Raw genomic sequence first — 57,717 nt, 5'->3', positions numbered from 1 at the left:
ACATTGCCATAAATTATGAATGTAGGAAAAAAGTCACGGATAAAAAGTCACGATACATGAAAAAAAGTATTATATTCAAATATGAATTATCATCTTAATACTTCTATTTCTAATTTATTAAATCTATGACATATTTGTTCACCTTTTTTTCGTGGTTATACCTTTTCAAGATACTTTATTTAATTGGAAAGAAATATGTTAACTGTCAATTTTAATTATTAATTGTCAAACTCATATGATCATATCACATGTATTGTATCTGTATGTTTGTTTGTATATGCTTTGGATTATTGTAATCCCTCAATAAATTGATTATTTAAAGACAATAAAAACATGACAAACTAACAGTTAATCATTTCTGTTTGAAATGAACCATTTCACTGTAACAGTTATTTTAACAATTTACAAGCACCCAGAGTAACTGTCAATTAGAATATGACAACACATCCTACCATATTGTGTATGTTTGACATGTATATTCAAATTTGTTTGTTTTACAATTATTTCATGTCTATTGCATATTGTTTTGAAAGGGAAATCCTGACAAATTGGCTACAAATGTAACTTTCAAGAAGCCCCACTTTAATTGGAACATTTTTACGGCATTCTCTATGGCTTCCATCATTTTTGCATGTGTGGAGCAGATTTCAAATGTCATCACAACCAAAATGGAAAACATCACAAGCAACAAAGGCGGTTTGAAGCTCTGCTACCAAGGCTTCATGTACACCATACATGCTACCAGAAAGACCAACCAATGGTGGAACTGTGTTAAAAGATCAAGCACCGGCTGCAGAGGGTCTATCAGCACATCACTTCAGAATGAAAATCAGTTCCTGCCCAGCCACACAACCATGCTCCCAGTGACACCAGCATAAAGTACTCCAAAGCAAGAAACACCATGAAAGATCAAGCCAGCAACACCAGAGACAACCCTAGCCAGATATTTGCCCAAGTTGTTGCTCAGTGTGAAGACGACGTCCAAGCCCTGATGCCAAGAGAAGAGAACTGTAAGAGAACCATGCGCCTCCAGTTCCAGCTGAAAACTCACCGAGTGAGAACATTTAAAGAGACAACAACCTAAAAAACCATTTGAGTGTACAACCACAATATCTATAAAGAGATAGAGAGACAACAACACAAAACAAGACCAATTACATGTCAGGACCTGCGTCACATAATATACAAGTTGTTTATTCAGAAATTCTAGCATGAATTGGTGAAAAAAAAAAACAATTACAGCTGAAAAACGTGTATTCTGAACAATTATGCTTCTTAACTTGAAATGCCATGAAAAGGTTTTGAAAATAAAACAATACAAATTATGCTGAGTTAAACTTTAAAACATGCAAGAAAATATGTCAAATATGTCACAATAAATCAGTGTTTTACCCATATTTTATGCCAGAAGTAAATCTATGTTCACAGCAAAAGTTTCGAGTAAATCATACCAAGTCAGAGTACTAATATTATTGTGACTTTATTTTATGACTTTTTTTTTCCTGTGACTTTTTTTCCGTTTACCTAAATTATAGGTAATTAGCAAAGCCATAAACCATAATCCAATTCCCAAACTAATTCACTTAATGAATTTGCAATCAAAACTTGAATATTTCATTTTCTTAATGAAATTAGCTCTTCAAAATAAATTATAAATAAAATAAAAAATAAAAATATTTTATTGGTAATATTTATGACTATATATGTGTGTGTGTATGTGTGTGAATCCATATTGGTATGTTTAATGAAAATAAACATTTATTCTGTCATTGGTCATTTTTTTTCAGCTACACTTCAGTTGATTGTGTTCATTGCTTCTTCTGTTTATTTTATACAGCATTTAATAAGATAAACAATGTCATGATCAGTCATTTTTTTTTCATTCAAAAAATAAACCAAATAAGTGCTAATTTGACTATATTAGGTGCCATTTTGACCAAGTGCCATTTTAACTAGCACTCGGTAGCATGACCCCAAAAACCATCCTGACGTATTTTTATTACGATTACCGCCTCGTGACATCAGAAGCCCTGATCTGACATATAATAAATGAAACTTTGCATAGACGATGGCATAGATATTTTGATTGTGCATTTCTCTTGAATTGTGTCATTTTTTTGTCTGGTGTTTTTGGTTTTTGCAAATTTATAATCATTCTATCTGGCTAATTTGGTCATGTGTATGCTATTATAATAGAGATGTAGGTGCTCCATGGCCATAAAAGTGCATGGCAAATGTTTCCCGCACCAGCCACGATTGGTTAAAGCATATTCAAAGACTTTATCGGTAATGTTAATGTATGAGTCTCTGAAACTAGGTGCCCAGAAACTAAGTCCACTTACACATAGGCGTCTATGGACTAACTTAAAGAACTTGAGTATAAAGCTTATCAACCGAGAAATGTAGCTAGTTTAGAAGAAATTATATCTAAGGATATGATTTATTTCAATGTTTGTGGCATAATTTTGAATGACTTAACAGACAGTTTCGACCTGGAGGTCAATAAATTGAATATATTTCGACCTGAAAATTTAAAAACTTGGAATGGCCAACTAGTAGTTTGTAGTTCAAAAATGTACTATATCGGAGAGTTTTGAATTCATTCGTCTAGGTGCTCCATGGAAACCGATATAGAACTTGAATGTTACTCAAACTGGCGCACTGCTACGATGCATCATGAATTTTGGTGCGCGTGTGTGTGTGTGGTTTTTAAATGTCATTTGTAAAGAATGGTGAAATTAAAAATAAAAGCAAATAGTTCAATATTAACCATATATAACAATAAGCTTGTGTTAAGATACGTTTGAATTCGATGCCCGTACTTTCCAGTTATCCCATATTTTGCAATTTGACGATTATTTGAGGCGTAAAAATTCAAACGATCGATATAAATTGATTCAGTACATGAGTAGTTTGATTATACATTATACGTTCAACAAGTACCATTATACTCTCAACAAGTACCATTGCACCATTTACAAGTATCATGATACCTGCAAAAAACATCCTTTTACAACAATAACCCAATTACCCAAAATAGCCAGTAGCTAGCATGATTCTTCCAATTCGCCACTCATACTTTTTATATTAATAAAAAATCATAACATCCAAAGTCAGAACTAAAATGGCATGAATATTAAATGAGTATGCCAACGTATTATACAATAAAAAAATCATTTCAGCATGCGAGATTCGGCTAGTGGGTAAATAAAACACTTTACTATTGAGAGTGAACAAATATTTTGGGTAGATCATACCTAATATTTTTAGTTGATAAATTTTCGTAGTTTTTCTCAAAGATGAGTCTGAATGAACAGACTTCAGAATTGTAATGTAAAAACAGAAGTCACCGAACTTGATTTTGAGATAAGTGCGCCTAATCAAATCCAACAGTTTATTAAATTTTATATAGAATTTTCATTATTTCACAAACTTCTAAAAAAAACTTGTAGATAAAATTTCTCATAACTTTATATAAAGAATCCTTCATATTTCAAAAATTCGGGATCACTGAACTCTTTTCCTTGCAATATTTTTGAATTCTCTACACATTTCAAATTACTCCAGCAGTGCTAGAGGTTGTCTGGCAGCTATTTTATGACTTTGTGCAATCCTAACGTTGGGGGTATGGAGGAACGGAAGTCCAACTGCTTACATTGTAGGAGTAATTTCAATTGAACATTTTCCCCGCCAATTATTTCCCCCTTTGAAAGAATTTTCAGCACATTATCTCCCCTTGAAAGAGGCTTTTTAGAAATAATGTTTTTGATTTTACCATTCTAACTTTTATGTAAAAAAATATCAGTTGAAATAATTTAAATATACTATTTTTAGATCATTTCAAACACTATTAGTTTATAGAAAATATATTTGTCTGTATGATTTTGCAAGATGACAGAAAAGAATGCTCAGTGTAATAAGTATGTGATCTACCTTAAATTTAAGTCGAGACGACTGAGTAGACCATTTGTTTTTTGTTTGATGTAGTCTCTGTGCATGCCCAACATATGATTTCGCCAGGAAAATTCGTTTGTTCTATACAAGCCATATCTCGCGGAAGTATAAAGTGGCGACTTGAATGCAGGATATCCGGGGTTGTCCAGAACCTTTTGAAAAATTAGTTAATTCTATGTAAAACTTAGGCAAAATTCAAAAACAATAGCCAATAACCTTCTTTTTTCCTGGACCTTTTTTTAACTAGACCTAGCATATATTACGCATGCACATCGTCTATCCACCAGTCTATACGTTTCCCCTGAAGAAAAGCGGCAGGAAACTTGAAAAAAAAAGAAATGCGTAGCAGGAAACGGTGACTTTAACATTTGTTTCTAAGGTGCGTGCATATTTAACCATTCGTTTTAATTTACTTTAACTTCGATCTAGTTTCCTTTAAACGGGTTTTCTGTAGTATACAAGCCGAGGAATTTTTTAATCACGAACACAGAAAGAGTCTCCCTTAACAGAACAAAAAACAAAATGACATTTCTTCACTCTCCAGTACTTAAGGGTGCGTGGGTGTGAAAAAAAGCAATACTAGCGAGTACGTAGACTTGAATTTATTCTCGAAAAAAGAGTACAGAAATGGGATAAATTACTGATTTGGAAGACGAAATCACTTATGTCTATGATTCGCATTTCCTGCATGGCATGATGACGTACAAAATGTTTTTTCCAATGAAATACAGTTGTAATTATAAGTCAAGAATTAGCTAGGAATAGCAAAATCTCTTGATTATAGTCATAAAACTATATGTGGAATACTCTGTAGCCCGAGATAGAACCCGATGAAATGAACAATATCCTTAATGATCATTGAAAATGTCAGAATAGATTTAAAATTGCTATCAGATGTCAGAATCAAGACATAAATCCCGATATAGGCGTTAATCCTGCATACTAGGTTGGTGTATGCCTCATTTCAATTATACCAGACGTTCGAGGGGTACAGATAGATAGCTAGCTAGATAGATATTTTTATTTTTATTTTATAAAGTGCAACCTTGTATTTCAGTAAATCACACAATTTACTATTTCAAACTATAAGTTGCAAAGTAATATTCCATAAGTCATAGCCAGCCAGCCAGCCAGCCTATTGAGGCTTAAGCACCATCAATTTTTATCCCGGGGGAGGGGGGAGGTTGGATGGGATTTGATTTTTTTCGCCACCGAAATCATTATTTTTATTTTAAAATCTGCCTTTTTAAGTAATGGGGAAAATATCGAATCGTTGTTTTAATTTTTTTTCAGTGGGTGAATAAAGAAAAAATTCCTAACATTCGGAACATTTTTTTTCAAAAAGAAACCAATGGTTAGTGCCTTATGATGTATTCTCAAATTATGTACTTTTAACAGTAATAAATAGGTCTTGTACTACCATATATTCTGATTTAACGAGGATTTTGGACTGGTTATGTGCTCATGTTTAAACTAGGTGATATTCTGAATGTATAGGCAAAAGCCAATATTTGCATATCAAATAAGACATACGTTGTAGTCTAAGTATATCAGTATTGCATAGCTACATAATTTCTCCATAAAGAGTTGTGGAAATCCAGTAAACGTTGCCAAAAAGAGTGGACAGCTAAACCGGGAACACCAACAATACAGCGACAAAACATTCATCGTACAACATAAAACAGCTCAAAAATATCAATAGAAATTAACAGCAATATATTCCCAAATCCTACAGGTTCAATATCTTCATGTCATCAAGAAATATATTCTGCAATAAAGCTTAGATATTGGTATGTCATAAACATTCGAACTCTTCAAGTCATCCTTTGGTCTCTGCTGTACAAGAAAATGTTAAAATATGATACTTGTGCAACATAAAATTCTACTTGGAACAAAAATCCCGAGCGTTGTAATATTACATATTATGAAATAATATAGAACAATAAGCTATATAGTTCTATCACTATTGGAAAAGGGATCTCGGATTATTAAGCGTGAACATATTTTTAAAAGGGGAATTTCAGATAAAAGAGTTCCAGGCTATTATGTGTTCAATTTGGCAACATTGCATAAAATGAATAAATATTTCAAAATAAGGGGGCCAAGCCACAATAACTCTTCTGGATCCACCACTGTTGAGATTGGTGTTAAATATTTTTTTTATGTTTGCAAAGGATTTATATAGGAACTCCTCCAATTCCCAACAAAACTGGAAGCTGGATATATTGTGCCCCTACTTGACTGTCCCTGCTCCGAATTATACATATACACGGACATAAAATCTGAAAAAAAGACTTTAAAGATATCTAAATATTCAATAGTACTACACTCATAGGTACATAATTTTAGAACTGTCTTCCCCTGTGGTATTTACGAAGCTTCAGTAGTACATTGTTGCTGCAGAAACCAATACTTTTTTTCAATTTCTATTTGACAAACAATGAAATAAGTTGTGCTCGTCCAATTTTGGAGTGACCCCATGACAGACCTAAAAGGACGACTTTATATGTATCAAATCGTTATTTGTTTTCTTGTAACAGCTTCCGTGACATTACAGTTGCATCGAATAGTAACTGTCATCCCGACAAACTATATATTGTACTACAAAAATGTATAAGCTTGCTCCGTTATGACAAACATTATCATTCATATATAGCGGCAATTGGAAGGTTTGTATGACAGGAAATCGCTCCTTCATTGACAAAACTATTAGCATTTCATGTCTTTGCCTTTGCCAACATATTTATATTTTTTATTCAAATCGATGTTATTACAGCGGAAATTCGTAGTATGACTTAAACACGAACTGTAGTCATGTCCATATACGAAAGAGTAATCAAGGGAACCAAGGTTATAGCGGTAATCAAAAGAATGTAATTGATAAAAATATATATACTAGGATTTATCACGCAGTTTGGTACACGGAATAAAAGACAAATAATTTTTTTTTCAGACGAAGTGGAAACTGGTTTGTACTCAGCATGAATATGTTATTTTAATTATGGATTCAGGCCTACAAATCAATTCATGAATTATAGATAATTTTATATTTTTGTTGGTATTTGAAATAATTCTTTCGCTGAATTCAACTTGTTAATGACAGTGTGTATTCCAATAACCAGATCTAGTGCACATTATCGTTAAGTTTTGTTGGTGTAGATAGGTACAGCACAGAATACGCTTTCAAACCGCGCATTTCATTAGTGATTATTTATAAGGCTTCACACTACCAAAAACGCACATCAAGTCATTTTAAGCTTAATAAAATGCATTTGCGCTTATATGTACGCGATGATGCAAAATATGTATTGGCTTTGTTAACGATCTACACAATACAAAGATCTTAAACGTACTCTCAATTATTTCATGAATTATTAAATAAAAATATTTCAAAACATTGATGAACAGCAAAGATAATACGACCTTGAGATAGCTTTTAGTGCCATTAACACTGGGAGGTTTATACAGAATTCAATAAATCATCTGTTATGGAGACGGCAAGGACAGGATATGTGATGAAATAGACTTCTAAATTGATAGAAAGCATGCTATAAGGTATTGTGTTTAGGAAATGATTCAGAAGAACGCATATCTGGTATTACAGGAATTATTTAACCGAGAAAAAAAAACGCTATTTCAATTCTTCATTAAAAACGTGTTCTAATACGATGCCGTATAAATGTAACCTCTCTATCCTGTGGTCACTCTTGAGCAAAAATATTTTTATAGTCCCAATCCAAATAAGCATTATAATTGTAATATAAAATAATATGCAATATCATTTTCACGTATCACCACGACCCACGTAGTACAAGTACACATCCATTTTTATACTCGTATACTTAACAAGTGCCCTCCGTTTCACTTACAATCTGATAGGAGTCGTTTATCTCCTTTAACCGTCCTAATAACACGTAAGTGATTATATCTATTGTATTTACAGTGTCAATTTGACAATGTTGGCTCTTTCTGAGTTTGCAGAATCGCTATTAATCTGAGCCAATGACATCTTACCGCTCATGTTTATATTCTGGCACGATACCACAATTGATTTTCAAGTGCATTTCAATATACACATTTGAGCAGATTAAAAAAATTCCACCGGCGTAAACTGAATAAAACTCCTCTGGCCTAAAGATATGTACAAACAGGATTTTATATATAAATTGTAGACAATTTTACTATCATTTTCTGAAATTAAAACATGTAACCCGGAGATGGGGTTAACATGACAAATGAACCGAGTTATAAGTCCCAAATTTTAACCTTCTTCCACTGAACCAAATTACAACTTTTAGTCAGAATTGATTAATGAAAAAAATCCTATGTAATTTTAACCTATTTTCTACCAATCAAGAGGCAAAACTTCAGCAAATAAGTTTCCAGTAAATATATGAAAAAATGTGGAAGGTACCTACTACCAAAGTTGGAACTATATTCGTTGTGTTCTCGTACCTTCTCTGCCACCCAGAGTGCCGGTTCACGCATACATTAGATGAACATGAAAAGAGTACGGGAATAATGTATATTTGGTTTCATAATCAGAAATTAGTGTAGGATATAACCGGATATTACTAGGATATAACCGGATATTACCCAGGCGCGAATCCAGATTTTGAAAACGGGGAAGGGAGGTCCAGAAAAAAGGAAGTCCAGGAGGCTATCATTTGTTCATTTTTGCCAAATTTTGCACGAAATTAACAATTTTTTCCAACAGAAGATGGGTAACCTCCCACTCTCCACCTGCTACTGTTGCCTCTGTTAGATAACTGTTTGTCATGAATGTAATTAAAAACAAGAAATCGTTATTTGGGAAATGTTCATTTTTCTCATGCCAGGTGTATAACAAATGAAAACTACAACTCGTTTTCTGCTAAAATAAAACCATACAAATTGAGTGCACGGTGCCAGATCAAAGTGGAAAGTTGAACTTTGTAAAATCTAAGTGGGTTGACATAAGATTTATGATGGTGAACTTATAATTTTTTAAGCGATTAAATTGATGCCTGGTCCATTAGTTGATTAGTAACTTTAGTTGTAAGTTCAAGTCATATTCATAAAATTTGAAATCATCCTCCAAGTCTGAATTTAATTGGAAACTTCAAATACGGTTTAGAAGTAAGGTGATTGCTTATGGCAAATGACCATTATATACTATGGCATGGTTTCGTGGAAAGTTAGAATTGAAATCATCGCCAGTTTGCATCTATCCAAAACTAACCATGTAACCCTAAAATACAATAATGAATAACCATGTGAATTTTGCTAATTACCATTACCTAGATATTAGTTAGATTACCTATAATGTAACATTGAACAAAAACCATTCCTAACATCCTGCTTTCGGTGCCTTTTATAGATTTCTGAAATGTGTTTGTACTCTGTGACGGTCTAATTTATCGTTGACTCAACATCCTAACAAATTAAAAATTCACAGCAGGCAGCTGTTTCATAATGATTTTGTCACAATTTATAAGCTTGCGGCTGATTAATGATTTTAATATCAGTGTAAATTTCAAAATGCTACATACATCATTCCTAAAGGTGGCTAAGTACATGCTAAAACATGAGTTTTGGTATAGCTTTCAATCCATATCGATGACCAGACTCCATTTTACGATACAAAGATGCAGAGAAGAAAAAAAAATCGTTCGTTGCGAAGTTTCTTTTAAAGTGAAGATCTGACTGTGCTTATCTGTACTGTACATATACTTTATAAGGCTTTCAGAAAATTGGCGTATTCATTTTATTTTTTCTAACTTATATACTAAACTGACCGCGTTCTATTCTCGGCATGTAAATTGGTATTCGTCTTTTTTCGCTGCCTACGTTGTTTCTCTTTTGCAGTGAAAATGTACAATGCACTTTTCCTGTACATCTACTTCCTATTAAGGCATCATATATTTTAAGGCAAAATCTGTCTCGTCGTCCTTTGGGAAATAATTTTCCACGAAGGTCTGTAATTATTTGACATCCGTTTACATTATTGCCTCATATCAGAAGAAAAATTGTATGTTGAAAAGCTCGATCGTTTAGAGTGCTTTTGAAATACGTCGGAAAGAATACTTAAATAGAATAAAAGCGTCACAAATTAAAAAAATACTCTGATGATATGGACTGTGATCCTAAGAAGCAAATGAAATATCAAGATCTAAGTACAGCTACTTGCAAGAATCAGGCAAACCAAAACGCACATTCATTTTTTGACAGAACTTTTAATTACTGAAATGTATTCAGAGCATTCAATTAACAACTCCTACCACCTTATAGTGCAGATCTGTAACTGTGAAAAAGATTGAGTTGATTTTGGTTAATATTAATTGGCTGGAAATAATATTTTGAAAAAAATACCGACATAACCAGAAAAAAATACCTCATCTCTCATCACTCCTCGATCCTCAATCCCATTTTTTGCGTCAAGTGTGTAATTAGATGTGTTGAATTGATTTTAGTAGTTGATAAAAAAAATTTGCAAAAAGGAAAAAAAATACGTAGGTTTATCACCACCTGACTATTTACTCAAAGGACGTGTACTTGAAGCTGCAATGTCACGTTATATTACTAATGCTAGTGTGACTAATACGATATGCTAGTTTTTTTTGCATGAATTCTTCACATTATAAATAGACACAAAATTATGCAATTTTTCTTGTTTTCTTACTTTAAAGAACATTATGAGATAATGGATTTGCGTGTGTTGCTGTCATTTAAAATTTCTACGCCTGAATTGTCATAAGTAGCTGTAATTTTCTTCAGCATAAAATTGTGAACACTTTGTGGGAATCATTCGACATTTGGTACCAAATGTACTTTCAGAAGCATGAGTTATACCGTGAGTAAATTGGAGCAAACAATGTATGATCCTGAACTGAGCATTTAAAGCAATTACTTGAAATTCTCCCTATTTCAATTAAATGTGAATGGAAGATATTGTATTGTTTATTTGTAACAAATGTGAATAAAGTTAAGTAATATAATTTACAAACTATTATTGAGGAAGAAGCAAACAGTGAACAATGAAAGCACATCATGAGGGATTATATCATTTTTAACGCTTTATACATGCAAAGGGGCAAAGATTTTTTTCAAAAAAAAGCTTTCCTATTCCCCAGTCCAAAATGGTTCAGTTAAAAAAAATAACCATTGACTTCTGTTCATATAAAATTTTAAACAATGCAATCAAGTTAATTTGACCATTTTACAAAATTTGAGGTAGACGAATTAATTAAAACGAATTAAACAATAACATTGATAAGCATAATTATGCGTTATGTGCCATATGCGTACAGATAAAACGAAGTACTGCAGAGTAAAACAAAATACTAATGATGATTATAACTAGTTCAGCAGACTCATCTAACTGATGCAAAACTGGCGCCAATTCATGACTAGAAAATCAAAACTAACACAAAATAGATATTCAAATGGGCTTTATAACTGATGACACGAGCATTGCTGTGGAAAAGATGTTACACGAATCATACTTTAATATTAAGTAATGTATCAATTACTTTAAACAAAAGAAATTCAAACCCCCCAATAAGCACCTTATATCAAACTAAAGGAAAAGCACCTATAGCACAAATTCTCCGTTTTCCTTAATTGAATTCTGCCTTTGACAATAGGGAAGAATTTTTTCAATGTTGAATACAGAGTTTCTTTGCATTACTGAAGATAAAAGAGTGCACCAACTTTTTGAGGCTACTAGAAACATAACTGTCAGCATGTATGGAAAGTATGCCCATTAAATTATGGTGTAGGATATAAAAATATTAGGATGCTCTGATTTTCCGGTTTAGGAAATTTTTATTTGAGGCGCTGATCCTCCGTCACTTTATTTCTATACAAAACATGCAATTGGACAGGCCAGATATGAAAGTTAGTGATTTACTCTCTTTCTCAAATTCCGTATGTTTTACTAGAGTCACTTAGTGGTAATATTTCGACCTAAGTATAGAGACAAAGACAGTAACAGGTCAAAGACAAACCCGGTGCCCAAAATAACTGTGTGAAATGGGCATGTCACCTATTCACTTGTATTGATATAACGAATTGCTTTTGAATGAATATTTATTTCTTCAGGATATTTTTCAACGCATACCATTATAATTAATACAAAGGGAACCGGGCTACATATTGGTTTCATAGTCGCTTTGAAAAGACTATTTCAACAGGCGGTGACGTGTCTCATTTGGACGGGAATACATTGTAGTTTCTACAAAAACAATCTGTTGGTATAAAACACAAATACAGCGTCGCTATGTCATCTGGAGAACTTTTTTTAAAAAGGGTATCAAAAATGACCCGTGGAATTGAGTCAGGCGTTTGTTTTCGAATTTACAATGAATGCATATAACAAAGGAAATAGTGGCGGTGACATATAGTATTGCAAATGCCACTTTTATTCCTATCTTTCCAAGAGTTTAAGATCTCATATTGACTAACTAACTTCAGAAAAGAAAAAAAAAGAATACAGTTTTGCAGCCCTTAAATACATTTGTTAGAGGGAGAACATCATTAAATCATAAAATATTATGCTGAGATTTATATTCTCCGATTCCAAATACATATAAACATATGTGAAATGATTGTAGTTTGTATTACGTTTACATCAAGTTGTTGCGTCAAACTAACTATACAGTAATTGATAAACATGAATGTGATATGAGACATGAAAAAATATATTGAAATTTCAAGTTCGTTGTTATACTCAATTTGATAATGGCTCTGCTTGTAACAGTGTAAACGAGTTTTTATCGTGATGATAACAAAAATTCCATCAACTACGGTATATATGCAGATTACCAATCATATTGTTCTAATTGGATAAACAATTGCAATATTAAAGTTGCAAAAATTTCCGGATGGTACGTGATCTTTTGTATGAACATACAATACATTGTCAAATTAAGGGCACCTCTCACTTGAGTGAAACTATCCGTAAAATTGTTCACGTGACTGTTCATCAAATAAAGTGCATCTCATACTCAAGTAGCAAGAAAGTTAAAGATATGTCATTCCTATATCACCATGACCTTTTAAAGCACCGTTCCTACCACCCTTATTTGATATTGAAACACATCTCCCATGGTACTTGCGAACATTTACAAGCAATTTGATACAAGGCAAGTTTTTTTTAATTGATACCACTACTTTGTTGGCCATAATGTATCGATTGCGAACAGAATATCTTTAATATTCCCATCTAAAAGTTGGTCATTAAGGATGACATCTTCATTCGATACAGCTTTAATTGCTTTTGCGTTGTTTTCATTGTTTTCCGATGACTTTATTGTCATCAGACTGTTACTTTTCCTCCTAACTAATGTTCGCAATTTCGAGGTCTTTTCTTTTATGTTTCCAACACTCCGACTCAATATTCCTAAAGGTCCACGTTTGTGAGATTGATTTTTACCTGACTCAAAACTTATGTCAATTTTTTCTAAATTATCGCTTTCAACAGATATGGGTCTCAAGGGAATCATTTCTTCTTGAGTGATATTTTCAATTATTACACCATCTTCGTCTTCTACGCTAATTGCTGTCTGTCTGCTTGCTGAGCTTTTCAAAGATTTCGCACTTTCATCAATAAAAGTGTCGAAAGATTTTACTGGTTTGTGTCTTAAGCTCATTCGATACTTCTCCTTCTTTCGGAAACCTTCTTCACTTATAGTTCTTGTATTTCTAGTCCTAGGACTTAAACTACGAGAAGAATGGTCGCTTTCGAAAGACTTCGAAGACGTCGGAGATTCTAGCTTCCGACTAGAGGTGCTTTCATCGCTTGATTGTCTATTATAGTGAAATGGAGGAACATACGGTTTTGGAACGTCTAGGAAATTGTCAAAGGACTTTGTAGCCTGTGTAAGTTTTTGTTTTGATTGAACTTTATTTCTGTAAGATTCAGGTTCCGAACTCTGCTTAACGAGAGTATTTTGTTCATTCTTTTTGGAAATTATGTTTTGATATCGTGCTTTTAGAAGCGCTGTTTCTTTTTCTTTAAGATTTGGTTCTATGTCTTTAATATCGGCTGCTGATTTCAATGACTTTAGAGATTTGCTCATATCACAAGATTTATGAATATCTAGAGATTTATTTAAGTCTTTGGGTCTACTGAAATCAAACGACTTATCTCTATTCAACGCTTTGGGTGCCGTTCTTGAATCACATGCAACAGAAAACTGTTTCAGCAGTACACCTTTGGTCTTAGGTCTTACAGAATCATAATCTTCTGACTGCGCACGACTCAAATATTTTGTTTCTGGAATAGTACATATTGACCTTGAATCATGACTTAGAGAAGATTTGAATGATGATAAACTCCCAACAGAGTCGAGAGAGGCTTGCTGACTCGACAGATTTGGTGATCTTGATGTGTCCGATTCGGCTCCCGTATTGCGTAGAGTTGGCTCACCATCAAGAAAGTCCTCCATAATATCATTTTTGGTGCAGTCATTTTCCGCCATGTCAATAATCCACGTGACCAGTTTACCATATGCATCATCTTTCGTTTTACTGTCGTCATTTACATCCACTTCTTGTCGATCATCTGAAAAGAAAATCACATTAGAAATCTATTATATGTGGGATTAAAGCTTTTAGGCTGTAGACAGGATCTCAAATAAATATTTATTGCAAGTTTACTTGCTACATGCTTCTTTCCATTTTGGCACAGTTCTTAACGAATTATATGTAGAAAATGTCCATTAACTTTTGGTGACCCGTTCTTTTGTTCTTTTTGCATGAAAAGCAAGTTTTGTTCGCTTGTATTCACCATAAGTGGTCGTTAAATTTTAATTAGAACGTAGTCAGGAAAAGGTCATTGTTTATCACACATATTGCAGTTACTTCCCCTTTTAGTCATGCAAATGGAAATCTGCAATTAGAGGCATAGATACCATGAAGCTAATTGAGATCTTGCGTTACTAACAAGGATGCACATTAATTTGATCCTTTTTCATATTAGAGTTTCCCATTAACTTTCTGACTTATCTCATCAGGGGGTATATTGCAATACATTCAGAAAATTATTTTTTTTAAAATCTTTTAGAATTAACTTTTAAAGGCTCTATATGCATAGAAATAGCTGACCCCCTCAAACAAATTTGGAATTTGATAGGAACAAATTTTGTTTTGAAATCATATTCTCTATACGGCATGAAGAATCATAAAAATATACATAAAATAAAATTTTATTTGTTTCAACGAACAAAGACCATAATAAGGAAACAGGAATACACACAGAATAGGAAAACCCACTGAATGATGAAAACGTGAGAGATGTAAATTTTATAATATTGTGGTTCAATAAACATTATCATCTCTGACTTGATGTACCATAAATCTGAATGAAATGAAGAAACAGTTTGATACGTCGTACATGTATAAAAAGCCATATGACTTAATAAGACCAACATCAAAATTTTGAACATAGACGCAGTATTATGCATAAATTGCTTTACAAGAAATATTCACTAAGATGTCTATCAATGTGGAGAGCAAATATATTTGTTTATTATAAGAAATGTGCCAAAGATTATGGAGATAGAGCTTTTTATTCCACTCTTCCTTGATGAAATTGCGTAACCGAGCACGGATAATCAGAATATATAATCAAGCCTATGCTATATAAGTCTAGTACCAGTCATTTATTACAAATGTAACACAATCATACAGAAAACTGCAGCGTCTTTGACTGTACGATTGAAATGGAAATGCCAGTTTTAAAATATGTAACTTGATGTCATTTATTTATAAAAAAAAATGTCGTTAAAGTCTATATTTTCAAAACAATTGTTTTTCTAGATACAACACTGCCAAGTAAGAATTTAGGTTCTGTACTTGCAAATAAATAAACGTGACTATAGCATGGATTTCACTGAATTAGCTGGATGCATTAATGGGAAGTATATTAGTGGTATTACACCACAGGGTAGTGAAATGCGTCTAGTGCGACTGGGATCAAAATTGTAGATCTACGGTTCCCGCTGTCGAGCTTACTTGTAGGTGAAAAGGGAAGTCGAGCGTGTAAATCTTTCCTTGCAAGTACAAAGCCTTTACACTACCAAGGCTCCTTCAAATGCCTTCCCGTGGCAATGCACGTCAACTGAGGTCTTGTATCTCAGGCTGAATTTCGAGGGGATCTCATTGCAGCAAGGACCCCAGAGATGCAGTACATAGGCCTACCGGTATGTGGATATGCCCTAGCACTCATCAACCTGGCCCAACTATGAGTTAAAAAGTCCCACTGCCTTGTGGGTGGCCCGGGAGAGCCAAAGCCTATGGAAGTAAATCCAAACAGAAAATCCAGGCACATGCAGCTTGTCAGCAATGGGAATTGCAATCATCTATGGGAAGGTCAAATCCAGAGAATAAACCCGGTCCAATGGAGTGATGGTTTGGCATAGTGTAAACTACTCTATCCTGTAAAAAAAAGTCAGTTACGGAAACTGTAATTCAGGGAAATACTCAAAACAGGGACAATACCGATGATCACCATTTCACAAATGGAAGCATGACTGCTAACAACACGAATAGACCATCATTATTGCACCCAAAGCTACGCACATTACATTGGGACATGGAATGTGCGTAGCATGTATGAGGCAGGAAAAGCAGCTCAAGTGGAAAGAGAAATGAAGAGATATAATCTTAGGGGTTAGTGAAAGTGGATGGACGGGAGCAATTACCACCAGCTCAAAAAATACCATGATTTATTCTGGAAGGAATGACAACCAGCACAGAGAGGGCGTTGCTATCATCATGACACCTACAGCAAAGAAAAGCCTAATTAAATAGAATCCTATCTCGGAAAGAATTATCACTGCTCGATTTAATGGAAGATACACCAAAACAACTATATCATGCTATGCACCGAAAAATGATACATAATACGAATTAAAAGACATTTTCTATGAACAAATGCAAAAAAGAAATAGATAAAACCACAGTACATGATATTCTACTTATAATAGGAGATCTTTTTATAATTTATATTTTTTTAAGATAATCTGCACATGGTTACATGTTATATGCAGGAATGTACAATATTTCTATTATGATATACAAACAAATATATTCTACCTGATTTGATATATACTATTTCATAATACCCCCCCCAAAAAAAAAAAAAAAAATAAAATAAAATAAAATAAAAAGAAAAAAGAAAAGAAACGGTTTACAATATTGCAATATACAACAACCATCATGATAGAACTCGATAACAATATACATACGTGTGTGCACTTTAAATTAATTTTCAGTAATTTTCAGTGTAACCAAGAGTGCTGCCATACATATAAAATTTAAAGAAAATAAAGTTTGACAAAAAATAATAATAATAATAATAAAAAGTGGAGGGGTATTGTCCTACATGTACATCAACATTACTGAGTTCTATCTAGTTTCATTACATGATAAATTTGTGTTCTACTAATACATATTCACATGATAACAGTGAAAGCTTGCCATTTATTACAAAATTTATCTTGTTATTTATATAATCTGGCAATTGACTTCTCTGTGTTATACAAGTCCTTTATAATAGGTTTTACTACTTGCAATAAAAGTTGTTTCTTAAAACACCTAGCATTATATATGTATTGTTTAATCTTCAGTAGTACCAGATTATATACACCATTATTAACTCTGCATGTAATGTTTCCAAATAAAAATATCTTTTTCTAAAGAGGTATGCTTATATTATTTGATAGTAACTATGTATCCATGTCGTGTAACAAATTCCATAATAAATGTACTATTGTTTCTGGTTCTTCTTCACAGAAGGTACAGTTTGGACAATCTACTACTCCAATTTTATTTAAGAATGTATTGGTAGTTAAGATATAGTGATTAATGCGATATTGTAACCACTGTAGTTTGGTATTTTTTGTTATCAAAAATGGCAACTTAAAATAATATTTCCATTCTAATTCTTCAATATTTAAAATGTTCTCCCATTTCTTTTGGCCGTTTGGAGTCAAATCATTTTTAACTAGAACCGAATACATATAATACATTTCTTGAGTTCCCTTTGTACTCTTAAAATTAGTGTACAAAAAGATGGAACAAAAAGGATATGATACAACAATATCATCAGATTTAAATTTTCTTCTTGCCTTATTTAAGGCAGACACAGTGCTATAATGTCAATGTGTATATTAAACTTATCTTGCATTTCCATGTCTGAAAGGAAATTTCTATTTTCATTCAAGATGTCATATACAAAATATATTCCTTTTTCAAACCATTTCTTATAAAAGACAAGTTTTGTCCTCACAGTGACATCATTATTCTATCATATTGGGCTAGTATAAAAATATTTTGAATTGTAATTCTTTTCTTTTTCTACAACATCATTCCATGCTTTGAAAACATCATTCCAAAATTTGTTTGTACAATTAATAGACATAGCATATCCATTTCCACATTTCATCAATACTTATTTATATAGTTTTGAAAAAAAAGTATGCTAGCCCACTTACTTTCAGATTTAAAAATCTTCCTTATCCATGTTGACTTAAATGATGTCAAAAAGCAAGTAATATTAATCATTTTAAGTCCACCTTCCTTAAAATCTTTTTGTATACTTTCCCTTTTTATTCTACCAGTTGGTGAGTTCCAAATATATGTAAAAATATACTACTTTTTACAAATCATATTTTTACTAGGATTTGGTAAAGTAAGAAATAGATGGTTCAGAATAGGTAATGTCAATGTTTTCACTACTAATATTTTTCCTATAACAGTGAGATTCCTTTTTGACTATATATTGATCATACTCTTTATCTTAATCAACTTTTCATTGACATTCAATTAACTAATATGATCAAGATCTAAATCAAAAACTAATGCCAAGCATCTTAAAAGAGGTAGCTCCCCATGAAAGATTACGTTCTGGGCAAGGAATATCTTGACTATATCTCTTAATACTGTAATAGGAGATTGGAGACTGTAACGAAGATAGAGAACAAACTATGGGCAAACATGGATGTGGAGTGATGAACGAAAATGGAGAAGTTCGGCAGATTTTTGTGGATTAAACAACTTAGTGATAGGTGGAACCATCTTTCCTCACAAAGACATCCACTAGAAAACATGGACCTCACCAAATGGAAAAGATCAGAATTAAATTGACCATATTATCACCAATGGACGCTGGAAATATTCACTAGAAAATGTTCGTGAAACGTGGTGCAGATTTTGGCAGTGATCACCATCTACTTTTTGCCAAGATCAAACTTCATCTCCAAGCAAAGAAAACATCAGATCAAACTAAGCCAAGGTACAATACAAATGAAGTAAAAGACCCATCTGTTAACAAGACATTTACCACCTTACTGAAGAACAAATTTTAAGTACTAGAAGATATAGGTGAGGGGACTGAACTACATCAATGTGGAAATATCTAGAGAAACATAAAGGATGTATATATCGATGTCAGCAGCACAGTACTCGGAACGGCTAAAAAGCAGGATAAAAACTGGATAAATGTTGACACCTGGACCCTCATTGACAAAAGAAGAGAAATTAAAGAAAAAAGGCAAATGCCCGGTCAGAACGTCTCTTGGAAAAGTACAGTAGAGAATACTCTGAAATAAATAAAGATACAAAACGTAAATTAGGACAAGACAAAGGATCATTCATAGACAGTACAAAAAAGCACTGAGGCAGAGACAGCAGCCCAAAGAGGATATAGAATTACCAGAGAACTCACTGGAGCACTTTTCAACAGTAACAACCCAGTAAAAGATAAAAATAGAAACAACATCACCATAGAAAGTTTAAAACTTATGAGATGGGCAGAACATTTTAAAGAAGTCTTAAATCGTCCTGACCCAACAGAAACACCCACGTTTAACGAAAACTTTGGAGAAATAATGAACATACATCTCGAACCACCAACAAAAGACTAAATCATGAAAGCCACACTAAAACTGAAAAACAACAAAGCACCTGGAATTGACAACTTAAATTGTGAACTTTTCAAAGCAGATATTAAGCTAGCTACAGATCAGCTACACATGTTGTTTTCAGAAATATGGGAATCTGAGATACTCCGAACTGATTGGTGCAAAGGACTGATAGTCGTTACCGAAAAAGGATGTACTGTTCAAACTGGCGCGGTATAACGCTTCTTTCAGTCCCAAAGTCTTTTGCAAGATCATCTGCATGCGAGTTAGTGAAGCCATTGAGAATAAACTCGGAAAACAACAGACAGGATTCAAATCAGGTGTTGGTTGCATTGATCACATCTTTACTCTGCAAAATATAATGGAGCAGTGCATAGAGTAGAATAGTAAATTACATCTAAACTTTATAGACTTTTACAAGACATTTGACAGTGTACATCGTGAGAGCCCCAGGAAAATACTTTCAGCCTATGGATGCCCAGATAAACTCGTTCGAATACTTTAATCATTCCATAACAACTTTTCATGCAGCATTATAGATGACAACAAGCTTAGTGAATGGTTTAACATCACAAGTGGAGTCAGACAAGGGTGCATCATGTCACCTATGTTATTCCTTGTAGCAATAGATTGGGTGATGAGAAAAACTGTTGGGAATCGGCAAAGGGGCATAAGATGGACTTTAAGATCTCGAGTTTGCAGATGATATAGTTCTGCTATCCACCAATATCGAACATCTGCAGAGAAAAACTGAAGACCTATCAAAGTACGCAAAAAAGGTTGGATTGAACATCAATAAAAGAAAGACAAAAACCATGCAATTTGTTCCTTCCCCAACAGAAATCAGGTTAGACAATAAACCACTTGAAGAAGTCGAAGATTTCGCATATTTATTACATTAAGTAAAAGCAAAGCAACATCAAAGGATATTGCCAACAGACTTCAAAAGACAAATGTCGCATTTCACCAAGTAAACAGAATATGGAAGAATAACAACATCAGTCTGAGGACAAAAACCAAATTATACAACAGCAATGTCATATCAGTCCTTCTGTATGGGTCTGAATGCTGGTGAATAACACAGACAGCCAGCCAAAAGATCACCAACCTGGCATCGTATGAAAAGACTGTTTAAACTGACATCATGGTCCAGATAAAATATAGACGATTAAGGTGGTTTGGCCATGTCAACAGAAGAGAGGCAGACAATATCAGCAGAGTAGCTGCCAAATGGACACCGTCAGATGTCAAACGAAGCAAAGGACGACCAAGAGAAACATGGAGGCGAACTATGACATCAGAGTTCAAAGACATGTAAAAGACCTGGGGTGAAATGGAGAGCATTGCCAAAAACCGAGAAAACTGGAGTTCCCTGGTTACAGCCTTATGCGACACCAGGCGCGAAGACGATAAGTAAGTAATTATTAATGGGAAGCAGCTTGTTATATATAAAAGATTTTGGTTGTGTTTGGTGTGAAGCTGTATTTCCCATTATTCTGAATTTTTAATAACACATACAATATTGGTTTTAATAATTTAAAAAGTATTCCAATGGTCCTTTATTTTTCATCCAGCAATGCTGATTCAAGGTCACCTCTTGCTTGCTTATATAACAACGTATTCGTTTAGTATATACTTTTGTAATTCTAAGTCTATTTATGTAGTTTAGTAATCAAACAGTCGTAGATAATCAAATAGTAATAAAATATCTAGTCTAATGATCACTAATCTTGTAATCTAGTGCTCACTAAAATGACCAAATAATCAAAGTATATCGACCCCCCACCCTTCCCCGTAAATATTCTCAAATGCACATAGAACGGAAAGATTTTATTTGTATTTGAAACCAAGATAAAACAATTTGTGTAAGACCACCCGGCATAATCCTTTCTGATTTCCTTTAACCACTACCAGAAAAGAAGAAAAACAAACATATTGAATTTTACTGCTTTGCAACATTAAGTTTGATGCAGCTTTTAATTTTAAGAAATTTGTTAAAACATAATGTTTCGACTTAAAACTGTTAACACATAATAGCCAAGAAAAATATTTACAGAAAATATCATTTTAAACTATTGTAGCAACAAAAACTCTTTGAACAAAGTTTAACATTGCACAACTTTACGTTGACGAACTGTATCATTTGATCCCATATATCTATGTTCTACTTTGCGAAGTTTTGCAGATTCCCAGTACATAGAATAGTTGTATTTTAATCTTTATATTGTTATAGCCTTTATTGAAGTTAAGCTTTTCAATACCATTGTTTTACCTGAAAATGTTTAATCGTTTTTAAGAGCGAGAGGCCATCTGCACAGATTAAAACCCACATCGAGTTCGTTCCTAATGCGCCATTTAAAAAGTAATTTTTTAGTATGTACAAGTTTTAATCCGATGTCCAGATTAAAATCATACGAAGGAGGGCTTGTAAGCTTGTATATGACAAAGTATATTTCACCTAAATCTAATATGTAAAGAATGAAGGGTAATATCAAAACTACCGAACTGATAAAATCAAGAAAGTAGCAAAAGGAATAATCAAGAAGGAAAGTCCGTATAACAAATTGCATTATCAGGGTAAAAACCAGAAAATCGAAACTGTTTCTTGCATTTGCAGATACAAAATCTGTAAATCAGCGGTTACTGGACAATATTGTTATCTTAATAGAAAGACATTACATATTGTTGAAAAAAGATGTGAAGTGATATTTACCTTTTTGGTTAAAGAAGAGAAATTCCATTGTTTTGTGTACATAGGCAACAAATACGAAATTATGCAAATGATTTAAATCATTTGCAAAACAAATTAGTGTATTGTATTAGCTGTTGCCCAGCAATAAGTATGTGTAGGACAATTGTTTCGCTACGGGTTTTATCCAAATTGATATATAAAATGTCAAAGGTTTCTGAATCAATTCCGTATCGATATGTTGACATGTTATACATAACGATAATAGGCAGCTTGTACAGGACAGTTCAGTAGTTCAGTCTAATTGTCAATTGGTAGGATTGAAATGTCTTGATAACAGTTCAGAAACAATTATTAAAATGAGTGTTTAAAGATTATTTACCGAATATGCCATGTAAATTATAATATTTAAAATCGGAAATGGAAATATGTTTCTTTTTATATTGTTTTTAACTTGTGAAATTCGGAAAAGAAGAAACGATTTTGTAGGCTTTAAATACAAACCATAAATTATATAACTTGAACCATTTTTGAACTAACAATTTATTTAAACCACCTATGGAACAACGTTTACATCTTCCTGATTATAGATAATCTGGATTACAAACACACCAAAAACACATAATGTATAGTAATGATTGGAAACACACTGGAATGGGAATTTGATAAGAAATTGTTGATTGGGCCAGCCACTGAAACAATCAGAATCTAGCTCGAGTTGCTTAAGATTCCTAGGAGGAACGTGAAAAAAAAACATGTTGTCAGAAAATTAATAAACCAATGCCCCATATGAACAATGACTACGACTTCATGGATACGTATATTTTGTAATTACAATAATCCAATACATATTAAGCAGTTAAAACACTGCCAGAAAGCAGGAACAGACGAAATGCTCGCAAGCCTGAAGTGAAAATATATATTAACCATATTGACGATGTGAAAAAATAACATTTGCTGTATAAATACTATAGTCACAGTTCATAGAATACTTTATGAAGTCTGTTGTGATTAAAGTTGAGTATCCCAAGTCGGATAAAAATCAACTGAATTAAAAAAAAAACAATCGCGACAATAATGTCAATTTCAGTATGCTGTGCGCGTATTTCAAGGAGTAACATCTCATCAGCAGTATTGAAGTAGTAAAACCAAATACGTAGACAATTTAAGATTAAAAAAATTTATAAAAGAAGTACCAAAAGCTTAAGATATCGAAACAGGAAGTAAAATCCAGTATCGGTGCGTTCTACCAAGATATGTATGGAGCTACATTGGTGTAGCTTTATTTTAACACAAGAAATGCTGCATCGGTGTTTTAGGGGTTTCGAATATTGTGCTTGTTCTACTGCACATTTCGGTAGACAAAATATGATCTAAAGTTGACTATTAACTCCAGTTTATAGACTTGTATAGCTTTATTACAATAACGGCATACTTTAGACTATACCATGAGAATTTCAAGAGTTACCACGTGCAGCTTTAATGTTACTCTCTGTAAAGGGCAAAACAATAAAATTGATAAAAAATATTTACCTGCTTGACTTTGCGTTAGAAATTCCATTAGTGACGATATCATAACATCAAACACGGAATCAGAAATATACTTCAAGTCATTTGCTGGACAAATTAATTGTTATATTCATTGTCCCTTAGCATTGGCTTGTTATCAGGCGTTTAACATAGCAAAAATCTTGTGTTCAAATGGAAAATTTCAAATGTCAAAGATTTACAGTTATAAATAGAGTGGTATTGTAGACCATATGAATGATAATCAATTGGCATCTTGCATATATAGCATTTGTTCCAGCAATTAGATTATTTGCAGAATCATCAGACCGTATGACAGAATGTTCTGTCAATATTGATTTAGATTTAAAAAAATGAAATTTATCTGTTTCTGAATATTAACGGCATAAAGAGAATGGAACTAGGTAAAGAATGGTTCTTGAGAATCCAGCTACAATATCTGAAACTGAACTGCAATATCTTAAATATACTAGTAAAGATTACGTGAATGCTTGAAAAAGTGAGGTATTCTTATTTATAGGATAATTAATTGGAAAGAATGAATAACCATTTTGAGGGCCGAAGAATTCTAAGACTTTTTAAACGTGCGGACAAAGAATGAATGCAAGCATATAATAAAACAAAAAATAAAAGTAAGGACAACGGCATTTCAAATTACAAAGTTTCTAGAAGACTATTAAACTGTTTGGCATTGTTGTTGATATCTAATACAAAATGTGAATTTATTGTTGTTATGCTGTATTTATATTTACTGTTCGTTTGTCTTAAAATGTTTTATAAAATATCGTTTTGTTTGGCATTATGGTAAACATTTTAGCAAAAATACTTAGTTTTTAAAAATAAATTCTGTTGTAAATATTCTATAAACACAGAAAATGACGCTTATCTGTTATTTGTATTTAAAGGAGTAACTTATATGCACGAAGCACGTGTTCTCTAATCTTAGGTAGAATTATACTTAAACGCATTGAACAAATCCATATTGTATGAACATCGTTATTTCTATAAAAATGCAGTTTCATTTCAAGACAAAATTATTTTTAGAATTCAATTTGGTATTTTTGAATTTATTAATTCAGTAATTTAGTAAATGTATTAGTTGTCATTTGACATTTTACAATTAGTTTCCTACTACAGTATTATAGCCTTACATTTGAGGTTCGAAAGGATAATGAAATTAAATGTTTTACCATAGTTACCCATTAATACGACTTTATAATGTTAGTGGTCACATTAGAATCAGATTAACCACTACTTTTTTTAAATTGTGATCTAAAATTGACTATTTGCATACTGCTTTTTTTAACTGGCACCAAAAGTGATTATTTCCAAAATAAATTTCATCAGACTACTTGAGAGTCATCCTCGCAAATACGTTTTTTAAGTTGTGTTGAGAGACATATATAGTATGAACAAACGTATGATGGTCGAAATCTGAAATAGTGCTACTCGGACGTTAAACCCCAACAATCAATCAATCAATGATGGTCGAAAATTTGTTTATTCATTTATTGCTTTTGTTTTTGTAGAATTACATTTGAATGTATCAAGAAATGATATGTTTTTTCTGAGCTAAAGGGTCAAGAAGAGTGCTCAAAATTCATAACTGTTAGAATGCATGGGAACATTACTTTCATTTATTATTCATATTTTAAAATACTTTGTATCTTGTTCAAACACAAAAGTTGACCCATTACCCATACCATGTGTTTTAATTTTCAAGAGTTTGATATCCAACAATGGCGAATTATTCTATTAAGACCATCGAAGTCAATATATTTTTTTGCTAAACACTGATGAGTTGTCAATGTAGTATTAACATATCAGTATATAATATTATATTAAAATGATTTCGCACTCCTAATTTCTGGACTCTATAAATTCACTGCTGGGAGGAATTGAAAAGATGAATACTTAATTATAGATGTTCTTGCCCATTTAAGTTTTATAGCGCTTAGGAAGATAATTGAAGACAAGCATATTTATAACATTTTACAGGAGACTCACAATAAAGCAAATAGCCCAGAAATGGTGTTGCTCATTTAAACTCGTGTTACTTTCTATGTATTATTTTATTTATTTTATGTTCTTTGTTGTGTTTGTCTGTTTTCCACGTCTGGTCTTTGTCCCTAGATTACATTCTTTTATCTTTCACCATTTACCATTAGCCATAGTCAGCTGGTAATGTCACTACAAAATTTGTTTGACCAATGAATTCAGACTACTAGTATTCAGGCATTCATTGATGACTAGCAACAGAAATTAGGTCATACTACACTTCTATTAACTTGAAGTTAGTTGAGCCAAAATATACAGAAAAAAATCCAAACAATATAAAACAAACAAAAACAAATCAGTATCAATTTATAAATACTATAATAACACTAGGGAACAAATTGATAGAGTTAATAAAACTCAATCAACCTTCGAAAACAAACTGATGATAAATATGAGGTACTTTCAAAAAGACAATTCCCGTAAATTGACTTTATAATCATGATCGGAATTTTCTCTCCCTCTGTAATATTCTGCATTGTACTGCATAAACTATTTTTTTAAACTATTTTAGTTTTGAGGTCTTTTTTATACAATTCATAATATAGCTTTGTCTAATGCTGCCGATGAAGCTTAGCCCAAAACATATGGGTACAACATCGAAATTTGTTGTATTGATAATAGGTTGGTATGTTAGTAACAAAGTATCGAGGAGCTTAAGATATACGTTTAAAATTCTTACATTACGTCTAAGATATAACTTTTGGCTAATGATTTTAACAATTATGAACGGTCGCTATTTCATACTGCCCGTGTTGAAATAAACAAGAAATAATGAACCATAATGGAAGCGGGAGGTTTAGCGCGCTATAAAACCTGGTTTAACCAACCATTTCAATCGAAAATGCTTGTGCCAAGTCAGGAAAATTGCAGTCTAATTAAAACTAACTCTTGTAATTTGTCCACTACGTTCAAGAATTTTTAAATAAGATTAGTACCATTGCGATGGTTACCAATTTTCCGGTTTTTACCCTCATATTGCCATTTGTTAAACGACTTTTATGTTTGGCTATTCCTTTTTACTATTGTCTAGAACTTGTCAGTTCGGTACATTTGTTATAACCCTTCATTAGACGTTATACTAGCGGTGTTATATACATAACAAAATAGAAAGCAGATACATTTCCAGTAAAAATGCAATTATGTCAATAATATAAACTTCCTTATATTGCCAGACAGCCTGTGATATCACTAACGCATACTGGGCGTGGCCGCTGTGTAGTCGCTTTGACATTCCAACAAAATCAAGAGATAACAAGAAAAGCAGAGTATCAAAGAAACAAAAAAGAATGCATTCGATTTCATTATACGTCCCTGGATTTCTAATGTGAACTGTTACAATTGGTATGAAACTTTAATATATACTTTTTATTGTTGATTATCTACTTCCTTTAAAAAAGTTTTGCAGTGGTGATATATTTTAAAATGTGCACAATTACAACACTTGTTTATTGTCATTTACTTTCAACTTCCGGTATCTATATTTAACTCATGGAGATATTATTAAAATTTATTTTTTACTATTGTTATATTTCATAAAATAAAAAAAGTGTAAACAAAGTTTAACTGAGACATGAATAAAAAATATAGTTACCTGTATGACAATTATAAAAAAAAAAGCCAGCCTTTGACATAAGTGTATCAGATTTATATAGGTACACTTGAAAAATAAGAAAAGCATAGCTTATAATGCCAATCATGTACCGTTTCCTTCAATAATTACTGTGCATATCATTAAAATTCGCTAATAGCATTGGATAATCGGCTTGTGGTGATAAAGAATGTTTCATCAATCGATGAAATACACCTTCGAGCTATTTGTATCGGCCAGACCATCACTTCAGTGGACTACTTGATCACTGCGTATTGTCTACTCTCTATGTACATTTAAAATAAAAAGAAAAACATGAAAGAAACATGTACTCATAAGAATAGAATGTTACATTTCTGATGGTTCATAGGCGTGTAAAAGTGTTGACTGATCGCACATTTTGGACATGAAGCGCGCTGTGCTACGGTCAACGCTTATACACGCCGACGAAACATTAAAAAAACGAAACATTCAATTCTTAAATGAAATTCCTGTACGATTGATTGGTTCAAAATCTTTGAAATTTAGTTTAAAAGTAAAAAATGAAACCGAAATGCAAAACGTTATTGGAGCATGATTATACCACAAAGATGACGATGAAGATAAATGCTAGTATTGTTATGGCTTTGTCCTTTGTAGTATTGTTAAAGTTTACATTATTTCTAGCATATTAAAACAAAGGGAAACAACAAGAAGACTGACAGCTACTTAAAACAGCACAAGGTTGAGCGACAGCGAAATGTCAACACTTGAAAACTTAGCGAGGCATGTGAAAAAATAACAAGCAATTACAACAATTAACTAGAAAGAATACAAAAATAAAATGGCATAATGAGCGATATCATTCTGAAGAATCTATCTTCTTATTCTTATATCTTATCTGTCTATAGTTTTTTTTTCGTCAAATCTTGTGAACAAACGAAAATCGAAGTAACCAAGCCTGCTTGCTAGTGTTTTGCATATGTGGATTCCACAATGATTATGTTGTTTGTTGATTTTGTCTCAGAAATCTCTAGTTTTTCCTGAATCGTTATTCAAATTAGAAACCATAAAATTTAATGTTTTTACTTTATTACAATACAACTAAACATGTAATTCCGACCCTCAATGTAAAACATGCGTTTTTGAAATCTCTACAGTATTTTCGTCAAATAAAAATTACTTTGATACTCGGATTTATGTTTTAATATTAAAGAATATTGTTGATATGTATAAAACCAGGACTATGTCAACTCGATGTTATTTACATGTTTATTTTGCAATAGAGTAATTGCATGTTATCAGTCGTAGTCAGCTGGTATTAGCAACAACAAGTTTTGAGGAAATCTTTCAGACTATTGTTCTATCTATACGCGGACGGCGAATGAAATAAAAGAAAAGAAGACTCTATAATAGTAGAAGGGAGTTTTATGATAGATAGATCTATTCAATCATTCAAGTTCATCGGAATTTATACAAATGGTATCGCAATTTAACCAAAATTGAAGTCAACTGAACGACGACAAAATCAGAATTACAAGAAGAAACACCAAATTACAAGCAGAAAATTATAAAAATTATAAATAAAGGGATAAATTTGTAAAACTTGAGAAAAAGTATGTCAAACAAATTGCATTAGAGGATAAAAATCAATTTCATCTTAGGAATAACTTAATCTACCTTATGTTGAAGGAGCTGTAATGTATTACAAGCTGAAATCGCTCCATTTTTGTCAATAAATCTTGCCCAAGCGCCACTAAACTTGAAAAAAATACTTAAGTCTGAGAAAGTTCTTAATTGTGTGTGATGTTAAAAATTTCAAAGACTCTGATTGGAGATACCATGGAAAATAAGAATATTCTCAAACTTTAACTTTTGTGGTGTCGGGGCCTAGTTAGGCATAACATACACGAAATTGAAATATGCAATTCGAAGATGATTCATTTGAATTATGTACCGTAACTTGAATTGTACTGTGGTATTATATTAAGTACTGAATCTGTTATAAAATTGTTGCATGATGCTACCAAGAACCAATAATTACTTTCTGATTCTTTTAGAGTAGATCAAATTAAGCGAGAAAATAAGATCACACGAAATACAATATTAGCATTGAGATTTTCTTTGCTGCCGGATGTATCAAGGGTTATTGTCAGTACGATTAAGGACTTCATTCATCATCTCAATCATGCTAATATGGATGTCACCATTATTACCCTTATTTGAATTAGTTTTTTGTTGTTGCTGTCTTTCAAGTAGTCGTAAAGAAACTAAAAATAATTCCTATATACAGTACTCTTTCATGCATTTGCATGTATTTGAGGCTTACTGCGTAACGTATTGAATATGGCTACAACAAATTCACCGAACACTAATCCGATCCTAGTGTGTTTCATTAAATATTTATCAAAACTAAACACACAAACAACCAGCAAAGTGTGCACATCAGTATTCTTTAATATAGCAACATATCCTTTACAGCAAGTCAATCAATTTATTTTTGTTACCCGTTCAATGTTTTTTAACAGTTCACAATGTTGAGATATAAATAATCCAGGAAATGCGTTAAACCTCATTTATTATTTAATACTCTATCTTTTTGGTACTAAGATAACTCGTGAAATTACTTTTAAGACAGCTCAATACTAAGACACAAATGGTCGTTTATGTATCTCATTTGTTTGTACTTTTACATTCCAGGACGGGATTACATATTTCAAATATGACGTCTATCCATATGAAAATGTAAATAAAAAAAGTACAATTTCTTTTTTTTATTGAATTCTTTCCTTTCACATACGTTTTCTAAAACAATATTTTGTCTGCAGTTCAGAAAAAGGGAAGTTCGCATTTCTGATTTAAAGTTTTTGTTTTATTTTTATTGCCCTCACATAATATGTCCTAATATAACAGTTATTAGGGATTTTGTGACAGCATTTGGAAAATATGAAAAATGTCTAAAACAAAATAAATCCAGCATTTGCTTTTGCTAGTGGTACCCAAATGATCTAAATGAAACAACACACTTTAACTTTTTTTATGAGCAACTCGGCGGGTGTTTTTAGAAAAGCAGAGGGTGCTTACCCTACCGTTTCACCTGGTCAATGCTTTCAGTATTTAATGGAGTCCGAGTTGCACATTTACTTCTGTTTCTTTTGTACGTATTATTTTGGTTATTTTACTTCTTTGATGTGTGTATCTATTTTCCCTGCCTGATCTTTGTCCATGGGTTGCGTTCTTTTGATTTTCGCTAGAATCTTAGTTCCCATGATTATCTTTGAAACCTTTGTTATTTTGAGAAACGTTTTGATAACACATTACCGATAAGCATGCTAGGGGCATAAACTGCTTATTATAAAGATTAAGTTTCGTGCATTTGCAAAACCATACTTAAAACCCATAACCTACAGTCCGGAAGACGCTTAAAAAGCTAAAATACATGTTTACGTTTTAAGTTTGGTATTATTTCGAGGCCAAAATTGTTAAGTAGATAGTTAGGTCAAATTACCTTTACTTAAACTTTTCACTACCAATTACATTAAGAAAACATTTATTTGACATTTACGAAAATGATGAAAACTCGTCTTTCAAAGCATTGGAAATGGAATATTTCACGGACTTTAAGTAAAATATAAAGACTCATAAAAATGCTTCACTGGATACAAGTTCTTTTATACAATGACAATAATACACGTGATTACGTAATCTTAATTTACAAAATACCTGTCTGGTTCCCAATACTTATTGAACATATATCAATATTTAAGCATCTTAAAACTTAAAGATTATCTTTACATCAGTTTTCACATCACAGAACTTACTGATGCAACAAAAATACTTTCTATTGTTTATTGTTCATGTAACAATAGTGAATTCATTATTTGTAGGTCACTAAGAATTTATCTTGTTATTGCTATTTTGAAGTATAACCGTTGAATAACATTGTTAAATACATGAAATATCTTATTGGAACAATGCAACGAATCAGACGAGTGATTTGTACGTTGGATTACTACTATTCCCAAGTGAAATGAGAGAAAAGTGTTCTTGTAGTCCAGATAAAATTACACTTTGATGTTTTCCTGCTAATCTGATATAACTATCAATATAGGAACTAAATGGTATAGCTATTTTATTAATATATAATATTATAATATGAAGTTACATCATTTTACAAAATATAGGACAAAATATCTATACCGTGATCAATACAAAGTCGGAAGTTTTGAAAATTTTTTTTTTTTTTTTTTTTTTTTTTTTTTTTTCAAATGTTTAACTGGCTCTTTATTGCATTTATTATAACGGAAGTTTCGAAATAGTTAAAATTTTTGCAACATGGGAAAATTCAGATCATATTTTGTATTTATGTTATACGCTGGTGCATTTGTTACATTTCACCACAGAATATAATCATATAACCAAATAAAATTATGACAAAATGTTCTTCTGGTATTAAGTAGGACTCCAGATAAGGATTATGCAAAATGTGATTCATGGTTGGAAAGCCTACATATTTTTATTTTTTATATTTTGTTTGAAATGTCATAGTAAACAGAAATTAACATTTGGTTTTTCATATAACCCGTGCTCAGAGGAGATAAGAATTATATAGAATGCAGATTTCAAAATTAAGGGAGATAACTCTGTAAATGACACTTAAATACAAAAGAATCTCTGAATTTTCAATGTGGATTATCTCCTATGAGCAGACAAATTTGAATGAATAATTACACATTTCATAGTATAGACCCATAAAACAACCTACTTACAAAAATAAAAATATGTAGCCTTTTTTGGGGTGTATCACATTTTTCAGATTTTGCATGATTCTTACAAAGACTGCTACTTAAATATAGTGATACACTGTCGTGCCTGAACATCTCATTAAAACATAATTTGTGAATAAACAAACAGAAGGCGAAGGATGAACATAATTTTGTTTTCATTTGAATGTCTATTATAAAAAGGTGAGAGAAGGAATCATTTAAATGAAAGAAGGAAGAAACTGTGTAAATTCTAAAAATACTTGAAGTAATGAGAAATGGACTATTTTTGTTAATACTTTCTTTTGAAGAAAGAAAGATGCTTCATGTATACGCAGTCAATAAGTTAATTTTTCTATTTATCCTGTATTCAGCATGTTCATGAACTGTATTTCTCCTTTCTGAATTATCGTTATGAGTTCGGTAATTTCGTTATTCAATATCCAATCATCACATAAAAATTAACGATTTAATACCATTTTAGTTTTTATAATTTTGTTGGTTTATTTATTTATGTATTTTTTTATTTATTTATTTATTTATTTATTTTTTTTTTTTTTTTGTCTAATGAATGATGTGAACATGTATTTGTGTTTGCTCTTTCGATGACATGAAAACCATAAAATTGTACTGTTTTGTATTCATTTTGACACATCTACAAGATATGGACCTAAATTTCAGGCATGTTTTTATACATTTTGCTTTGGAAATTTAAATATGGCTTTCATAGGATATTTATTAAAATGTATTCCAAATTCAGCGTCTTGTGATAGTTACAAATTTTATATAAAGAAGGTTGGTTTTCGAATAATAAAACCGTAATATACATTAAGATGTTTACAAAATGCTGGAATTTTTAATCGACATCATATTTGTCCAGTGTGGTGGACGTGTTTTTCAACAAACGGTCGGCATTTAAATGGAAACAAATTGTGCTCCTTTACTTGCTGACCTATTCCTTCACTCTTATGAGGCTGACTTCATAGCTGATTGCGGGGATTTGATACATCGCATCTACCCAAAAGAACTTGAGATAAAGGATACTACAGACACTGTGAAGTCAGCCTCATATCTTGACCTACACTTAGAAATCGATGGTAAAGGAAAACTATTGACCAAACTTTACGACAAACGTGATGACTTTTCATTCAGAATTGTCAACTTTCCTTTCATCTGTGGCAACATCCATTCGGTTCCTGCGTATGGAACGTTCATATCACAACTCATACGTTATGCCAGAGCTGCTTGCCGAAACTACGCAGACTTTTTGTATCGCGCTAGAACTCTAACAAATAGGCTTCTGGAACAGGGTTATGTTGCTACAAGATTGAAGTCATCACTACAGAAGTTTTATGGTCGTCATCATGAACTCGTGGATCGTTAAGGTGTATCCATCAGCACCATGAAAACTGATGTATTCAACGGGTCATGGTTTTCCTTTCCTCGTTTGTCTACCCCGGACTTGACTTTTTATGAGCAACTCGGCGGGTGTTTCTAGAAAAGCAGAGGACACTTACCCTACCTGTGCACCTGGTCCATGCTCCCAGTTTTTAGTGGAGTCCGAGTTGCTCATTTGCTTTTGTTACTTTGTATGTATGATTTTAGTTACTTTATGTTCTTTATTGTGTATGTCTGTTTTCCATGTTTGGTCTTTGTCCCTGGATTACAGTCTTATGATTACCGCTATAACCTTGGTTCCCTTGATTACTCTTAAAATTTGCATATCAACCTAATGCTGGTGCATTGTTTTGTGTATCACAATTTAGACTTGTTAACTATTAAAAACGCTTGATAATACCAAATGTCTTTTTCCCAGAATTATGATAGCAAAATATGCAATGTATGCTGAACAAAAATCGGAGTAACTGATTGAGTGAGTCATCAGAGTTTTATCGTTAAGGATTCTTTTGTTTTGTAAAGTGTTTTTTTCATCAATGTTTATTCCTATAAAATACGCTGTTTAAAAATGCAATTAAATTACGATAGTTGCGTGTCATGAATGTGATTCTTTTCATCAAAAACCAAAGCGCTGCAAATAAGGTATAGGCTGTATACCCATGTAGAACATAACACGTCTAAAAGATTATTGTCCCTTAGTAGCTACTTAAGGAGGTAGACCTAGGGTAAGGGATATTACTCTTGATATGTTTGTATCATATTCAATTTCACCAAAGCATATCAAGCTTCCATTTGCAACAGAATGAAATCAGTCTGAGTTACTTTGATGTTTACATGACATTGTTATAAAATGCTGAATACAAACGTTCCAATGATTTTTAAGAGTTGTGTCCTTTACCCTAGGTCTATCTCATTAACTGTCAAAGGTAAGGTCAATGTATATATTGTTCACAGTAGTGTATGACCAACAGTATCATCGGGACAACATCCACTCTTAATTTATTTTAAGACATCCACGATTATTTCAATATCCATTTTTTTTTTCAATTATCGATTCCTATAAAATTTCAGCTGCATGAGCGCTAAAAGTTTTCATCTCTCGTCTTGCTAGTAATTTCGACAATGCAACGGATTTTGTAGAAAAGGCTATACCACATGGAGAAGGTTAGATTGTCCACTGTGTGCAGTTCTATGGTTTTCATCATTACTGTATTGACTGATGCTCAATGTCAATTTCAATTATGATAAACGACCTTCATCTGTTATAGAGGTCATTCATCTGTTTTCGAGTATGTTCTTTACTGGGCAGTACGACCAGTGTATTGTAATGCTCAGAAACTACTTAACGATCCAGAAAGCTGCCTACACCCCAGTATTTTCTAAAATACGTCTTCTGAGACCCCCTACACCCCAGTGTTTTCTAGAATTCGTCCTGTTTGTGTGTACTGTTTAGGTAACTATCGGTTATCTACTTTGTTAAATAATTAAGATCAGAAAATTGATATACGAGGCTATCATTTTTGCCTTATAGTTAGACGTACAATGCATTGTTTTTCCATCGAAAAAAAAATACTTACAACGGAATTAATTAAAATAAAACAAAAACAAATATTGTGTCCATTTCTTGAAGTTGAGTGAGCATTTAAAAGGTAGATTACATCACAATATTGCTCGATACTGTTTCAACGCTATACCTCTCTGTGCAATAGAAGCCAATCGCTCTATTGATAAATTTGTGAACAAGATTTCCATAAGACGAGTCCCTGTCGTCATAATCTGATAGAAAACGTACTTAAATTTTGGTAAAGTACAGATTTAATAGTCCCATAATGATGAATCGGTGTAAAAAGGTAAGATATCAGTTAAATTATAGTGAGTCAACGTTCTCGTAAAATCAAAGGTAACAGACCAGAAGATGAGTGCAAAGAGGCTATGCTAATCTGACATTAAAAGAGCAATTACACAATAAATAACCTTAAAATCATCTGATTAATTACGATTTACTAGATAGGTTAATTCTAATAAATGAATCGGGCATATGACTTTTCTTTGTGCAATAATGATCCATAGGGGATGCTTTAGATACATAACTTCTGTTTTAAGCACAAACTGTTTAATTAAAACTAAAATTAAATTATATACAAGTACTTTAAACTAGAAATATCGTAAAACGACTAAAAAACATTATGGTAGGATAAATTAATAAACCAAAACTTCAAATGTACCTTAAATTACGGAAGCCCATAAGGGTCATTTGAGAAAATAAAATATATCGAAATTACGACATAGCTAAGTCGACATTACGACATAATATGTCGAAATCGAAATTATGACATAATATGTCGAAATAACGACATAGCTTAGTCGAAATTACAACAATTTTTTTTTTCAAATGACCCTTATGGGCTTCCGTAGTAAATAGCAAGGACAAGAAATTAAAAAAAAACTTACAACTTTATGTGATATGAACCGAGAAAAAAACTATCTAAGTAGTGTTTGTCTTAAAACTGATATTTTAGTAACAGAATCAAATACTTCATCAATGGAAGTTATGTGAACAATTTCATTTCAAGTAGCTAGGTCGACGAGCAGACCAGAAGATAAAGGAAGAAACCCTTATTCTATGAACAAAAAAAGTGAAAGATTCTAGTCTTATGTTTAAAAAGCTAAAACTTAACTTAACTAATGACATCGAAGGTCTCTTCAAGTCATTTTATCGTGTAGGAAACAATGTAAGCCAAACACACATGTGAATGATATTTTTTTCCCTTTTTAATTAAAAGATTATACACTCTAGAAAGGAGTCTTATTAAACAATTCTAAGGGAATAGTATCATGTTATAGCTCTTACAATCTTTTTTTCTTCAGAAACTACATTAAATTTCATCATGTAATTGAAAGTAAAGCAGCAATAATCCTTTCAGAAAAAGAAAACTATAAGACCATTAGATGGAACTTCCTTGAAATTCCAGTCCTAAGGAACCGACTCACTTACACAAAACATTATTCATCACTGCAAGTAATGTAATTAAATTCAGGGTTTCCATGACTGAACAACCGTTACCTGATGAGAAGTCTAAGGAATTAAACTTTCTATCATTTTAGGTATTCTGATGAAGATGATAATCTTTTAGCACTTTGTCCAGTTAACTACCTAGAAATTTCGAGGATTTGATACATCGCATCTACCCAAAAGAACTTGAGATAAAGGTTGCTAAAGACACTGTGTAGTTAGCCTCATATCTTGACCTACACTTAGAAATCGATGGTAAAGGAAAACTATTGACCAAACTTTACGACAAACGTGATGACTTTTCATTCAGAATTGTCAACTTTTCTTTCATCTGTGGCAACATCCTTTCAGCACCTGCGTATGGAGTGTTCATATCACAACTCATACGTAATGCCAGAGCTGCTTGCCGAAACTACGCAGACTTTTTGTATCGCGCTAAAACTCTAACAAATAGGCTTCTTGAACAGGGTTATGTTGCTACAAGATTAAAGTCATCACTACAGAAGTTTTATGGTCGTCATCATGAACTCGTGGATCGTTATGGTGTATCCATCAGCACCATGAAAACTGATTTATTCAACGGGTCATAGTTTTCCTTTCCTCGTTTGTCTACCCCGGACTTGACTTTTTATGAGCAACTCGGCTGGTGTTTCTAGAAAAGCAGAGGACGCTTACCCTACCTGTGCACCTGGTCCATGCTCCCAGTTTTTAGTGGAGTCCGAGTTGCTCATTTGCTTTTGTTACTTTGTATGTATGATTTTAGTTACTTTATGTTACATACAAAGTAACAAAAGTAAATGAGCAGCTCAGACTCTACTAAAAACTGGGAGCATGGACCAGGTGCACCGGTAGGGTAAGCGTCCTCTGCTTTTCTAGAAACACCCGCTGAGTTGCTCATGAAAAGCCACGTCCTGAATAGAAGAAAAAAAAAAGAAAACTATGACATGTTGAACAAATAAGTGTTTATGGTGCAGATGGATACACCTTAACGATCCACGATTTCATGATGACGACCATAAAACTTTTGAAGTGAGGACTTAAATTATGCAGCAACATAACCATATCCAGAAGCCTAAAATGTGGTTCATCTGTTTAACAAAATACTTATCATATAATTCATTTATATTTGTGATTCTAAACACATCAATTTAAATTCTCAAATCTAAGAAAATGAAAAGTCGCAAATGACAAAGTTGACACTAAATTTGTTTGGTTATTAAGAATAATACGGATCTTTATTATAATTATAAATATTTATTTCCGAAGTGTATTATATTGTCATTTAAAGTGCTGTGCAAACTCTCATATGCACCAAACAGTATTTTGTTTTATGGTTTTAAAGATAGAAATCGTGAAATGTCAAACGACGTTCTCCATTTACAATAGAAATACAAAAACCATCAATCACATGAAAACAAATTGTTTGGATTTGATTCCTTGTAAATTAGTAATTAATGGATCGGAGTGGTTCATAAAAATAGTGTATGGTTATGAAAAATTGAACACATTCAAATGCAATAATGCACCGACCTTCACATATCGTGATTTTCTAAATACAAGAAAGCAAAAACATATCCGATAAAGGAGTAACCAATGAATTGATTGGTGTGCTCAAAACTTCGATTCTGAAATTAAATTTCCAAAGAAAGATGAAACTACGAATATTTAGCGTTATGTTAAAAGAATAATATGAGACATTTGTCCATGTAGAAACCATGATCCCGTTTAGAGTAAATTTTAATCCACCAATTTGTATGTTTCAATGTAATGTTAAATTCTTTATGGTGTCAGAAAGAACAGGGAATTTTCTGTATAAATAAAGGATTACTCGGAATAACGGAATATGTTTTAAACTATCTAAACCACTAAATTGTGAAAAAATCGAATTTTAATTGATTCTCATCATTTCAGCAAACTACAGACAAAACTTGATTTTTCAGTAACTGTGAAGTCACCTCTCATATCTTGTCTCACACTTCGAGATCGATGGTGAAGGAAAACTATTGACCAAACTATACGACAAACGTGACTTTCCATTAAGTTCTGTCCACTTTCCTCTCATCTGTGACAATACCCCTTTAGCACCTGCTTATGGAGTTTTCATATCACAACTCATATGCCAGAGCTTGCGAAAACTACATATACTTTTTGTGTCGCGCCAGACTTCTTTCAATTAGGCTTCTGGAACAGGGTTATGTTGCTACAAAAGTTTTATGGTCGTCATCATAAACTCGAGTATTATTTTGGTTATTTTATGTTCTTTGTTGTGTGTGTCTATTTTCCATGTCTGGTCTTTGTCCCTGGATTATATTCTTTTGATTTCCGCTTGAATACTGGTTCCCTGGATTACTTGATGAAAAAAAATTCCACAGCCTGGATGTTCATTGACACACTATATATAAATTGTATTATCAAAATTCATATGCGATTTTTTTTGCGACTGGACTATCGTTCAACGAAACAGTCATTATTGTATATGTAGTAATTTAAGAACATAGATTGGTACGCCTAAGGAATTGATTAAGGCCCTTATGAATGAATTAATCGTAGGTATAGTCATTTTCTTATACGTTAAAGAAGTTTCAAACATTCTGCTGTAGATTGAAAGACGTACAATTCACTGCAACTAATGTTAATTAGTTTACTAGTTATGTTCATGTCATTCGTCGATATTCGTAGGTGTTTTATTACATTGTTTGGTTTGTGATTATTACATTTGTCTGTGTTGTATGAAGATGGTTCAACTGATGACATTTCATTTTATTTGTTGTTTCCAAGTTAATAGACTTCGGCTTCAATCCATATTTCAAAAAGTTTAAATGAGTTATTGGAACTATTGCGTCAATGAGATCCGTATCTTCTAAGTAAATATTGATAATACTAATTATCCCCTTAAAACATTGTATATATTTTCCCATGATAAATTGCCATGTGCATTTTATATTCACTAAGTCTGATTGGTATTCGACTATCTACTTGATCTGTAAGATTCATCAATACCAAACGGTGAGAATATAACATTTTCCGTTTTCTTCCTTTTACCGCTTAAAATCTGTAGATGACGGTCAATCTACGCCAATCTAGAACAGGCTGCTTTTGTACTCATAAGACGTTTTTAATCGTTTTATGTGACGTCACAAATGTTGCATGTATTAATCTTACGCATAGCCGATTTGTACTAATCACACAGAACAAAGTACTAGTATAAATTACCAAAACAAGTTTGGTATAGTAAACATTTCATTAAATAACAAATACTCCATAATTTAGTTTCACTAGCATAGAAGGCAACAACAGTTCTTAACGTATTTCAGAAGCTGCTGAAAATCAGTTTATTAAAAATATCTTTTGGTTGATAGAAATGGTCAAACCTTTGAAAAAAAGAATAAAATGATAACTCATAATCATTAATTATACTATGCAAAATCGTATAAACTATGCATCAAACTATCCTTCAAATAATAAAAAAAAATTGGCCTAAAAATCGCCAAATTTTACACCTGCCAAAATAACCCGTCATACGGTAATCAGTGCTTTTCAAAACACCACTATATATTTAAACCGAATATCATAGATATTTGGCTAATATAGGAGTATACGATTCAAATTTCATAAGGCAATAGTGATTGCCAAACTTAAATCCTATTTTTCCAATGGACTTGAATAATTTCATGGTTAACTCATTTCCTGGAAATTGTTACTAGTTTGCTTAACAACATTGATATAAATTTGAGACTTCCCGATATACAATCTTGTCAACTTTATCTAGTGATTTGTTCTATTGACGTTTATGGTATGATATTCTTTATTTTTAATTAAACTAATTGTGTACAGGTCAATTTAAGCTAGACTTATCCTGGTGTAAGCAGTATCACAATTTGCTATACTCCAGCATCGTGTATATCATTTTCGAAAATAAACGCTAACCTTCTACATGCTGAATAAAGTAATTGAGTACATTAATCAATATGTGTGTAATCTATATGTAGAAAGTTTGCTTGCGTGTATTTTAAAAAAATAAAATACAAGAAGATAAAACAACTGATATGTTTCCATGAGCATATCATAGCTTAAGAAACATACAATGTGAATCTCACGTAAAGCACCAAATAGGTTTTAATTTCATTCAAACCGACTCTAATATTTTGATAGTTATGCGTCAAATCTCTTTGGTAAGAATTGACAGTCTAACATTAAAACAATTTTTAAAATGATACACAGTAGCCCTTTTTCATGGACGTCATAATATGTTAGTAAATAGTTTGCAATTAATACGAACTTGATCATGGACTACTGTACTCTTTTGTTTTTACATTTCAGGACAATTATCAATAATACCATCCTTTACATCCGTATCAACTTCATATAAATGTTTGATATGTTTAACAAGGACTGTTGTATGGTATATTATTCGTGATTTCTAGTTATACATGAATATGATGTTTATACTTATGCATTTTATCTCCATTTCAAATTAACAATTTGTGCGATTGCAAAATAACCTTATATCTTTAGCTGTAATTTTAAATGAATGCAATTTATACTTGTCCACTCATTCTTAAATTGTTTTAACTTTCTTTAAAACACACATTATATATATATTTCTGTACTTTTGTTGTATTATCTCCAATAAGTTCATTTATTCATGAAATACAGTCTAAAGTGAACATGAAGATTTATGTCAAATCAACCATTCTGTTACCGGTATTCAGATACCACGACAACAAATAGGAAAAACACTATAACCTTTACCTGTAGAATCATTGTCGTTGCCTTTTTCTTCATCCTCGTCATCGGTTTGTTTTCTATTGCAGTTACAATTTCCCATTTTCGAAGTTTCTTTCTTCAATTCCTTATAAGAATAAACCCACTAACAATTAAACAAAGCTCTCTTGTAAATGATATTGTAATCCAATATTCCAATCAAGAATACTATTTTACGTCTCGGACTTTTCCCAATAATCTCGAATGAATCCGAAGAGCAGAAAATGGAAAGCAGCTTGTTGAATGTAGTGTTTTGTCATTCGGACCAATTAAGCTTCTTATAAGACAATACCCTTCTGGCCACAGGCGATTCATTTATATAGCGATTTTAGATTAAAATGAAATTAAAATCGATCGATTTTACAGAAGATGCATATATCGTAAACCCTTCCCGTTTGTACTTCATTAATATACTTTTGCATTTTTTAATAATTAAAAGTGCTTTATCAGAGATGGGAACTATTGATTATTGGTAATGAATGTTGGTTGTGTAGAGTGGTATAAAATATTAACTGATGTGTTCGGTCTGTGAATATGTTCTACAGTGAGGTGCGTTCGGTACGTAGTCCTTGGAGGACTGTTATCTGACGGAAAACAGGAGTGCAGTGATTAATTGAACATCAATAGTAAAAACCAAGTGTGAAAGTGTGCTGTTATTTCGAACACTGGGAAGGATTCTACTTTCACTTTCAACAACTTTAAGTTTTTGAAGAATTTATCAAATACATTTTACTGGTGTGTAAGACATAGCAAAAAAAGATTATCAAAATATTATTTAACATTTAAGAATTACACATAAGCACAATGCATTTACTTGAAATTGCATGCAAAATTACACTCGTCTGTAAGAGTAAAAAAACTAGAAATTTCTTCATATGACATACCCTTCTTAATTTTCTTGTTAAAATTATAGATATTGAAGCACAATGACTTTATATGCTTTCAGTGTTAATCATTTTGACTTGAATCCTTTTCTGGTACAGCGTTTTCTTTTGATGATTTATCCGAAACCAGATTTTATTACGAGTACAACTAACTAAAGAAATTTGGTATTTCTAGAATTCACCAATAATAATTTTAAAAATCTCCATACATTTAAAAATCACCAGAGCTTCGTTGGGGATATTTATGTATGCCTACAGTGCCAGACTATTCATGATTCAATCGTAAACCTTCTCCAAAATTAAAGAGTAATCAAGAGAACCAAGGTTATAGCGATAATCAAAAGAATGTAATCCAGGGACAAAGACCAAACATGGAAAACAGACATACACAACAGAGAACATAAAGCAACTAAAATCATACATACAAAGTAACAAAAGCAAATGAGCAACTCGGATTCCACTAAAAACTAGGAGCATGGATCAGGTGCACAGGTAGGGTAAGCGTCCTCAGCTTTTCTAGAAACACCCGCCGAGTTGCTCATAAAAAGTCAAGTCCGGGGTAGACAAACGAGGAAAGGAAAACTATGACCCGTTGAATACATCAGTTTTCATGGTGCAGATGGATACACCATAACGATCCACGAGTTCATGATGACGACCATCTGTAGTGATGACTTTAATCTTGTAGCAACATAACCCTGTTCAAGAAGCCTATTTGTTACAGTTTTAGAGCGATACAAAAAGTCTGCGTAGTTTCGGCAAGCTCTGGCATAACGTATGAGTTTTGATATGAACACTCCATACGCACGTGCTGAAAGGATGTTGCCACCGATGAAAGGAAAGTTGACAATTCTGAATGAAAAATCATCACGTTTGTCGTAAAGTTTGGTCAATAGTTTTCCTTTACCATCGATTTCTAAGTGTAGGTCAAGATATGGAGCTGACTTCACAGTGTCTGTAGTATCGTCTATCTCAAGTTCTTTTGGGTAGATGCGATGTATCAAATCCCCGAAATTAGGATTTTTTAAAGATAATACGTCATCTTTATAGTGGCAACTGAGATCAAAGGATCTAGCCAGACGATATTCTTTCTTTCGTATCAGATCAGCTATAAAGTCAGCCTCAAAAGAGTGAAGGAATAGGTCAGCAAGTAAAGGAGCACAATTTGGTCCCATTGGAATGCCGACCGTTTGTTGAAAAAACACGTCCCCCACACTGGACAAATATTTTTACAAAACGTATGACATCCAATGTCTATTATCAAAGACACACGTAGAAAATAACAGCTATTATAAGACATATACTTCTACCACACTCTCCAAAGAAGAGATAGTGAGAAACCACAAATCTGTACTATCCTCTTTTGGTCTCTCTACGATGAATGTGATCTACCGTCTATGTACTGGATTCTTTAACTCTACAAGAATCCATACAAACAGCGCTATATAACTGGAAATGCACCACCAAACCTCTTTCAAAACTTTTAATGTATATGCTCACAGCTGTCAAAAAGGGTCTTCGGTCCTACCACTCCCGCAGTGGTATTGATTCAATATGGAACCTGAAAAATTCGAAAGATCTTCTGGAAACCCTCAATGCAAGATTATTATCAAAATACAATAGCATTAAAACCTATGTGTTTCTTCCCTGATCCACGAAAATTAGTATGCTCGAATTAAAGTACTTTCACGGTATTTTAAAAGTAATTATAAGATTGATTCAACACTGTTTTTCCATAATTTAAAATCGGACCATTCACTCACAAAACAAATTAATGTCTGAAGGACTTTTATTTCAGGTTTGTTAGTGAAAGGTCCGATTTTACACATCCATGAATTCTGGAAAAGTATTTAATCGTTATAATTCCAATCCCTTACTATTTGAAATATACTAATAGTTTTCCTGTAGACATCCGAAATTGACAAATGGCGGCATTCAACTGACACCGTGACATGGTTGTCAATTTCATATTCAACGTATTTACGGGCTACAGATAACTATTCTTTCAAAAAATGTTGTTTTGAATAAACAATGCCGAAATTGAATTGAATAAAGCAGTGAATACCGTTTTGAGCCTCTGAAGGCATATATACTAATTAGATTGGAATAAAATAAGTCTTAATTTTATATACCAAAGAGAAAGTAATCAAGGGAGAAGCAACACGTGCCCATTTTTACCATGAAAAGATGAAAATATCTTTCTTAAGCTAGTTTGGTGATTAACTGTTCCATAACCATTCATTTTGGGATAACCAAATTCAGATTGAAAAGATTCGGTGTATTTCTGCCGTTGTTTAGTAACACAAAATAATTCAAATTAAAGATACTTGGACAGTGTTTCCCAAGTGCTATTGTTACACGAAACCTGTCTACAAGGAGGCAAATTAGCTTTTAAGAGTTGTTTTGTTTTTATTCTGTTTCTGTTTATGACAACAGTCTTGAATATATATTTGGCTAGATACAATGTTACGTTATTTCATATGATCGCTAGATATCTGTGGGAAATTTTACGATCAAGAGTTCTCTAATGTTATCTCTTGTTTATGGAGTTCTGTGTCCGTTCATGAAATGAAACTTAATATTGATGGTAGTCGTTCAAATGTTATCAAATTGGCTGAATGAACACAACATAAATCATTGTGTATTTAAGTTTTCAGTATCATGTAATAGTAGACACGTATCGGAAAAAAATGTTATACATATTTTTTTTTAAATTAGACTGAAACCGTTGACATAATAAGCTCTGTAACTTTGTAAAATAAAACAATTACAAATCATCTTCCAAATATACAGAAGACGTTTTCAAAAGCTGGATTTATTTATCAACAACATATGTGTCCAGTGGGGTGGACGTATTTTTCAACTTCAAACGGTATTATCATTAAACAATTCTAGTTTCGGGGATTTTATACATTTACCCAAAAGAACTTGAGATAACGAATACTACATGCACTGTGAAGTCAGCCTCATATATTGACCTACACTTTGAGATCAGTGGTAAAGGAAAACTATTGACTAAACTATACAACAAACACGATGACTTTTCATTCCGTACTGTCAACTTTCCTTTCATCTGTGTCAACATCCCGCCAACACCTGTGTATGTTATTGTAGCTATGGAATAAAGACCTTTTATACTAAATGTCCAACGGAAAATATACCTATAATAGAAAAATCGTGTCTTTGAAGTCACGATGAATCAGCTATGCATTGAACTTCATTCATTTAAAAAAGGTAACGCAAGGTCATGTTTTCTGGTTATATGTGTCATTTCGGGAGATTCTCTTTTATACGATTTTTATAACAACTCTGCGAACTAATATGTAAAATAATGCACTGTTTTGATAGAATATATTTATGCAGCTGATGAATATTTTTCTTGCGTTGCACGTTTACTCTACCATAAACCTTCCATGTTTTAAGGAGTAATCGATGGAACCATTTGTATGCTTTCGAAATTAAATTCGATGTGAAAGAAGAACTTAGTCTTGCCATAAAGTAAAACGAAACAGGGTAACTCCTCATTATCGATAGGATAAGCGTCCTCTCATTTTTAGCATTACCGAATTGAGATATGAAAGACATACTCGAAAGGGCTGATGGAATGAACCTACAAATTATCAATGTCTGAAAGTAGATTCAAATACGAGCCATACTAACCGTCTTAGGGGTCTCCTAATTTCCTGACAAAATTCAGATTTAGATAAAATAAAATCATTAATGCAGAATCAGTAAGTAGTAATGGTTTTACCCACATATCAGTAAAATAAGATATGTTTATCATTTCAAAGAATCAAATATTCAAGACCTATTCAGATTTTTGCTATGTACAATAATTGTATGTTATCCACCAGTCGATGATGTGAGAGAATAAAAGGCTTTATGCCATAAATGTGTTAAGAACTCATTTCCTAGATAACTGACGGTGTTAAAGAATTCCCAAAACAAATTACTGATTTAGGATTACGTATATATTTGTTACAGTTAGTTCATTAGAGAAATATTTAGTTCATAAAAAGATGAGCAAAATCTTAATGTATCAAAACTTCAACGAGCATGAGGTATTTAATGGTTGACAAAAATTTCTTGGAAGAAGGATTAGCAAAGAGTAATCAGGGGAACCAAGGTTATAGCGGTAATCAAAAGAATGTAATCCAAGGACAAAGACCAGACATGGAAAACAGACATAGACAACAGAGAACATAAAGTAACTAAAATCATACATACAAAGTAACAAAAGTAAATGAGCAACTCGGACTCCACTAAAAACTGGTAGCATGGACCAGATGCACCGGTAGGGTAAGCAAACAATCAAATATTCAATGATAGAACAAATTAAGTAATGTCAAAAAAAGCAGGTCAATAACAAGTCTCACAAAACAGAAATAATTGGGCACAGAAATCCATTAAAAAAATGGACCAATCTCAGATGCTATGGGAGAGTGAGGAATGGTCTGATTTCGTTTTTGTTTTATTGCTCTTTTACACGACAAAATAAATTGCAAAATGAAATTGCTTCAAAACCTAATTAGTGAAATTACGAGTTTGTATTTTAGAACGAATATTAATGTTCACTTCTTGATAATCTTTTTTTAATCTTCTCAAATCATCATATGAAATTCCTTTGTGTTACAATCATAGAAAATATATAAGTTATTCATTTAGCTCATTATATTCACAAATTTCATTTTTTATAGTTGGAGAATTTAGTAATATCTTCTTTGTTTGTTTTTGCTTGCAAGTTTCTTTTATCATATTAATGCTAAATTTGTTATGAATTAAGCAGCACTTCAGCTAAGAATCATGCAAAATGTGATAACTTAAATGTTATTACAAAATTACAGAACTCCAAGATCAAAAACCAGGCTTTAAAGTCGGCTAAACATTCGTTCTATTAAAGATTTTAATTTTTATAACAAGTACACATAAACCTGTCTTTGAATAAAGGAAGGTGTATAATATAAGAGTAAAATTCCTAGTGTTACTTCTGGTAGGTTCAGAAAAGAACGGAAACATAGTAAGTTAAGATAGAAAACAAGAACAGATATGGTGAAACGCGACAAATGCACAATCGTTTTACCCCTATGAAAAATAGTAAATACAAAGACCTTAAAAGGGGTTTTCAATAAATATAAACACACCTTCAAGTAAGCTCTGAAAGGCCCCACAACAAAAGTAATAAAATCCACGATAACAAAACGATGACACTTCTTCAAAATAAACTAAGTCAATTAACGACAGGAAGACGCATTAATGACCAACATTGGCATTAGGGCGAAATAATTCATCATACCGCAAGTGCAGCCGACAACTTGGAAATAGTGGACAACATCCGAAATCGACAAAATTAGGCCGATTAGGTTAGTTAACAGATAGTCAGTATTGTTTAACACATCAGAAACTTCGAGTCTGTGATAGCAAAGAAAAAGAAAATCCATACCTACATCAATAACTGTTTTAACAGCATCCTTCACATTGATGAGTATCTTTTGAAAAAAAGCTAACTAGATACTAGTCTCTAAAGAAATGTAGAAATGGAAAAAACATTGACAAGTCAGACAATAAAGGCAGTTTAAACATTACTTATTACAAGCCCTAGTACTGGAGCCACCTGAAAAAAAGACAAACACTTGCAAAAATAAGGCAAAAGTGAACTGGTTAAAGAAAACAAGTACTATCTTAAAAAAAAGATAGTAGACGCCGTAAAATTTTATTCTTTTTACTTAAAATTATCTACTATTCATTCAAGAAAATAACACATGGCACGCAATTTCAATTTTCGATAGTTTTTTTTCGAACGCCACTAAGATCAGTATTTGACCAATCGGGAAACAGAATTGCGATCAGGTGACTAGCGTTTCCATAGAAGAGCGTCTTTAAAAAAAACTGACTTTGGTTGTCACTTGAATACGCGGGTATCTAGGAACAGAATGATGTGGAGGGTGATTGTTTGTGGCATATAAGCTACACAGGTGAGTAACAAAGGTTTGAGTCTAACTGAGTTATTTTTTTACTATATTGCATGGGGAAATTTAAGTTGATTTTTTTTTAATTTCAGTAACTTTTTTTCAAGATTTATTTTTATCTTTATCCTAAATTGCATATAGTTATTTTATATCTAGAGCACATGATATCGGTAAGTCACTGTTTTCAAGTTTTCCTTAAAAATAGTGAAAGACGTTCTTCAATATAAGGAATTACCTGAAATAATGTTCAGCCTGGAAAAACGATAAAGATTCTCACTGAGTCTGTATATGAGTAAATAATAGCGTAGTTATTTCTGTCAAAAACGTTTTTATATATAAACAATATGTGATTAATAGTAGCTTACGTAATGGAAAATTTATACAGACTCAGAAACTTCTCAGCGAGGAGCTAGCTGGGTTTTGTCGTATCTAATAAATATTCTACGCAATGTCTATCTGAGATCAGAAGTGCCAGCTCTTCAATAGTATGGTCGGTTAAGTTTGGTGTTACGCCTCCGAGATCCGCCTGTTTTTATATGATCTAGTCGTCTGGATGATCAAGTTCGTCGTATTTAGTGGAAATTGAGTTGCCATAAATGTCACAGTAGAGAATGGGTAAAGCAATTTTGCCTTGCATGAAATCTATATATAGATTTGAAAGATATTTACATGATATATGTGATGAAAGGTGAATTTTCTTTTATAATTAAATCGAAAATATATTAAAATTTAAACTTCCCTATTTGTAAGTCTTTGGATATAGTTCAGCTGAATCATACCAAAGTTACCATAGCATCAAAAAAAAAATATTGTTTGTTTGTGCAAGAGATTAGTAATTATCCAATTATCATTGTCTGATGTGTATATTCTAAATTTATTTCATTCTCTGAATAAAATTGTCATTTTTTTTTACTTTTGCTAGCAACTTTAGGAGCATTGATACACGAGCGTAATCAGTATCAGGTGTAAAATGATATCGATATATAATGCCGATATGATATGATATAGCATTGAGACGTTATTACTACGTAAAACTTCCCAGTAGTATAGTCAGACTTGTCTGACCAAGAACCAAACTGAGGCTTTGTTTCTTGTATTAAACATGGGGCAAAATTAATGTGACTCCGTTGAAATACTCTGGTTGAACCTATCGGTGCTGTATTTGATTTTGAATAATTCTTGTATATAATTTATTTTTGAATTCCCTGTGTGTTTGGTTTTAATGCTGCTGATGAGATGTTATGCTTTGAAACACATGTACAGCGTACCGAATTATGCAATAATTTCATTATTGTTATTTCTGGACTCGTGAAATCGCCAACAGCTTGACTAGTAACATTGATTAAGCAACATTTTGGTTGTCCATTCAAGCAGCTATGTAGTTTCTAGGGTATATGAAATGTTTTATGGATGCACGCGCTTCAGTGATTCTTGTGTATAATCCAAGAATAACCAAATATTACAATACTAAATACGGTATGAATATTAAAACGCATGTATTAAGCCTGGTTTGTACTGCTACTTCTGTTTCTAGGTTGATTTAAACGTCCTACTAATTGTGTCAAAAAGAAATCCCTTAACAAATTACTGATTTTAGGATTGACGCTGTTTATTACTGTCAGTTACTGACTGAACAGAAACTCATATCACTGCATGTCTAATTGATCTATGGAATAAAATGTATGACTCCTAAATCGTTCCTTTGAGCATTCATGGTGTTTTTGTTATCAATCAATTTTATGAACGTTGACAAAGATCCAAAAATGTAGGTTAAATTATTTCAGCGAGTTTCAGAAATTATGTTGTCATAACTTGTGACCAAATACTTTTGCATTTGTTTTGGAAATTAAATATGCTTAAACCAATAATTTTTTTGCAAGTTAGGAGCGGAAACAGACCGAAAGATATCGTTGTGTATTTTTATTGTAATTTGTAACAGTTTTATAATTATCTATATATTTCAATTATATGTTTATTTTGGTATGTAACAAGTACCAGAACTGATTATAATTGGCGTTGACTTGTGTCAAATCGTGAACAAAATATCAGTTGTCTGTTACCAGGTCTACTGCAGCTAACATTATTCAGAATTTTGTATTTCACATAAAGTTAATAGTATATTATTCTTTATACGATTATTTTTATTTCTATCAAGAGTTTACAAAAAGGTTTATTTGGTACTGTATGGCACGCCATATTTAAATATATTCTAATTTGTATATATCATATAATTTAGATATCAAATAAAATATATAAGTGTCTTATTGATATAAAAGATATCTCATAAATTTTATAGGATATCTCATAAAGTATATAAGATAGCTTATAAACTTCATGAGATATCTTATAAAAAATTGTCTTATATGATATCTTATTAAGATTATGAGATATCTTATAAACGATATAAAATATCTTATGAGATATCTTGTTAATTATACATTATATGAGATGTCTTATATAATATATAAGATATCTTATAAAAATTAGAATATATCTACTAAAATATATAAGATATCTTTTATCATTTATAGGATATCTCCTACGTTTACGGGATATCTTAAATTTCAGATGTTAATAAGATATCTTATTATATATATGAGATATCTTATAAACTTTATAAATTATCTATAAACTATATCAGATATCTTATCTTTTATAAGATACAATGTTTCTAATAAAAATAGAAGATATCTACTTAATTATATATGATATCTGCAAATTGGAATAAATATAAATACGGCTCGTCATAATACTGCTCGTGAAAGGGTATATTCTATATATTCCAAAGGAAGAATTGCTATCATTGAGATTATTTGTAAACAAAATAATGTGTCGGGGATCAAGAAATTCATATGAGGGGATCCGATCCAGAATGTTTTAAGGTGTGTTTCAATATATCATTTGTTAACTTCTTCCCACGTCTTGCACAAAATATACAAAAATTCTAACAAAACATTGATTGACTATTGTTTAACTCCATTGATTGATATTTCATGCATTAACCAAGGCGGTTAATATTGTCCAAAATTAACAAAATAAGTCAGATCCTAGGATCACCTTCTTTCATATGTTTAATATTAGCTCATGCATGATATGTGCTTTATTAAAACAATAAACTTTCATCAGCTGATTTTAATACTAGTACGCATTTCCATGCATTCATTTCAGTCGGAATGATAGCACAAAACAAAGTAGGCCAAGGTGTATATATTAAATACAGTGTGATTATATTCTTGTATATTAATTCATATACATGTAATTAAGTTATGGTAAGTACAGCATTCTTGATTTTTAAGAAACCATAAGAGAGTTTATTAAATCTAACTTCATCTTAACCTTTTTACAAATGTCTGAGAACACCAGAATCTCTAATTCCTGAGTACCATCATTTTGGATATTGGTTTCCACAGACTCTTTAAACCAGTTTGTGTGAAAAGTCAAGATGAATAAAAACGATCATTTCTTCCACTACCGTTTGTTAACAAAGGTATAGATGCAATTAATTTGGCTAACATCCTCCATCACAAAAACGTTACCAACAAAATTCCCCCATATTTCAAAGACAAATCCATACCAATTATTTCATATTCCTATACTTCACTCATTGCATCGAAAATTTTCAATTATAAAAGGCTATTGCAGAACCTCGAAATTGAGGACTTCAAGGCTAAACCACCTGACTGTTCTTGCAAAACCTCGCCATTCAAATATGGTCTTCTGGTCACGTCGTTACGGGAGATTTAACCATCATCGAAAACGAATCTCTACGTAATATTCTTTCTAAAGGTCCCAAGTACCGTGAACCACGCTCCATAAATTGGAATTATAACTTTAAAGTTCTTACGGATGCCGTCGAGGACTATGCAAGAAAATGGATAAAACGAGAACAAGAAGACATTGATTCTGCCAGAGTGGTTAAAGGCCGTGAGGTCTTTAATTTTGAAACGAATGAAAGTTTTAAGTGGGTCAATGAGTGCCAAGGCTACATCAGTTTTCAAAGACCCCGATGTAGCAAAAAACATTGTCTACTGATATTACAAATATGTTGTCGTACCAGCAGACAAAGCCCAAAACAACATTGTTTTTGTCTGCAAAACGTTTTACATCCAATGTTTATTATCAGAGGTAGACGTAGAAAATAATAGCAGTGATAAGACCTATACTGCTACCACAGTCTCCAAAGAAGAGATTGTGGAAAACCATAAATCTGAGCTATCTTCTTTTGGTCTCTCTACCAAGGACGATGATTGTGATTTACCGTCTATATACTGGATTCCGAAACTCCACAAGAATCAATACAAAAAATGTTTCATAGCTAGATCTGCAAAATGTACCACCAAATTCTTTCAAAACTTTTAACTTCTATACTGACAACTGTCAAAGAGAGCCTGCAGTCCTACCACAACACTTGTTACTCCCGAACTGGTATTAATTCAACGTGGATCTTAAAAAATTCGAAAGATCTTTTGGGGACAATTAGTTTAAGACTATTATCTGAATATAATAGCATTGAAACCTATGATTTTTCAACACTGTATACTTCTAATCCCCATACTCAATTAAAATCTCGACTTAAAAACATTATACATCTTTGTTTTTCCAAAACAGATGGTACACCTAGAAACAAATATATAGTTCTTGGTAGAGATTCCTCATACTTTGTAAGAAATAATTCCAAATCATCTTCCAAATATACAGAGGAAGATGTATACAAAATGTTGGAATTTTTAATCGACAACATATTTGTCCAGTGTGGTGGACGTGTTTTTCAAAAAACGGTCGGCATTCCAATGGGACCAAATTGTGCTCCTTTACTTGCTGACCTATTCCTTCACTCTTGAGGCTGACTTTATAGCTGATCTGATCAGAAAGAACGAATATCGTCTGGCTAGATCCTTCAATCTCAGTTTCCGCTATATAGATGAAGTATTATCTTTAAACAATCCTAATTTCGGGGATTTGATACATCGCATCTACCCAAAAGAACTTGAGATAAAGGATACTACAGACACTGTGAAGTCAGCCTCTTATATCTTGACCTACACTTAGAAATAGATGGTAAAGGAAAACTATTGACCAAACTTTGCGACAAACGTAATGACTTTTCATTCAGAATTGTCAACTTTCCTTTCATCGGTGGCAACATCCTTTCAGCACCTGCGTATGGAGTGTTCATATCACAACTCATACGTTATGCCAGAGCTTGCCGAAAATACGCTGACTTTTTGTATCGCGCTAGAACTCTAACAAATTCTCTTCTGGAATAGGGTTATATTGCTACAAGATTGAAGTCATCACTACAGAAGTTTTATGGTCGTCATCATGAACTCGTGGATCGTTATGGTGTATCCATCTGCACCATGAAAACTGATGTATTCAACGGGTCATAGTTTTCCTTTCCTCGTTTGTCTACCCCGGACTTGACTTGTTATGAGCAACTCGGCGGGTGTTTCTAGAAAAGCAGAAGACGCTTACCCTATCGGCGCACCTGGTCCATGCTCCCATTTTTAGTGCTCATTTGCTTTTGTTACTTCGTATGTATGATTTTAGTTACTTTATTTTCTTTGTTGTGTATGTCTGTTTTCCATGTTTGGTCTTTGTCCTTGGATTACATTCTTTTGATTACTGCTATAACCTTGATCCCCTTGATTACTCTTACAGACAGACATGCTACAGTGCTGATAGTTTAAAGCAATCGACTATTGTTACTTGCGTAAGAGAACAGAAGGTTGTACGTTAAAACGTGTCAAACAACTTTTCTAGGATAATGAGTGGTGGAAAGGAATTCCCTAAACAAATTACTGATTTTACTATTGACATTACTTGGACGTAACAGACAGCGCAATTGTCCATATTGATTGATGTTAGAAACACTGTTTATGTTTCGGGTTGACGTGATTTTGGGCTTATCACTGGTCTGTTCATGAATTTCATAAGTTGTTTTCATCCTTGACATTTTCCAGTATTTCTATTGACTTTGGCTCTTCATTGAACGAAAAACAAAGTTTTGTTTTAATTTTTTAGATATTATACAAGTATAGCAAATTTATGCGAAGGGGTATTTCAAGCTTGAATATCTAAAGAACACAACAGACATCAATAAAGATTGACGACTGATGATTTTATTGTTGAAACTGTGCAATCAGAAAAAAAAATGGCATGTATACAGTTCATCACCAAAAATAAGTCTGTATGTCCTTATATACACCACTTTTGCATAAGATGGCAAGATCCAACCTTTCAATTTGGAAATGCCAGTCCCAAGTCAGAACCATATTACGGTGGTTTCCAACTTTCTATTTTTTTACCGATTTTGTCATATGTTATACAGACTTTCCTTTCGACTATTCCTTTTGACTATTGCCTACATGTGTTTGTTTTTGTAGTGCACTAAAATTTTAAGTGTGTATACGTGAATTGCAAAAAAAATAAATAACTTCCAAGTATTTCTTTGTGTTTTCTGTTTAATTCCTTTAGTTTTGACACGGACAATAAATATTTCAATAAAAGTAATAAATGCTTACTCTTTATAACATTTATGTTGCTACAAGATTGAAGTCATCAATATAGAAGTTTTGTTGTCGTCATCATGAACCCGTGGGTCGTCAAGGTATATCAATCTACGCCATGAGAACTGATTTATTCGCCGTTTCTTAGTTTTCCTTTCCTATTTTGCCTACTCCGGCCGTGACATTTTATGAGCAATGTTCTTCATAATGCTGTTTGGGTTATAAGCTTTGCTTTGTCCTCATTTGCATTTTGGTTTTCCTACATTCCATTGGACAAGAAAAAGTGGGAAAATAAGGATAGTTTCAATTTGGTTTCGTTGTTGCTGATACTTTTTATTTTGGTGAATTCTTTTACTTATTACCAATATCTGTCCTAATTTTATTGACACATTTTTCAGACGTCAATTTGAGAAGTTGTATACATTGTATCATCCATTAGGTACAGCCTCAGGTGTGGAATAGTGTTATAATTGTCTGCAGCAATGAGTAACTGATAGCGAATCCTAAGTTATACTCTTCCTGTTGACAACATTATTTTCTTTCAAGGAATATAAATAATGCAGGAAGCATTCTTGATTCAATTAAAACTAGAACATCAAATAACCATTACTCCGAGAAGTCCATTAGTGAATGCTACAACATAATACAAAACTTTAAGATTTTTGATTTATTTACTTTCATAGATACATCTGCTGGTCCGTGTAACGTTATATGGACCACATTGATTTCAAATAAGAATGTGACTCCATGATTTCTTTCCTTCCACTTAAATAGCCCAGAGTGAACTAAATTTGAAAATAGATAAAGATCATTCAGGACAAATTACAGTATATGGACCTATTGGTTACCAAAAAAATTGAAATGAACTTCAAGTTTGCTTCTGTCCAGATAATTTTTGGGGCGACCAAACAATCCATATATTACCATATGGCCCTCATTATCGTGAACTATTTTATTATTAAGTAGCAGTCTTTATAAAAATCAGGCAGAAGGTGATTCATGCATGTCAAAAACCCACCAAATTCAGTTTAATTTCTTGTTCAGAAACAGTCTCTGATCACAAAAACAGTCTTTGTTTTTCATTTGGTGGTTGCACTTTTGAGATAAAAATCAAATAGATTGTACATGAAATTGGCTCTTCGCAAGAGTAATCATTCTTGATGTGGTTTCATTTCGTTGATTTTAATGGGAGATAAATGTATGGGTTTTAAAATAGTGCATATCTAAATGCAGAAATGATTTTCATTATGTGAATGCGTAGCATATGGGTTTTTACACGAATCACTTTATCGAAGGTAGTGTGGATTTTAAGTGGGCTGGTACTTAATTCCAATGGGAGGTATACTTCATTTACGTTCGAATTAAAAATAATTGATCCTTCTTTGTTTTAGTCCAATAATTTTAAAATGTTTAATGGCCCCACTGACAGAATTAACTGCCAAAAGAAAGGCATGCATATCCCATCCCTAAAAATTGAAAAAAAAAGTTTTCATGAAAGACTTTAAAAAATTATACCCCAGAAAATTATACGATTCAATTAATTTGGCTTTAAAATTCTCCTTCTGGAAATGTGTGGCCCATCCCTTGGAATGCCATTTAACTCATTAAAACCACAACCACACCCCCACCTTCAAAGATTCATTTTCTTTATTAGAGCAAAATATGTTTAGATAAGCTTTTCCAACGATTGAAAAAATACAAAGAAAGTAACTGCAGTGAAACCTGTGTAAACCTAACCTCTTTCTTATTTCAACAAGTGTTGGGTTTATTAACCATGAATCAAAAGACATATTTTGCTGTAATAAAGAAAGATCATTTTTCCCAGATGAACGAGACAGATATAAACATTATACTTACTGGACCTGTGAGGACATGATTAATTCAGTCAATTTTCTTGACATTTCGGGGATAAAATTTATTGACAGGTTGTAGGAATTCCGATGGGCACAATTTGTGCTTCTTTAATAGCAGATTTATTCCTGTCTTGTTATGAATCTTAGTTTATGGCCAGATTTCATAAAGATCCTTCAAAATCTGATTTAATAGTCAAATTTTTTAATACTTATCGCTACTTTGAGTATATTTTTACGCTAAATAACCCTGATTTTTTCAAATACACTGCTGAAATTATACCAAAGGAATTGAATATAAATATAGCTATTTAGGACAGTTTAAATAGTCCTTTTCTGGATTTTTTTTTGGTTTCCGTTTCACAATGTAAACTAAGAACTAAAATTTACAAGAGGGCAGATTTCTTGTTTCCAATTGTTAAATTTCCCTTCCTTGAAGAGAACGTTCCTTCTTTGGTTCCATCATACCATGTATATATTTCTAAACTAGTTTGATACCCCTTACTGTTGAATTTTTCCCCCACTGTCCTGGAATAGGGGTATGGTTGAGCACTCACACACGTCTAATTCCGCCACATACTTTATGTGCCTGTCCCAAGTCAGGAACCTGTAGTCCAGTGATTGTCGTTATTTTTTTTTATCTTCATTGTTATTCATTTAAGGTTTTTAAGGTTGATTTTTGTCTTTTATAAACAGTTTCATATCATTTATTTCAGGGGCTTTGACAGCTTGTTCTGTGGTAGGTTTAACCATCATCAAAGACCATCTGGTGATGTTAGCTTTGCATTTGGTAGAGGACTACCTCATTGGCAATCACACCACATCTTTTATTTTTACATTTAACTAACATATTGGTGCATCTCGTCC

At 32.4% G+C, this 57,717-nt stretch overlaps 1 protein-coding gene across 2 annotated transcripts; it reads right to left on the bottom strand.

Annotated features, from left to right (window-relative positions):
- Window positions 1-10,877: 10,877 nt before the first annotated feature.
- Window positions 10,878-42,041, bottom strand: LOC148624884 (uncharacterized). 2 transcript variants are annotated; one of them, XM_088567971.1, is made up of 2 exons: window positions 41,630-42,041; window positions 10,878-14,500 (listed from the first exon to the last, which is right to left on the bottom strand). In XM_088567971.1, exons 1-2 carry the CDS (start codon window positions 41,703-41,705, stop codon window positions 13,104-13,106), a joined length of 1,473 nt encoding a protein of 490 aa, XP_088424097.1. In that variant the 5' UTR covers window positions 41,706-42,041; the 3' UTR covers window positions 10,878-13,103. The 2 variants fall into 2 exon arrangements, with proteins under 2 accessions (XP_088424097.1, XP_088424098.1); XM_088567972.1 differs by lacking the exon at window positions 41,630-42,041 and adding an exon at window positions 24,085-24,265.
- Between the last annotated feature and the right edge of the window lie 15,676 nt (window positions 42,042-57,717).

Source organism: Perna viridis, chromosome 2 (genome assembly GCF_037379345.1).
Source record: "Perna viridis isolate PV_CMFRI_1.1 ecotype Kerala chromosome 2, ASM3737934v1, whole genome shotgun sequence".
Lineage (NCBI taxonomy): Eukaryota > Metazoa > Mollusca > Bivalvia > Mytilida > Mytilidae > Perna > Perna viridis.
Note: the sequence above shows the minus strand (reverse complement) of the source record. Positions and strands in the feature narration are given on the sequence as shown.

What these genes read in the sequence shown, in the direction of transcription:
- LOC148624884 (XM_088567971.1), bottom strand. Translation starts at nt 41,705, where the DNA reads ATGGGAAATTGTAACTGCAATAGAAAACAAACCGATGACGAGGATGAA. An exon ending in CAACGACAATGATTCTACAG is followed by an intron (nt 14,501 to 41,629) that starts GTAAAGGTTATA and finishes TTTTCTTTTCAG; the next exon opens with ATGATCGACAAGAAGTGGAT.